The sequence below is a fragment of the Arachis hypogaea genome, chromosome 2 (assembly GCF_003086295.3).
Source record: "Arachis hypogaea cultivar Tifrunner chromosome 2, arahy.Tifrunner.gnm2.J5K5, whole genome shotgun sequence".
Lineage (NCBI taxonomy): Eukaryota > Viridiplantae > Streptophyta > Magnoliopsida > Fabales > Fabaceae > Arachis > Arachis hypogaea.
Window position 1 is genome coordinate 67039285 of NC_092037.1, and position 72089 is coordinate 67111373.

Consider the following 72089-nt stretch of genomic DNA (forward strand, 5'->3'; position numbering starts at 1 on the left):
AATAAATTTTAAAATTTTTTGAAAATAATAAAAAAAATGAAAAAGATTTGAGTTTTGAAAAAGATTTTGAAAAGATATGATTTTTAAAATTGAAAATTTGACTTGACTTATAAGAAATAGCTAAGTTTTAAAAATTTTTGACTAAGTCAACTCAAATTTTCGAAAATTATGAGCAAAATAAGGAAAATATATTTTTTGATTTTTTTATTTTTTAATGGTGAGAGAGAAAAACACCAAAAATAACTCACAACATGAAAATTAAGATCAAAACACATAATACATGCAAGAACACTATGAATATCAAGATGAACACCAAGAACACTTTGAATGTCAAGATGAACATCAAGAACATATTTTTGAAAAAAATTTTCAAGAAAAGAAAACATGCAAGCCACCAAACTTAGAAAATTTTCATGCTTAGACACTATGAATGCAAGAATGCACATGAAAAACAACAAAAAACACAAAACAAGAAAACATGAAGATCAAACAAGAAAATTCACCAAGAATAACTTGAAGATCATGAAAAATACAATGCATGAATTTTCGAAAAATGCAAGAAAAAGATGAACATGCAATTGACACCAAGCTCAAAACATGACACAAGACTCAAACAAGAAACACAAAATATTTTTGGTTTTTATGATTTTATTGATTTTTTTGTATTTTATTTTATTGATTTTTTTTTGAGTTTTTTTCGAAAATTTCTTTTTTGGAAAAACGAAAATAAAGAAAACAAAATTTTGAAAGATTTTTGAAAAATTTTTGAAAAGAAAATTACCTAATCTGAGCAACAAGATGAACCGTCAGTTGTCCAAACTCGAACAATTCCCGACAACGGCGCCAAAAACTTGGTGCACGAAATTGTGATCATCAGCAATGGCGCCAAAAACTTGGTAGCACTCTCAAATGTGAATCACACTTTGTCACAACTTCGCACAATTGACCAGCAAGTGCACTGGGTCATCCAAGTAATACCTTACGTGAGTAAGGGTCGATCCCACGGAGATTGTTGGTATGAAGCAAGCTATGGTCATCTTGTAAATCTCAGTTAGGCGGATAATAAATGGTTATGGAGTTTTCGAAAATAATAATAAATAAAGCATAAAATAAGATAGAGATACTTATGTAAATTATTGGTAGGAATTTCAGATAAGTGTATGGAGATGTTGCGTTCCTTCTGAATCTCTGCTTTCCTGCTGCTTTCATCCAATCCTTCTTACTCCTTTCCATGGCAAGATGTATGTAGGGCATCACCGTTGTCAATGGCTACATCCCATTCTCTCAGTGAAAATGGTCCAAATGCTCTGTCACAGCACGGCTAATCATCTGTCGGTTCTTGATCATGTCAGAATAGAATCCATTGATTCTTTTGCGTCTGTCACCACGCCCAACAATCGCGAGTTTGAAGCTCGTCACAGTCATTTAACCCTGAATCCTACTCGGAATACCACATACAAGGTTTAGACTTTCCAGATTCTCAAGAATGGCCGCCAAAGAGTTCTAGCTTATACCACGAAGATTCTGATTAAGGAAATCATCAAGGAGGAGTATGATTTTATGCTAAAACAACTGGAGGAAGCCATAATTGTTGAAGAGGAAGACGTGGTTGCAGACTTAAGAGATGCTGAACCTCCACGGGAAAGTCCAGTCATAGAGCCTCCTTCCGAGACGCTTGAATTTGATGATGAGGAGGTGTACAACCTCCAAGGCATATCCTAGTTGAAGACTTTAAAGAGGTTGATCAAGAGATGGAGATTAAAGAAGAAGAAGCACAACCTCCTATGCCCATGGTAAACAATGAAGAAGAGAATGGATTGGAAGAAAACTACCAAGAAGAAGAGGTTGAAATTGAAGAAGCTTGCAAAGAGGTGGAAGAATTCAAAAAAGAGCACAAGGGAGTGGATCTTGTAAGATCATTAGAAACACCTCTCCCAAGGCCATCACCGTCCAACACAACATTCAAGTGGGTAAAATTCTTATCCTTGACCTTTACTTTCCCACTTGAATACGGGCTACTGGAGACGGATGGTCAACTTAGAGCTCTATGTGGCTTTAAGAGTAAGAGAAAGATGGTTAGTGGTAGTAGTTGTCATGCAAGGTGCAATATGGATGAAAGCTCAAAGTTTAACTAAAAAGGTTGGTGTAGAGCTCAATTGAATGGGTCTAGGAAGCTGTTTGGATGCCTTAGTGAGAATTCGGATTGCTTACCACTCGGATAGAACCATGATAATCAACTTGAAGACGGGTGTAGAATCAAGATTTGGGATCCGGGAATATATGAGGATCAATTTTGGGAGCTCAAAGCTTGTGAAGAACTCCATCAAAGCTTGAGGAATTTACCTGGTATTGATAGAGCTTATTGGAAGTCCAAGCATTGGTGGAAGTTTCAAGACGAGTTCAAGCACAAGCCACCATGACAAGGAGCTCACCAAATGTCCAACTTAAGGACAATAACTAAAAGTGCTAGATGGGAGACAACCCACCATGGATGGCCATCAAGAGGGAGAAGGAAAAATTTCTAACTGGGGCAATAAACAAGTCTGCCGCACAATCTTTGGAGAAACAACATCAGTTGGAGCCACTTGTCCACTCGTACATCTCTGCATGCACCGAGAACGGTGCAATATTTAAGTGTGGAGAGATCGATACCGACTTCTGTGGGTTAGTTATTTCCTTTCTAGAGAGAGTGTGTTTAATTTGTTAGTTCATTGTTGCATTTGCATGTTTGATTGCATTATAATTACACTTTCTGCATATTCTACTACTGCTTGGTTGAAGTAATAATTTTCTTTTTCAAGAAAATATTTTATAGCATTTCACTAATTTGAATTAAATTTTTGTTAAACTTGTTTGAAGAATTTTATTTTGGAACATGGTTTAGAGCTTGAACACACAAAACCAGTGAGATTTTGAGCCTATTCGATTGGTTGCATTTTATCAACCAATATTCTGTTTTGTTGTGTGTGTTGTTCTCTCTATAATTGTGATCTTTGTCTTGCTTAATTCTATATTTCCATTATTTAATGTATGTATGCACTTATATGATTGATGTCTTCTTTCACTAAGCTTACATACCCATATGGCCTTACCCTTTCATTATCATTTGCAAACCAAAGTTGAGCCTATTTTACCCCTTTATTCTTTATTTTAGCACATCATTAACTCTAAGCAGAAAACAATAATATCCCTAATTTGAATCCTTGATTAGCTTAGTCTAGTGAAAGTGCTCATGAATTAAGTGTGGAAAAAGTGGGTTTGGAAACGTTTGGTTTGGAAATTGAGTATGTTAGACTTTGTGTGAAAATGTGAAAAATGTTAAGAACATGTTTATGCATTTAATACCTTAATCATATGCATTGGGAAAAACAAAGAAAAGAAAAAGAAAAAAATACAAGAAAAATAAAAGAAAAAAGAGCAAAAAAAAGGGACAAAATGCCCCAAAGTAAATGGTGATATCAATGCATATGAGTTGTACTTAAATTTAGAATGCATGAATATGTGAAAAACACAGTTAATGGGAAGTTAGATATTGCATTTTAATTACATGGATTGTTTTAAGTTAGGTGGAAAGTTTAGGTTAATTAAGGATTCAGATTTTAGTCCACTTGGCCAAATACAATCCTACCTTGACCCTAACCCCATTACAACCCTCAAAAGACCTCTTGATTTGTGTATTGGTGCATTAAATTTTTGTTGATTGTTAGATGAAGAGCAAGCCTTAGAAAGCAAGATTAGTAGAAAATTGAGAGAATCGAACCTTAAACACTTGAGTGATTAGAGTGTATACACTTCCGGTGAGGGTTCGATGCTCGATTCTTTGTTCTCGGCTTTCATGAGCTATCTTCTTCTTGCAAGATATTTGTACTTCATTTTTATGATTTGAATTAGTGGAATCCAGTTTATTTTTGTTCTTGAAGATTTATTTACTTTTAACCAAGTAGGTAAAAGCATTTTGCATTTAGTTGCATTCATATAAATAGGTTGCATTTTATACATCCTACCAGTCCTCTTCACTCTTATAGTTTCTCTTGAGCTTAGCATGAGGACATGCTAATGTTTAAGTGTGGGGAGATTTGATGCACCACTATTTCGTAGCACATCTTGTACTTAATTGAGTGGATTTTATCCACTAATCTCACACTTATTCATTGGAAATCGCATGTTTTACATTTTCCTTCCTGATTTTGTGCTATGATTGAAAACATGTTTCTTTGGTCTTAATTTAGCTAATTTTAATCCTCTCTCATTATCATTTGATGCCTTGATATGTGTGTTAAGTGTTTTCAGAGATTATAGGACAGGAATGGCTTAGATGATGGAAAGGAAGCATGCAAAAGTGGAAGGAATACAAGAAATTGAAGGAACTGCAAAGCTGTCAACCCTGACCTCTTTGCACGCAAACGATCATAACTTTAGCTACATAGGTCTAAATGAGGTGGTTCCAATTGCGTTGGAAAGCTAACACCCGGGGCTTCACAATGATATATAATTTGCCATAGCTGCCTGGCTGTTAAGCAACGCGCACGCGTGGATCACGCGTATGCGTGACCTGGCAAAAGTTCAATCCACGCATACTCGTGGATGATGCGTATGCGTGACATGCGCACGTGCTGAACGTATCAGAAATCACTGGGGGCGATTTCTGAGCTGTTTTTGATCCAGTTTTTGGCCTAGAAAACACAGATTAGAGGCTATAGAGTGAGAGAATCCATTCATTCATCATTCAACTTTCATTCATATAATTTTAGTTTTAGATGTTATTTTTCTAGAGAGAGAAGCTCTCTCCTCTCTCTTAGTTTTTAGGATTTAGGATTTCTCTTAGGTTAGGTTTACTTCTTCTTCATTCCAGATTCAATGTTCCTTTACTTTAGTTTCTCTTCTATTTTAATTTATTCTATTACTTTGATTTATGAATTCTCATGTTAGATTTGATTTTATATTTAATATAATTTGAGGTATTTCAGATTTATGATTGCTTTCTTTTATTTATAATATAAATAATTTGGATTTTTCCTCCTTTGGCTTTGGTTAAGTAATTGGTGACACTTGAGTTATCAAACTCGGTGCTGATTGAAAATTAGAATTTGCTGATTGAATTGGATTCCTCTATCGCTAGTCTTTCGATAGGAGTTTACTAGGATTTGAGGAATCAAATTGATTAGTCCACTTGACTTTCCTTTATTTAGTAAGGGTTAACTAAGTGAGAGCAATAAACAATTCTCATCACAACTGATAAGGATAACTAGGATGGAATTTCCAGTTCTCATACCTTGCCAAGAGTTTTTCTAGTTATTAATTTATTTTCTTGCCATCTAAATTCCTTGCTCAAACCTTTCAAAAAACCCAAAAGATACTTTTCCATAACCAATAATAAATCATACCTCCCTGCAATTCCTTGAGAGACGACCCGAGGTTTAAATACTTTGGTTATAAATTTTACTGGGTTTGCTTTAGTGACAAACAAGTTTTTTGTACGAAAGGATTTTTGTTGGTTTTGAAGCTATACTTTCATCGAGAGCTTATTTGTAAATTTCTAGACCACGCAAGAATCCGTTCGTCATGTTTTCATAAAGAAATCTACATCTAGATTCATTATAATTGCTATGTACGTTGATGTTTTAAATATCATTAGAACTCCTGAAGAGATTCCAACAATTATAAAAACTCTAAAAGAAGAGTTTGAGATGAAAGATCTTGGAAAGACTAAATTTTGTCTTGGCCTGCAGATCGAGCATATAAAAAATGGAATCTTTATTCATCAAACGACATACACAGAAAAGATCTTGAAAAGATTTTATATGGATAATCACATCCCTTGAGTACCCCAATGATCGTAAGATCTTTGGATGTGGAAAATGATCAATTCTGTCCTAAAGAAGAGACTGAAGATATCCTTGGTCATGAAGTACCATATCTTAGTGCCATTGGAGCGCTAATGTATCTTGCTAATAATATGCGACCTGACATATCATTCGTGGTGAATTTACTAGCAAGGTATAGTTCCTCTCCAACCAAAAGACATTGGAGTGGAATCAAGCAAATCTTTCGATATCTTCATGGAACGGTTGATATGAGATTGTTTTATCCCTATGGATCCAAGTTACAACTAGTTGGTTATACAGATGCTGGATACTTGTCTGATCCACACAAAGGGATATCTCAAACAGGATACCTGTTCACATATGGTGGTACAGCTATATCATGGTGGTCCATGAAATAGATGATAGCAGCAACCTCCTCTACTCATGCCGAAATACTAGTGATTCATGAAGCAAGTCGCAAGTATTTTTGGCTCCGGAGTTTGATCCAATATATTCTGTCATCATGTGGACTGATTAATCATAAGATAACTCCAACTGTCCTGTTTGAAGATAATACATCATGCATTGCTCAACTTAAAGGCGGATACATCAAAGGTGATAGAACAAAGCATATTTCTCCTAAATTCTTCTTCACTCATGATCTTCAAAATCAAGGGACAATTGATATCAAACAGATCCACTCAAGTGACAATCTGGCAGATTTATTTACAAAGTCACTCCTAAAATCCTCCTTTGAAAGATTGGTCGAGATTGGGATGCGCCGATTTCGAGACATTAAATGATGTCGACAAGAGGGGGAGACTGTACTCTTTTTTCCTTTGTCAGGTTTTTTTTTCATTGGATTTTTCTTAACAAGGTTTTTAATGAGGCAGTCCCCATCACTAAAGGATATTGTACTCTTTTTCCTTGACTAAGGTTTTTTTCCATTGGGTTTTTCTTTAGTAAGGTTTTAACGAGGCAATAGTCCTAAATGGTCATCCAAGGGGGAGTGTTGTGATAAAGATGGATGACCATGTATGTCTTGGGTGGCTATCTTTCTCAATACTGAAGGAAGCATTTTACAATTCAAAATCTTCTCTCTCTACATACAAAGTTCTTTTTATCTTTTCTCTTCATATACTACAACATATAATATTAGTAGATATATTAATCATCCTTATTATATTGAGATAGTAATCATTGTGAATATTATTATTAAAGCTATCTAATTATATTACATTATTTCATAATTACATCTTCTTTATTTATTTAGTTGTTTTACAACAGGCCTTAATATATTTTTGCTGTGATGGAAAATTTTGATGGTATGATATAGCATGAGCACTTTTGTGGTCCAACAAGATCAAAGGCTCTTCCACTTCTACTGTCCTTCCCAATCACGATTTTTTAGGATGACAAAAAAAGTTATGGTCACAGTATTTTTTGGAAAAGGTGATCATAGAGTACGTATAGTCACGATTTTTTAAAAAAGGGTGGCCTAAAAAAGTCTATGGTCACGGTTTTGAGGGGTGACTTGAAGGGGTCTATGGTCACGATTTTTTAAAAAAGAGTGACCTAAAAGGGTCTACAGTCACGATTTTGGGAGGTGGCCTAAAGGGGTCTATGGTCACGATTTTTTAGGGTAGCCTAAAAAAGTCTATGGTCACAGTTTTGGGGTTGATCTAAAGGGATCTATGGTCACGGTTTTTTACAGTGACAAAAAACGGACTATGGTCACGGTTTTTCAAAAAAGGATGACTTAAAAGGCTCTATGGTCACGGTTTTGGGGGGTGACCTAAATGAGTCTATGGTCACGATTTTGGGAGTGGCCTAAAAGGTATCTATAGTCATAGTTTTGGAGGTGACCTAAAGATGTCTATGGTCACGATTTTTTACAGTGACAAAAAAGGATCTATGGTCACGATTTTTTAGAAGGGTGACCTAAAAGGGGTCTATGGTCACGATTTTGAGGGTGGCCTAAAGGAGTCTATGGTCACGGTTTTGGGGGTGACCTAAAGGGGCCTATGATCACGGTTTTAGGGAGTGATCTAAAGGGATTTATGGTCACAGTTTTATCGCGTGACCATAAATTCACCTATTGTCACGGTAAAAAAACGTGGCCCAAAGTGACAGAATTTAAACATTACAACCATGACCATAGAAACCGTAACCATAAATAAAAAAAAACAGTGACTATATGTCTATAGCCAAGAAAAAATAGGCCACGACAGAAAAACTGTAACCATAGGTCAAAAACTGTAACCATAAATTTATACTCATCTTTTTCACTAGCTATGATCACGATTTTTTACTGTGACCATAGACCTTTTTTTTGTAGTGCAAAGTCGAAACTCGTACATATATAGCTCCGCATATGCACATTTTCTGTATCTTGGTCATGATTTTCTTCCACCATATATATACAGATTAAGATCAACCGAAGGTTGCTTCTTTCAGGTAATTTTTCAAAAGAAATTACCACGCATTACTATACAAAAATTATTCAATATAATAAATAAAAAAAATTGGTTTGTATGAGTGTTACTAGGGGTGCACATGGGCCGGGTGAAGCCGGGTTTGATGTGACCTAGACCCGACCCGAAATATACACCGGGTCTATTTATTAGACCCGAACCCGGCCCTAGACCCGATGAAACCAATACACTTTCGGGCCACAATTATACCGGGTGAAAACCGGGTGAAAACCGGGCCGTTAACATTACATTACGTTGATACCTTCTTGTAAGCTAGCATGTAAAAAAATTTAAATTTCCAAGACTCCAACCATTAGTTAACATGGTAAAATTCACTTAGAAAAATATAACAAGAACCAACCCTTCTTCAAAATTAAAGCATAACCACAATCAATACTAATATTGTCTAATAATACCAAATATTTAAATCAATACAAATAACACAATCTTATGTATTAGTCTAAAGTCTTATGCATTCTAAACATAAAACATTAATTTATAGTCTTATAATGACTAATAATATAAAATATTAAGGTTTACAATACTTAAATTCCACATAAGAATAGTCATAATCTATCACTAATAACACAAAATATTAATTGTGTATGATGACCGGGCCACCGGGCCGACTTCGGGTGACCCGAGATATGACCCGGACCCGACCCAAAATAATGATCGGGTCTATTTTTGAGACCCGTACCCGACCCTAGACCCGATGAAATCACACCAAATTAGTCCCTAAAGTATTCGGGGCCGGGCCGGGCCTTCGGACCGGGTCTGTGCACCCCTAAGTGTTACATAAGATAGTAGTAAAAGAGTCGATAGAAATGATGAATTGACATTGACGACACATTGCATGAGTTAATTAAGAAGATATAGTATTGGTGTTAATTAAATACTGAAAAATGTAGGGTAGATTGGGAAATTAAAGGCACACAAGTGGGGCACCATGATTGAATGGAAGTAAAGGTATCTACATAGGTGGTCGGTGGTCTCTATCAAACCAAGTATTGAGGCAGTTACTCAGATTTTTCACTATATATAATATAAAAATGATAGCACCATTAGAATTTATTAATTTTAATTTTTATTTAATTATTAATTTAATTTTTTAATTTTAATAATTTAATAATATATTTTATTTTGTATTTTTAATTAATAATTATTTAATAATAGAAAGTAATAAATTCTAATAATTTTTTAATATTTTTTATATATAACTATTAAAATATATAATTTAATTTATTTTTAATTTTTTAATATATATTTTAACTAATTTTAATAGTTGATTTATATTTTAAAAAAGTATAGGATATTAATATACTATCTATTAATTTATTGTAAATAATAATTAATTATTATATTTTAAACACATATAAAAAAACACATACAGAAAATACATATATAAAGATATTTTTATTAGATATAATCATAAAAAAGACATTTTTATTAGACACATCTATAAAAATATTTCTATTAAACACAGAAATCGACAAAAATGCTATTGATAAATTGTTATATTTTTGGTATACAATCGGTATAATTGAGATTATTTTTAATAACCAAGTGGCACTAACCCAACTTTTACGGGGATGAGCTGTTATATTCATGTGCAAACTACCCACACATAAAACCAAAAGCAAAGACAAAGAAAACACAATGGAGGTTCCTGTAGTAGATTTTCAGCAACTCAGGAACAAAGAGGAGGAGTTGAAGAAGCTAAGAGAGGCATGTGAGAGATGTGGGTGCTTCAGGATCATCAACCACACGGTTCCAGAAACACTCATGGCGGATATGAAATCAGTGGCAAAGTATCTTCACGACCTCCCCGTGGAGATCAAGACGAAGAACAAGCCAGTGATCCCTGAATCTGGCTACAGGCCACCATCTGAAATAAGTCCTTTCTATGAGGGATTGGCACTCTATGACATTCACAAATCGCCGCAGGCTGTGGACCAATTCTGCTCTCAATTGGGTGTGCCACCAAAGCAGAGGTCAGTACTCAGTTGTTTGTTATTATTGTTATTTTTTATTTTATTTTATTTTTTTCTTATTTGAGGTTCAAAGTTCAATCATTCAAATTGAATGGATCCAGAGCCAGAGACTCCTACAACCAAAGGTAACGGAACCGATTACAAATTTTTTCAGACTTTTGGAGAAGTCAATCCAATCCATCCGACACTATCAAAACCGGACCGGAAATTTATACTTAAAGACAAAGATAAAATAGAAAAATAAATTGCAGAAAAAGATAATATTATTTCTTTAAAGAAATTTCCAATCATGCTTGTAACAAAATTATTTTTTTAAAGCAAAAGTCAAATAAAAGAAAACGACCGGCCGTGCGTGTCAGGCCCAGAGGCCAAGCAGTGCCGAGCCTAGAGGGACCGGAGGCAGAACGGGCAGATCGAACTGAGGTGACAACAGAAGGAGCAGAACTCGAACAGAGGCAACGGCGGAAGCTACCAGAAACCAGCGGTGACACATCGAGGAATGAGCCTCGGCGGTGAAGGAAGGCAAATCGCAGAGCAGAGAAGTACGAGGAGGTGTGGGGTTGGAGAGTGACTAGGGGCCAGGAGAGATCGAGAATTGGAGATAGTGAAGCGAGAAAGAGAAAACATACTAAATTAACGTAAATTATTGATAAAAAGTTAAAACATACTAATTTCACATTTATACCAATCATTATTAATTAATAATAAGATAATGATTAATTTTTCGCTTTTTAATTTTTATATTGAGAAAACAGTAAAGTTATTCATGGTTATTGGAACTTTATGTATTATCCAAAGATGTGAAAGATGACTATCAAATCAACAAATTCCAAGATCGGATTTTGAGTTTTTAACCATAAAATTGATCTACCGATGTGCTCTAAACTTAAAAAAAAAAAAAATCTAATCACACGATCCTTAAGATTCGATTTGTTCATCACCCGAATTTAAATTCACTACGCTTTTTACTTTTGCTCCAATCGTCACCAACACCCATCATCTAGAGAGTACAAAACAGAGAGAAATAAAGAGAGAACAATAAAAAAGGAGAAGCGGAAAGACAGAACCAATTAGAGAAAGATAAAGAGAGAGAGAAAGAGGAAGGAGGCAGCAACATTGATGGAAGCACTGCCGCTATCGTCGTCGTCACTGCTGCATATGGAGCCCGCGGCCGAAGAATAGATCGCCGAAAACATCCAATGTCAATTTATCTTTTCCTTTTCCACCTCGCTAGAGCTCCGCGGAAGAATATGGCACATGATTGCTCCCTCCCGGCGGACATCTCGATGTACACTGCGCTCTGCTGCTTCCTTGATCTCACGATCCTCAGCTTCCCGTCCCCTCTCTGTGTCTTTGCTGTTCTTTGAATTTTTTAAAAATTAAATATTATTCGTATTGTTGTTATTGTTATGATTGTTGTTGCTGTTGCTGTGGGCCAGGTAAGAAGGGGTGCTAGTGAAGGTGTCAATGGTGTGAGGGGAAGAGGTGATGGAGGCGGTAGAAATGAGGGATGAAAGGTGTTGGTGACGAGAGTAGGACAAGAGGGGAAAAGGTTAGCGAAGAGGAGAAGAAAGAAGGGTATTTTTGTCCGAAATTTAGGAAATGATGATTTCAAAATAAAATAATATTAGAGCTGAGATAATTTTAAATGTAAAATATCTTAGAATTGGTCAAAATCCTAAAGACTAAAGAGCAATGCTAGGTTAACTAGTCATCAATGATGATTTGATAGTGTAAGATTAGTGTGAGATTTTATTCAATAGCTCACCTTTTTCTGCTGGTTACATTGGCCAAAATTCAATAAAACTGCTTACTCTAAACTTTTCCAAGACTAAAATATATGAAATCAAAATTGTCTTGCATATCATGATAGTTTTATATTAGTTCAGGAGGATAGCACTCAGCCAATCAAAGCAAAAAATGTAGGTCAATGCATGCATGCATAACTAACTCTCATGTATGCAAAGTAAATTATGCTGGCTACTAGTTGCTGAAGTTAGTTGTTATAACTAGATATTTAAGAGTGAGTTAAAGAAAATTTGAGTTAGAAGTCAACCTAAGTTAGTTAGCTAGAGTTCGATGTTAGTTAGAATTTCCGTTATGTAAATAAACTTAATTCTGCAGCTTAATTGAATGAGATTCATCAATATTTTTCACACTGTCATTTTCTTTTCTTTGCTAGTTGTGCATATTGTCTCTCAACTCTTCTCACTCACCTCAACCAACTCTACCCTAACAGCATGAGTTTTCACATTGGTAGTTGCGTCTTCTCAGTTTATAAGGTTGACTTTGTTTGTTTCACAGGAAAACAATTGAGGCATATGGTGAAGCTGTTAATGACTTGGCAACAAGTGTATCACAAAAAATGGCTGAGTCTTTGGGCGTAGTGAGTACTGATTTTAAGGACTGGCCATTGCTATTTAGGGTTATCAAGTATAGCTTCAATGCAGAAAGCATAGGCTCCGTAGGAATACCAATCCATACGGATACAAGCTTTGTGACCTTACTTCAAGATGATGATAAAGTTGGAGGTCTTGAAATTATGGACCACTCTGGATCATTTAAGGCAGTCCCTCCCCAATCTGGATCCTTCCTTTGTATTATTGGAGATGTTGGACATGTAAGTATGCATAATTTCAATAGTCTTTTAATTTGGCTGAAACAAATTTGGAACTAAATTATTTTCATTATTTTTAAATTATTATTCACTTAATCATGAGAAGTAAACTTCAAGTCATTGATTTCTAGTTGATAAATATCTTAGGGTTTATATGCTTCATAAAAAAATTTTCACTTTTAAAATTTTATTAGTTTAAAAATAATTAGACATTATTCGTTGGAAATCCAACATACCATATCCTTCTAGTTATAGAATTTAATTTTGAGGCATTGTAATTGTAAAATCGTTTTATACGTGTATTTAATTATATAACTCTATATTAATAAAAATAACTTTTTTACATTAATTATGTAAATGGTCATTCAAAAAAATGATTATGATTATACAACTCTGTAGAACGTTTTACATTATCAGTGTATTAAAATTAAACTCTTCGCTATATTATTGAGTTAATGCTTAAAATGCTTTTGCAAAGATTTTGCATCAATTAATTTGGTCTTTTATATATTTAATGTCTGGTCCTTAAAAGCTATCAATGTGAGTTAAGCTGATTATACTTTTTAATTTCTTGTTCACTTGTCATCCTTAAACATGTGACCGTGAATTAAAAAAAATAACCAACTTAACTTATTTTGATCATTTTTAAAAACCAAATTAAAATGTCAAATCTTTTATAGAACTAAATTCACTCAAACATGATGTTTTAACACTAATGAAGGTTTGTTAATGACTTAAAAAAGATGAGTTGAATCTATGATTTTTTTAAATTTATTTTAATTTCGAATTGGATATGAAACTTCTTTGCTAGTGAATGTCAAGTTAATATTTCAAAAAAGACAATTTTATTTTATCTCTTCATAAATGATCAGAAACAAGAAACAGAACAAACCTTTTATTTTTAGTTGCTTGTTGCTCTTTTATTTAAATTTGGCCTGCACACTAGCCGAAAAAATTATTCACTCAATTTTAGACTTTTGGCCCAATATTATATGTTTGAATATTATCAAATTATTGTTATTATTTTTTCAAACTCAACAATTAATTTAAATATCAAATCTTAGGAAATATTTCAAGTATATCATGAGTTTAGGTGTTTTAATTTTAAATATCAAATCTGAGGAAATATTTCTATTCTTTATATTCTGTTTTTAGTGTTCTATCTATTATGTTCTTAAAATCAAAAGCAACCTATCATCCTTTTATAATTAGTCATTCACATCATCCTCTGTAAAGTGAGCGATATATAAACAAGGTCTCGCGAAATCTCAGCTCAAAAGGCATTTTTATTATATGACTTGGCCAAAAGTGTCCCATAACCTAGAAAGTTATCTTATAATTGACATAAATTATGTTGGAATATATAATTTTTCAAACTTTAATTTGACTAACAATTAGACTGCCAATTTAAGCATCTATGTCCTTTATGCCATTAAGTATTAATTTGTAAGATATTAAACTTTTAACCACTAAATTACTAATGTATAAAATATATATTAAAATATAAATATTCATTAAAAATAAATTAAATAATATATATTTATATATGAATACGGCTAACTTTAGCGTACGATCAAATAGCACTTTTGTAAACTTCTATGTAATGATTTGAAATGTATATATGTCTAGATATGGAGCAATGGAAGATTTCACAATGTGAAACACCGGGTATTATGCAAGGAAGCAACTACACGTCTTAGTTTTGGTGTGTTTATGTTTTCACCAAGGGATGGTAAAATTGATACCCCAACAGAGTTGGTGGACCTTAATCACCCACGGCTATATCGCTCATTCAACTATGAAGATTTAAGGCAGTTTCGAGTTAGCGCACGAGGGGAATTAGCAAAGTTCTTGGCCAATGTTGCAAATGTGTAGCTAATGTATGGTGACTTTAGAGATATTAATATCATCAAATAAAATTAGTGAAATGAGTGGATGCATTGAAGGCTTGGTGCATCAAACTGTGAACTTATTATTGAAATGGTGTCCTCTTATATATATAGACTGAAGAAGACGAGCATGTTTATGAGTTGAGATCTTGAACAAACACTAAACAAAAAAAGCTAATGTAGAGTATGAGTTTGTGAAAGTATACACTGCCTGTTTCTCTCCCATTTCTCGTGCTATCTCATGGCACAGGATTTGATGGTCCTGGTCCTAGAAAGTTTGGACTATTTAATGGAACAATGGAATCCTGTGCCCAATGAGAAACAAAAAACAATGAAATAGATCTTAAATTAATCGTGAACTCCATAAATATTCTAGATAAAAAAACCATTAATTGTGACCTCTATTAATCGCTCATACCACCACGTATCTTTCAAGTTTCATTAGTTATGTTTTCGGTCATCATCAGTTCATCATTAACAATAATTCATTTGTTTAAATCATAATGGACTTCCTTTTATCGTCAATCGTTGCACCATCATTCATAATGAGAACTTCATCATTGTTGATTGATATTAGATAATGCAATTTCAATTAGAGTCCCGCTAAGGAGATAATGACTTATTTGTACAATGTCTACAATGGACTATTAAGTTACAAAATGAACATCTCTCATACTATCTAGAATAACCATCCGAGTACTATGGATAATAAACATCTTTCCAAAAGGTTAAACTGATTTTGGGGTTCACCAAAGATCAAACTCTTGACTTTTCGAATCTAGAACTCTAATATCATATTATGATACTATTCATCCCAAAAGTTTCAACTGATAGGAAAAGGTAACACTAATGGTTATATCTCTAATACTCTCTAAACCTCCATTATACACATTGTACAAATATTTCATTGGCTCCTCATACTTTCCCTTTTAATTATCATTAGTCACTCACATCATCATTCATAGAGCAAGCAATATATAAACAAAGTCTTGTGAAATAAATAATTTTTCAAACTTTAATTTGACTACCAATTTAAGTATCTATGCATCTTATGGCCTTAAATATTAATTTGTAAGGTATATATTAAACTTTTATGTCATGATTGAACTGTATCTCTATATAGATATGGAGCAATGGAAAATTTCACAATGTGAAACACGGTGTATTATCCAAGGAAACAGCTACACGTTTTACTTGTGGTGCGTTTATGTTATCACAAAGGGATGGTAATGTTGATACCCCAATGGAGTTGGTGGACGGCCACTATCGCAAATTTGTAGCTAATATATGATCAACATAGAGATATTAATAAACTAAAATAAAACTCTTAAAATTATTGGATGCATTGAGGGTTTGGTACATCCACCTGTGAACTTATTATTGAAACAATTTTATGTTTCTTTGTTTTTAATGCCTTGTGTGCTCTGAAACTTGTACTCATCACATAGTCACATTCCAGTTTTGGATCCTTCTGAGTTTATTTACTGATAGAAAAAAACGGTTTCCTTTTATATGTAGACTGAATCACTGAATAATATGGATATGTTCATGAGTTAAGTGTTGAAGAAACACTACACAAAACAAAAAGAAGGAAGAAGCTAGGGTAGAGTATGACTTTGACAGTGTACACTGCCGACTTTTAATTCTCCCATTTCTCGTGCTATCTCATGTTTTAGTAGCTGCCACCGCTAGGCGCTAACTTGTCTTGCTTCCTAGTGATGGATGTAAAAAAAATCATGACATCTGCCAAATGGATGAGTAGTGAAGAGAAGAGGGTGAACCTTCTTAAGAGGCAAGACAAAATGACACACTGATCCCGACGAAATGACATAGTGATCGCACAGTGATTTATTTCCTTAACAATTAAAAAGTCTATCGAATATTTGTCTAAATAGAATTTGGACTACATAAAATGTAGTCATATAATTATGACAACTGTGATATCAATTGCAAGCTATCGAGGATTATTATTGAAGAACCATAACAATGTAGAGGTAGTATAGCAAAGGAAGATGAACAACAATAGTAATTTCAGAGTATAAGAAGAAATTAAATGGAAGAATGAAGTAATCAAGGTCGGGAAATGAATTTCAGTTAGTTATATATCTTTCATACTTTTTATAAGGAAGAGCAGAGCGAAACATTTTATTTTATGATCACTCATAAAATTCATTGTCCCCGCCATAATTTTGTGTCTGTTATCACTTCTTACAGATCAAAATCTTCTTATCCAGCTACCCAGCTTTGGCTGCAAACATGAAATGTACTGGGGAGGCATAGGGAACTCGTTTTATACAACTGTGCATATGACACTTCCCCTCTCCAACCCCACATAAAACATTGACGGCGTATGAAGACAAAGCAATTACCCAAACCCGAATCATTTGCTGGGCATTCGTTTCAGCAGCAGTTGAAAACCCCCCAACACAAGCATTTGATTTATTCAGAAGCCAAGCAAGGAAATAAATTCTTGTTCCATGGGCAGTGGTTTGAGGATGACCATAACAAAGGCTCTCAAAAAAAGGAGTGGGACATCTCTTTTCATGGCAACAACTTCCCCCATAAATTGCTCATAATTTAGCTGAATGTACATCAAGAGATCACTCAACCCAGCTAAATGCCTTCTGCTTTTTTATTTGTTTCTCCTTCATCATGTCCCTTAATTCATTTACCATGCTCCATGTCCCTTTCTCACCTTGGATCTTTGAAAGCATTGAGTAGGAAACAGGATGATTGCTCTCTAGTTTGCGGATTCTTTCCGCAACATACTCCCCAAGTTCTATATTTGAATGCAGGCCACAAGCTGAAAGTAATGCACCCCACAACACCACATCAGGTTCAAAGGGCATAGTCCTGATCAATTTCTTTGCTTTATCTAATTGCCCTGCTCTTCCATACAGGTCCACCATGCAACTATAGTGCTCCATCTCTGCTTGGATCCTATACTTGGCCACCATGTTGGCAAAGTGCTTCTCACCTTCTTCAACAAGACCTGCATGTACACATGCTGATAACACATTCACAAATGTAACTTCATCAGGTGTGACACCAACTCTTTCCATTCTATCAAACTGCTCCAGTGCTTGAGTTGCAAGACCATGCATGGCATAACCACCAATTATCGAGTTCCACGACACCAAATTCTTGTTTCGAATGGACTCAAACACACTAAATGCTGCAACCATATTCCCACATTTTGCATACATATCAACAAGGGATGTCAATGAGATTACATCGTCTGTTATGCCAGACTTGATTAGACAAAGGTGGACTTGCATGCCCATCAGAAGAGAAGGACAACCAGCACATGCATCCAACACGCTCGAAAACGTAAATTGATTGGGACGAGCCCCTGACTTAAACATCAAAAGAAAAAGCTTCAATGCATCCATAAATCTCTTGTTTTGCACATACCCACTAATCATTACCGTCCAAGAAACCACATTTCTCTCCCCCATCCTGTTAAATACAGACCTTGCTTTGTTAACTCTCTTGTTCTTGATATAACCATTGACCAAAGTAGTCCAAGAAATGATGTTTCTTTCAGGCATGAGGTCGAATGCTTTTTGAGCATCGACCATACTTCCTATTTCCATGTAACCGGAAACCAAAGCATTCCAAGATGTTACATCCTTTATCAATATATCATCAAACACACGACCCAAAGCCACCTTCAACCTTAAACTCCCATAAGCTTTGATCAAAGCAGACCCAACAAATACATTCAAGTTGAGTCCCAAATGCAGTGCAAGAGCATGAAGCTGCTGCACCAAAACATCAAAATGAGTACCCATAACTGATCTGAGCAATATGGATAGTGTGTAGTCATTCGGCCCAATACCGTCTCTTCCCATTTGCAAGAAACACTGGAAAGACCTATGAGTGTCCATGGTTCTCTGAAAACCAGCGAGCATGATGTTCCACGAAACGGCATCTCTTTGGGGAATTTGGTCGAATAGGTCATGGGCATGTCGAATTTGATGTTGTTGAACGTAGGCCATCATCATCATGTTCCAGGAAACAAGGGAGCGGGTTGAGGGATTTTCGTCAAACAGTTTGCGTGCTTGGCGTACGTTGTTGTTGCGTACGTAAGCATGTATCATGGAATTGAGCTCTGCTGCTGAAACCGTACGCATGCTACCGGAAAACGGCGTACGCCACAACATGATGTTGAGGTCACGCATGTCTTCGTTAGTTTACTTCTGAACACAGTTTCATCGCTATGGTTATGAAGTTAGCATTCTACAAAAATTAATTTGGTGGAGGAGCTGAAGCAGGTTCACGGTGTCAGTGTGTGTCCGCAGCTCTGCTTTCCACGTTAATTTGTGGTGCGATAGTAGAGCAAGAGTTAAAAAAAAAAAAGAAAAAGAAAAAACAGACCAAAACCATAAACTACATAAACATTACTAGGCAGCACAATTTTTACACAGGAAGCGATGAAGCATAATAGTAGAGAGAGAGTCAATATGAATTAAAGAGGGAACAAAAAGTTGGTCCGTTAATTATTATTATAAGATGATCAAATTGGTCTTTCAATTCTGAACTGTCAGGATGGAGAGTGTTTTAATTAATTTGACCATGGAAAATCACAAAAAAAAAATGATTGTTATATACATTTAGAACTTAATAGGCATTTGGGGAATGGGTCTTCCTCAAGTTTTAATTTATTCAATTTAGTCTTTAAAATTGATATAGGTTACTCATGATTGTTTTTAGTAAATTTAAGTTTTTTTGAACTTTTTTAGTAGACAAAATATAAATTATAAATATACCTTACATAGAGATTTAATAATAATTATTATTTTTTTATGTTTATCATAAATATTTTTTAAATTCAACTAATAAAATCCTAAATTCATCACACTCCAAATTTAGTCTCACGCCGAAACTCATTACACAAGAAACAAACTCCAAAGTCACTCTAATTCCTAATTCCTTTCTCTGTTGACTCACCATCACCTATTCTACTCTCCTCTGGTCTTAGCCTTCGCCGTCTAGTTGAGCCATCATTGCCGTCCAATCTATCTCCCAGCGTCGTTCGTAGGCTCTTCCTCCCCGTCTCCTCTTTTCTCTTCTCTCTTCTCTCGTCGAGTGGTCATCAGCGCCGTGGTGCTCCGTCTCTCCCTTCATCCTCCACTTCCAAAGTAACAATGGAGCCTCAGACTCAAGAATGAAGTTGCTTCATTGATTTCATTTTTTTTATTTCTTTTATGTTCTTGTTGTATTCCTCCACTCCCTTGTATGAATTTGTTGTATTCCTTCTTTTTATTGATTTCATTCAATTTTTTTGTTCTGTTTATTTGTTTTGATTCGGAAATTGTATGCTATATTCATGTTGGAAGGACAAAGTGACATGAAATAGAATTATAGAGGAAACCCTAACCTTCAATTTCATAGAGCAATATGCCGTATGCAACGCTAACATAGTTATTTATGATCTGAAAGTAGTACCTTATAGCTGCTTATTGTGGTGATCCATGACATAAGAATGAAGTGGTGTGCTATAAGCATGTTGGTGTAGCTAAGATTCATGCCAATTTGGTAATTATATGTAGCAATTATAATTCTTTATTATTGTTCTATTGGTATCTAATATAGTGAGGTATGAGGCTTCATAGATTTTACAAATAATGCTATGAGAATTGTGTAGTTCATTTGTATTTTGCATTGCAGCTATGGTAGGTTTACAATTTTAATTTCCGTTTCTAAAAAATTAATCCTTTTCTATTTTGCCTTGAAATATGCCCAGTTTCCCACTCTGTCACTCAAAATACTGCCACTTCATATTCCCTCTTTTGCTCTTTACATGTGTTTTGTATTTGCCTTCTCTGCCTTTATGCGATCTACGATCTTTAGTTCTGGCTATGGAGCTAGGCTACATTTTTATATCTAGTAGTGACATTATGAAATTAAGAAGTGGCAGTAGCTATCTCTGATAATCATTCCATTTCTGCATATACTTCCTCATTTTACTTTCTTCTATTAATGGTTAGTTTTGCTTATTTGATTATAAATTGTACCTAATTTGTCCTATTTTGCTGGGTAATTAACGTTAGTCACCATAAATTACAGGAAGCATCAAATAGTCAAAGACACACAATGGATGAAAATGCGCATAATGTTAGTGATCATGTGGATGAAGACGTAACTTCTAATGTGATGGATATAGATCAATATCGTATAAGCTCTTAGGAAGATATTGGTAAGATCGATTTCTCAAGTCTATCTATGAAAAATATTTATCAATTGCACTTTGCTGATCTTAGCTTAGTGATGAATGGATTTTTGATGGTTTAGAATTTCTCAAATAAAATCTCGTTGAAGTATAGTTTCTAAACCAAGCAATAATCCTTTCATACAAAAAGTTGTTTGTCACTAAAACAAACCCCTAAAATTTATAAACCGAAGTATTCAAACCTCGGGTCGTTCTCCCTAGGAATTACAATAAAGTGTCTTGTTATTGGTTTGAGTTGTTTTGGGGTTTTGATAAGAGGCATGAAAAGTAAATGGCAATGAAAATAAACTAACAACTATAAAAGGCTCTTGGCAAGGTATGAAAATTAGAAGTCCTATCCTAGTTATCCTTTTCAATTGTGATGAGAATTGTTCATTGCTACCACTTAGTTAACCCTTACTAAATAAAGAAAAGTCAAGTGGATGAATTGACTTGAGCCACAAGTCCTAGCCAACTCCCAAGGAAAGACTAGCTTTAGTGTACTCCAAACCAATCATCAATCTCTCCAATTACCAATCATTAAAGGAATTACATAACTCAAGTGTCACTAATTACTCTACCTAGGCCAAGAGGAACAAAATCTACACTAAAACTAAAAGAGACATTCCAACAAACACATAGAGTGCAATAGAAGTAAACATTATTAAATGCAAGAATTAAAGAGAGATCTAACTACAAAGGCAAGAGATCAACAATAGAAAAGCAAAGAAGAACAATTATTATGAATTACCTCTTATTGAATTGAAAGAATGTAGAAGGAACAATACTAGATCTACAACAAAATATAAGAACAACATAAAGGAAATTACAACAAAAGAATGGAAGAAGAATGAATCTAACAACAAAGAATTGAAAGGTAGAAGTAGAAGAAAGCAAAGATTAAAACCTAGATCTAAGAACTAAACCTAATCCTAATCCTAATTCTAGAGAGAAGTGAGAGCTTCTCTCTCTAGAAACTACTTCTAAAACTAATCTTAATGAGTGAAAATGAACTAATCTCCTTTTCTCTTCAATCCTTGGCTTTAAATAGCATCTTTGGCGCCAAAGTTGGTCGCAATTGGGCCCCACAACCCTTCAGAATTCGTTGGCCACGTTTTCATTAAAAAATCATAAAACGGCACCGACGCATACGCGCACAGCACGCGTACGCGTCCATGGGGTAATTCGCAGGTGCGCGCAAGCGCCAGGTGCGCGTGCGCGTCCATGGGCGAGTTCAACTTCTTTGACTTTTCATGATTTCTCCACTTTGCATGCTTTCCCTCTTCACTCCTTTGATCCATTCCTAGCCTTTTCAATCTGAAATCACTAACAAACATATCAAGGCATCTAGTGGAATCAAAGGTGAATTGAATTTAGCTAATTTAAGGTCTAGAAAGCATGTTTTTCACATCTAAGCACAAACTAGGAGACAATCACAAAACTATGCTATTTCATTGAATAAATGTGGGTAAAAGGTCATAAAATCCCCTAAAATCAATACAAGATAAACCGTACAAATGGGATTTAGCAACCTCCCCACACTTAAACCAAGCATGTCCTCATGCTTAAACCAAGAATGAAGTAAAGGGCATGGCATTTATTTAATGGAAACTAATCAAATGTAATCTACCTATATACAACTATCTAAATGAATGCAATTGCTTGGTCAAAATAAATCAATTCCCAAGAAGCGTATATGCACAAGGGCTAAGGACTAACAAGTCTAATCCACAATTGAATTGAGTTATTAAATATTTTTACAAACTTGCATGAAAATTGATGATTGTAGGTGAAAACATGTAATTGAGCATCAAACCCTCACCGGTAGTGTTTGCACTCTATTCGCTCAAGTGTTTAGGGTTGATTCTCTCAATTCTCCTCTAATCATGCTTTCCGAGATTTGTTATTCTTCTAACAATCAACATATATCTCATGCATGCATACATCTATCATGAGGTCTTTTCCTTAGGTTGTAATGGGGTTAGGGTCAAGGTGGGATGCATATTTGGTTAAGTGAGCTTGAGATTTGAATCTTTGATAAGCTTAAACTTCCCACCTAACCTATGACATCCTATACAATTAAGTTCTAACCTAACTACCCATTTTTCACTTTTTCACATACTCATGTATCCCTTTTTCATTTCACAACACTTATGCATTGATCTTATTGAGCTTCGCTTTGGGGCATTTTGTCCCCTTTTTATTATTTTTCTTCTTTTTTCTTTTTTTTTTCTATTTTTTTTCATATTGTTTTTTTCTTTTCCATATTATTTTTCTTTTCTTTTTCTTTTGTTTTTCTCATTTTTTTTCTATATACAAGAACCTCAATGCATAAGGTTTTACATTTGATCAATACATGAGTATGTACCCAATTCCCAATATTTCCAATAATAATACAAACTACCCTTTTATTCACCCAATGTCCCAAGGTTCCCACACTTGAATGATACTCACACACACTAGCCTAAGCCAATCAAAGATCCAAATTAAGGACATTTATTGTTTTCCGCTTTAGGCTTGTCATGTGCTAAAATTAAGAACAAGTGGGTTAATCGTAGGCTCAAAATTGGCTAACAAAGGAAGATAAAAGGTAAGGCCATTTGGGTAAGTGAACTAATGAAATGATGGCCTCAATCATATAAATGCATGAATACACAAAATAATGGACATAAAGAATCAAACAAATCAAAGATTACAATCATAGAAAGAGAATAATGCACACAAGAAGGAAAAATAAGTGGTTATAAGATGTAACCACACCATTAGGCTCAAATCTCACTTGCTTGTGTTCTTAGCTCAAAAAACATGATCCGCAAGATATATAATTCAAGCAAGTTCTATGAAAAGTTTTTCACTCAAATCAATTGGTGCCCTATAGATAGAAATCCTGAAAAATTTCATTATTTTGACTAAGCTTATTGTGTATACATATGCAAAAATTAAGAGAATGCAACAAAAATCCTAAAAACCTAAAATGAAATGCAAAAGTGTTGGGATTAGAAATTTGTCACCCAAAATCGCCGATCGGTTGGACGACCTCCCCACACTTAAAAGTTTGCACCATCCTCGGTGCACTCAAAGATGAGCAAGGAGGTACGGCGACTCTCCGGATTGTTGCGTGTTCTTAGTCTTGCTTCCGTTATTGCTTGTGGTGCATCATTTGTGAAAAGCAAAAATATAATACCATAAGATGAGAAGATATAAAAGCAAGGAAGCATACTTTGTTGGAATGAGGTAAATCACTAGAAATGAGTGAGTGAATTAGTGTGACCTGAATGACAAATAAGTGTGTGAATTCTAAATTGCGCGGTTTAGAACACACATTAGCATAAAAATCTATGTCACAAAAGAAGCATGCACTTTACTCATTCTAGTATGCTTGAGATGCTTTAAGTGAACTTGTAAGGTAAAACAAGCATTAAAGAAGCATGAAAGCATTCAAGCTAATGTATATGGATGCATATGATCATGAAATACAATGCATTAAGGTAAATGCACATCATCATCCATCAAGAAGTTGCCTAATTACAAAATAAGGCTCAAATCACATGGTGGCCAAATCATGTAATTCAAAAAGAGTTACAAGTTCGAAGGCAATTCTCATCACTTGGTATTCTTAAAAGGTAAACATGAAAAACTCAAAACCAAGTAGCAGAATATAACTTCAATCATAGAATCCAACAAAGATTATCTAAAAACATTCATGCTAAAATAGCATTTAGGCAATAAGAGGCAACAATGTGTAGTAAACAAGATCAATAAGCCAACACTTATAATGAAAATGGAGAAAATAAAATGAAAACTAAACCAAAGCTATCTAACAGACTAACTAACTAACTAATTAACTAACTAAAATAAATGGGTATCCATGGTGTTTGGAAGTGTTGGATGAAGGGTAGGAGAGGGAAAGAAGAAAGGAGGAGGAAAGAAATGGAAAGAGGAGAAGAAAAGGAGTGGATTGAAGGAAGGGCATCCACGCGTATGCGCACATGCCGCGCACGCGCGGATGGTGTATTTCGCGAGTTGCGCGTACGCATCATGTGCGCGTACGCGCAAGTGGGGTTGTGCCAAAGGCACAACGCGCGCACAGTACGGGCCTAACTCTCGGGTCAAGGTATGGAAGGTGGAACTTCTCAATCCACACGTACGCGTGCATGGCGCGCTCGCGTGGATGGTCCAAAACGCTTGATGCACGCGTACGCACGCAATGCGTGTACGCGTGGATGGTGCTCTGTTTTTTTTCAAAAATTTTTGCTATGTTTTTGCACCATTCCAAGCATTCCAAACCTCCAAACAGCTACCAAAATACCATAAAACCTTATTTAACATACTAAACTACCAATTAGACTCATTAAAACAATCAAAACAAGAAATTAAACTAATTCTACCAATATGTACAAAAGAGAAAATGAAAGGATTTTACCATGGTGGGGTGTCTCCTACCTAGCACTTTTGTTTATTGTCCTTAAGTTGGACTTATGGGGAGCTCCTCTCAAGGTAGCTTGTGCTTGTACTCATCTTGGAACTTCCACCAATGCTTAAATCTCTATTGTGCCCCAAGATTTCCTATGGGTTGAGCCAAGTGTTGATGGAGTTCTTCACAAGCTTGGGACTCCCAAAGTTGATCCTTTTCTTGTAATCCGGGATCCCACACTTTGTTTTCACACCTGTCTTGAGGTTGATCATCATTATTGGTCCAACCGGGTGGTGAGTAAGGTGAATTCTCTATATAGTGGCCAACAATCCTTCTAGACCCATCTATTTGAGCACTACTCCAACCTTTATATCTCATGTTTAATGCATCAACCATAATGAGCCTTGATTTGCAACGCCCACCACAAAACCTTTTCCGCTTACGCTTCATCCCACAAAGCATCCTAAGTTGACCATCCGTTTCAAGCAAGTCATACTCAAGTGGGACAATAAAGCTAATAGAAATGAACTTTACCCACTCAAGTGAGGGAGTAGATGGCAACCTAGGTAAAGAAGCTTCCAAAGATCTTGACAAAGCATAACCAACCCTCGTTCTTCTATTTCTAGGGACTTCCACCTCTTCACATGATCTCTTAATCTCAATCTTTTGTTCAACAATTTTATCTAAACCTTTTCCTTTACTCAAATCATAATAAGGAGGGTGAGAAAAATTTACCTCCTCAACGCTTTCAAATCCAACCGGAGAAGGTTCTTCATGCTCAAAGGATTCTTTACCCCTAAGACTTGATGCTTGATCTTCATCACCAAGGGGACTCAATTCTTTCTCTATCCCATCCAAGTCTTCATATGGAATAAGCCTTGGAAGGTGTGCACTTTCCTCCCTAGCATCAATTTCAATCATCTTGGAGGGGTTTTCTTCAACTCTATGTTCCCATGGAGGCTCCGCATCTCCTAAGTCTTCTACCACTTCTTCCTTGTCTTCAACAATTAAAGCTTCCTCCAATTGTTCCAATACAAAGCAACTTCCTTCATTTTCCACCGGAGTTTCCAATCTCTCCTTCATGCTATGTTCGTCATTTAATTCTCCACATGTAGCCATGGGAGTTTCTTGAGTGTTCAAGCATTGGGATGCTAATTGATTTGTTACCGCATCCAAGGCGGACATGAAATTTTGCACATCCCTTTTCATCTCTTCTTGCCCTTGAACAAGAACACCAAGGGTTTCATCTATTAGAGATTGGGGTGGTTGGAAGGATTTATCATTTTGGGAGAAGGGTTCATAGTAGGAAGATGGTTCTTCTTGGTAGAGTTGTGGTGGTTCTATGTTTTCCACTCTTTCCACTTGTTGCACAACGCACTCCATGGTTGCTTGAAATTGATCCAATGCTTCCTTGAGACGATCCCTTGACTCTTGTTCCTCTTGGATAATATGATTAGGATCATGTGGCTCTTAGTTCAATGGATATGAGTATTCTTCCATGGGAGGTTGTGGTGGAAAGTAGTATTCATCTTGTGGTTGAAAAATTTCATTTATTGGAGGTGGTTCATCTTGGTAATAATATGGAGGGGGTGGTTCTTGAAAATGTTGATGTTGGAATGGTGGTAGCTCTATGTGTGGTTCATATTGCTCATATGGTTGTTGGTAGGATGGATATGGGTTAGGGTCATATGGAGGTATTTGGTGAAAAGAGGCTTGTGAGTATAGTTGATGATCATGTTGAGGATATAGTTCATAGGCATATGGTGGTGGTTCTTGAAAGTCACAAGGTGATTCACCATAGCCATTGGATTGATATGCATCATAGAATGGCTCTTCTTCATAGTGCATTGGTGGGGGTTGTTGCCATGAGGATTGATCATATGCATATGGCTCCTCCCACCTTTGGTTATCCCATCCTTGATACACATCTTCATTGTAATCTCCACTTCCTACAACATAGTTGTAATCACACTCATAGCCAAAATGAGAATTCATAATGGAAAGAGAAAACAAAAATCAAAAGATAATGGATACAAGAGAAATAAAATTCTACAACTAGCAAATAAAGCAAAAAGCAAGATATTCACACTATTCACATATGTACAATAACCAATAACATAACACCATTGCAATTCCCCGGCAACGGCGCCATTTTGATGAATGGATTTTTGATGGTTTAGAATTTCCCAAATAAAATCTCGTCGAAGTATAGTTTCTAAACCAAGCAATAATCCTTTCATACAAAAAGTTGTTTGTCACTAAAACAAACCCCTAAAATTTATAAACCGAAGTATTCAAACCTCGGGTCGTTCTCCCTAGGAATTACAATAAAGTGTCTTGTTATTGGTTTGAGTTGTTTTGGGGTTTTGATAAGAGGCATGAAAAGTAAATGGCAATGAAAATAAACTAACAACTATAAAAGGCTCTTGGCAAGGTATGAAAATTAGAAGTCCTATCCTAGTTATCCTTCTCAATTGTGATGAGAATTGTTCATTGCTATCACTTAGTTAACCCTTACTAAATAAAGGAAAGTCAAGTGGATGAATTGACTTGAGCCACAAGTCCTAGCCAACTCCCAAGGAAAGACTAGCTTTAGTGTACTCCAAACCAATCAGCAATCTCTCCAATTACCAATCATTAAAGAATTAGATAACTCAAGTGTCACTAATTACTCTACCTAGGCCAAGAGGAACAAAATCTACACTAAAACTAAAAGAGACATTCCAACAAACACATAGAGTGCAATAGAAGTAAACATTATTAAATGCAAGAATTAAAGAGAGATCTAACTACAAAGGCAAGAGATCAACAATAGAAAAGCAAAGAAGAACAATTATTATGAATTACCTCTTATTGAATTGAAAGAATGTAGAAGGAACAATACTAGATCTACAACAAAATATAAGAACAACATAAAGGAAATTACAACAAAAGAATGGAAGAAGAATGAATCTAACAACAAAGAATTGAAAGGTAGAAGTAGAAGAAAGCAAAGATTAAAACCTAGATCTAAGAACTAAACCTAATCCTAATCCTAATTCTAGAGAGAAGTGAGAGCTTCTCTCTCTAGAAACTACTTCTAAAACTAATCCTAATGAGTGAAAATGAACTAATCTCCTTTTCTCTTCAATCCTTGGCTTTAAATAGCATCTTTGGCGCCAAAGTTGGTTGCAATTGGGCCCCACAACCCTTCAGAATTCGTTGGCCACGTTTTCATTAAAAAATCATAAAACGGCACCGACGCGTACGCGCACAGCACGCGTACGCGTCCATGGGGTAATTCGCAGGTGCGCGCGAGCGCCAGGTGCGCGTGCGCGTCCATAGGCGAGTTCAACTTCTTTGACTTTTCATGATTTCTCCACTTTGCATGCTTTCCCTCTTCACTCCTTTGATCCATTCCTAGCCTTTTCAATCTGAAATCACTAACAAACATATCAAGGCATCTTGTGAAATCAAAGGTGAATTGAATTTAGCTAATTTAAGGTCTAGAAAGCATGTTTTTCACATCTAAGCACAAATTAGGAGACAATCACAAAACTATGCTATTTCATTGAATAAATGTGGGTAAAAGGTCATAAAATCCCCTAAAATCAATACAAGATAAACCGTACAAATGGGGTTTATCACTTAGCATTCGAATTTTATAATTTATATGCCAAGACGAGGGGCTTTAGTGTGCGAAAGAGTAGGAGTAGAATAGTTATTGGAAAAGTTAGAGACAAGATGTGGTTGTATGAGTAAACTTCATATTTTTTTGAGTCGGTAACTGAGAGTTAGCTAGTGAGAAAATTTTGTGATGAACACAACCATGAGCTTATTGTTCCAAAGTTAGCAAGAATGTTAAGATACCATAAGAAAATGACTTAGCCTAACATTAGTCAAATGAACCATACGAAAGAGGTGAGGATTAGCATACCAAACATGTTTGGGTCATCAACTAGCTAGTGTGGTGGGTATGAAAATGTTAATTTTTCAATTAAAGATATGCACAATCAGGTTGTGAAACAAAGAATGATGATTTAACCTCTGCAATGGCTTACCTGAAAACACTAGCAGCAAGGGATCAAAACTTATTCTATAGTGTTGAAAAGGGCAGAGAAAGGGTGTTTCGGCAAAACCAAGTCTTGGTAGTTGTGATTAGCACCAGATTTTTAGAAATCTAAAAGCACCAAAAGAAAGAGAAAAAGCAAATCCAAAATCAAGAGGTCACTAGAGAGCCCAACGAGTAGAAAATAACAAGGTCTTAAAATTTTTTTAAAACACATAGGAAATAAAATTATTGACGTTGTCACCTTTGGTGGTATCTTAGGATTGAACGAATATTCCATATGCAACCATCTTAGTACCCATAATACAGAATCTTCTTTGCGTGTTGGAGGAGGTTGTACATCGTGAACCAAATCTCTGGATTTGAGAGGGCAAAACCTTGTCTTCATATCCCTGTGCAATAGTCTTGGAGAATATTTTGCAAGCCAAAGTGCCCATTAGATCAGTCACTTCCTGTAGTCCTATCTCACTACACTCTCAGGCAGTGAAGCCCAATTATAGTTGTTCACTGGTGCTATCATAGCCACACCTGCTAACCTGCACAAACAAAAATGATAAAATGTCATTCTCAATATAGAAATGATAACACATAAGAGAAAGATAAATAGAGACAAAAGGTTGTTTATTTTGTTGCATACTTGCTGACTTGAATAGAAGAGTGATTCCTGAGTTTTGATCAACTTCAATTCATCTTACAATTAAAGAACACGTATTGTAAGCATATGAACATATGAACCAAGAGGAAAATGTGTCTAGCACACATCGATTAACAAAATCTACTACAATGACGATGCAGCAAGTTGCAAAGAAAATTGATTATACAATAGCAACATCACAAGGCAAAAAAAATAACCAAGGAGAGGACAATAAACAGCATAGATCACAAGGGATCCACATCAAATAATCTAAGCTCTATACATTTTACACCGTTTTTAGATACAAGAATCCTCCCCCTTAGTTTTTTATTGTTGGCTTAATTTTCAATTCTAATATCCATTCTCAGCTTCTAAGAAAGCAAAATCCAACAATGAAAACTAAAGGGTATGCATAAAAAAAGTTAATCAACAAGGTTTTACTTTCCAAGAGAATCAATCCCTTCTATTCTGCTTCTCACAATTCTATGAAACACTTCCCTAACTTGGTGCTCCAAAGGGTCTATCCCATCTTTCAAAGCATCACAAAGTTGTGCAACCTATTGAAACTTTATTAAAAGATATTTGAAAAAGGGAGAAAGTACCTGTTTGCGTTCCTTGGACCTAGCAGCAGACTTATGATTCTTGATCATGCGTCTCTACTTTTGAAGAGTGGCCTTGTCAACTGGTTCCTCCACCGCCCTTCTCTTCCCCTTTGACAACGCAGCTACCCCTCCTGATTATTACTATTGTGTTTTCAAAATTAACACAGGTAGATCAGAGTACTCACACGCTTAATCACAACCTCTTCATTTGTCTGAATATTGGTACCTACACGAAAACTTTTAAAATAAATTAATCTAAAAAACTTAATCAAAAAATTCGGAAATTAGAAGTTCAATTATGCACAAAAAAATAAAAAGAGAGAGGAGATAAAGCTCCCGAGATAGATCTCTCCAAAGGATCCATTACTAATTTTCCGATCGATACAGAACTTGCTCCCAACTCGAGGCTCGATTAAAGGTCAACCTCTTTTAAACAAAACCCTAAAAAGGTTTAAAAAATTTGAGAAGAAAAACGAAAGACGACCAACAAAGTTTGACCAAAATCCTACTAATTTTCGTTGTGGAAGAAGGCAGAGGACACTGGGTAGAAGAAGCGGAGGGACATCGCGAAGAGGAAGAAAGCAGACAGAGAGGGGGTAGAAGAAGAAATGGAGGTTCATCGTTTGACGAAGAATTCACAGGAAGTGGGCGGAGAAAGAGGCAAGGGCTCATCGCTGCAGCAAACAGGGGCTTGGTTCTCAAATTTTATATTGGGTAATCTTAAAATTTCAAAAGAGTTATTATCTTTAAGTGTAATTTTTAATAAATTAATAATAATTTAAATATAAACCATTAGATTGTTTATCAATCTAATCTAACGCTTCAAATTTAATGGTGCATCAGATAAGCTTAAAAGAGTTAGACTGATTTTAGACAGACCCACTCATATGATCATAGTTATCAGAATCAAATTAATAATTGATTCGGTCATATAATTAGATTATTGGATTATTGATTCAACCGGTAAATCACAAATTGAATCAATTGATCTAGTCACATTTAAATAAAAATATAAAATTATAAAAAATAAAATTAAAAATTAAAATACATATTTTTATAAACACATTAATAATAATTAAGTATCAATATATAGACATAACTAATGATATAAAAATAGACAATAAACTAATCACTAATATAAAATATTTTTTCAATTTATATGAATAAGAGAGCAAAAGATAACACAATCGATAACTATATTTAAAAAGTGATCCCAAAGTCAACATCTATATTTTTATCTGACAAATTTAGATATCTGACAAATTTAGAACCTAACCAACATTGTCTTCATCTTGATTAACAACTCTAAAAAAGATTAACAAACTAATTAAAATAATCCAATACTAAAATCATCTATAGCGAAACATAAATTCAACTAATTTATAAAACTCGTTATATACCCTTTATTAACCTTATCCGTTTGATATTTTTAATCCCAAGTCATTACCCATTATATTTTCTATTGTCTTTTGTTGGCCGGGGACATGTTTCACATAAGATTGTTCAAAAATAAGATTACAACTTGGCTCTTTTTAAAGGTAGACCAAGACTCAGATTTAGACATCCAAGTCAACACCATGAGTAATTCACTATTAAAAAATTATTGTAAAAGATTGCAAAGTAAACATCTAAAATCTCTTTGTTAAAAACAAGGACTTGTAATATCACTGAGTCTACATAAGTTCAAGTAATATAAGAAAACAGTCCATAAAAATGCAACTATTTATAAATTCAACTAATTTATTGAATTTAGAAATTAGTCCATACTTAATCAATATTAGCTTTATACCATACTTTGTAGCCTCATATATAACAAAATCTAACTCCTTTCAAAGCAAAAGAAAAAAAAATAAACATAGAATTTAGAAAAAAAAAAGTATTTTACTAATCCAATTAGAATAGGAAAAAACCAAAAAGAGAGAATAGGGGTTAAGAGGACTTACCAGCCACCATGGTTCACGGAGACTCAGCGACAAGACTGGCAAAAAGAAGCAACGGCAAGGCCCCGAAGCCAAAAGATGACGAGCCCGGGGAAGGCAACAAAGGAAGAAGACGGCAGGGGCCAACTGCTGGTTGCATTGCTTCTGTCGCCAGCGACAACGAGCCAAGGGAAGGCAGAGCGACACACGAACCACGATGAGACGCTGGTGAGAGAGAGAGAGAGAGAGAGAGAGAGAGAGAGAGAGAGAGAGAGAGAGATATGTTCAATGTGAGTCTATAAACCACTGAAATGACGACGTTCACTATTTTTTATTTTAAGTAAAACACATGATCCGGTCTAGGTTTTATAAATAGGCCGAGTCACTAATTCTCAACAAAAATGGACAAGTCAACCCGAGTTTCTCCAAGTCTGGTGCAATGGTCGTTCAACGAGTGGCTCAACCCAACTAATTAACCAGGTGACCGGATTTCTCGTCGAACCAGACGGGTCGAGTCGGATTTGATAACTATGCTCATGGTAATCCCTCAACTATTTTTTGCAATGTATTGTGAGTGTCATGTGTTAGAACATTATTCGACCACATGTAATAGAATGATGATGTATTAGTTAGTTATACGTGATATGTCGAGGTGGACAGTGATGTCCTGTGGCATAACACGTTTGTTTACATGTCGCAACATAATTTATCCATGTGTCACTTCTATGACGTCGCTGCAATTTGCAAATGGCTCATTTTAGTCTCTCAATTTTAATAAGTAACTCAATTTAGTTTTTAAAATTAAAAGTTGTGAATCAATGTGGTCACCAAATTAATTCTTTTATTTTTTAAATATTAATTTCCATCTGTTTTTCACAAGTAGCTTAAATAATATTTTTCATTACATGATAGAAAACTATTTAAAAAATTTAGGAGAAAACAGAATATTTTATAAAAAAATAATAAAATAATTTATATATTAAAAAATATTGAAAATTTTTTTTCCTATATAACTATTACTTTTCTTTTTCGTCTAACTAAATAATTTTTCATTGTTGTCCAAATATAAAGATTAGTTTAATAATATAAAAAAATAATTATTATATTGATATTTTATTGTTATTTGCTTTAATTAAAATAAAGATTAGTTTAATAATATAAAAAAATTTGGTATTTATGATTTTTGTGATTAAGTTGCCTAAAAGTAGAGATAGAAAAAAAAAAGGATTCACCTTTTATTTTTAAATTCTATGTCTAAAATTTAGGTACCATAGAAAGCACCTAATAATATTATCGGTAATGCTAGAGAGACAAAAAAAGTCAAAACTTGTCTTATTTAATATTCATTAATTGTCGTAACAATTAATGAATGCTTAATAAGACAAGTTATGACTGTTTTTGGCTAAGTTTCTTTAGTTACCAAACATTTCTGTAATATTATTATTAAGTTCAAAATCTGCTGGTATGAATAAATATCGGTACTCTTTAACGAACTTAGCTTTGCTAATACTTCATTATATATCTTCTATCTTTATGTTATTAATATCATTTATATTAGTAACTTGTATATATTTACCCCTATATATATATATATATATATATATATATATATATATATATATATATATATATATATATATATATATATATATATTACTTGTATTTTAATATATCCAATTTTTATAGTTATCCATTTAAGATATTTATAATTTGAATCGCTGATTCACCAACCTTAATGCGCGATACCTTACCCCACTGACGGAGGAAAATGTCGGTAAAGATTTTCACAAAAAGTGTCATGTTATAAGTATAGTTCTAAACCGACAATTAAACCTCAATCACTATTTAAATTGTTTGTCACAAATACAAACCCAACAACATTAACCGAAGTATTTAAATCTCGGGTCGTCTCTCAAGGAATTGCAGGGAAGTGTGTTTATTATTGTTTATGAGATTGTATCTTTTTGGGGTTTTGAGATAAGGAACAAGAAATGTAAATAACAAGGAAATAAAATAACAACTAAGAAAACTCCTAATAAGGATTGAGAATTGGAGTTCCTATCCTCATTATCATCATCAATTGTGATGGTAATTGCCTTTTACTTTCACTTAGTTAACCTCTAACAATGAAGAAAAATCAAGTGAGCAAAATTAACTTAAGTTCACAAGTCCTAATCAAAGACTAGATTTAGTGAAGTCTAAGCCAACTAGCAATTTTCAATCACCAATCAACAAAAGAATTTTGATAATTCAAGAGTCTCTAATTGATCAATCCAAGTTAAAAACATAAAAATCTAATTTAAAATCCAACCAAGCATTTTATCAAACACTTGGAAGGCATAACATAAAAACATAGAAAACTAACAAGACATAGCAAAATCTAAAACTAACCAAAGCAAAGAAATAACAATAACAAAGCAATTGAACAATAAGAAACGTGAAACATAAATTGCATTAATGAAAATTGAGAGTAACACACGAACTCAAAAACTAAATTAGCAAAATAAAGGAATCAATGAGAGAAGTAAATAACTAAAGTTCTAGACAAATAAAAGTAGAAGAAAACTAATTAAATTAGAGCAAGGTAGAAATCTAAATTTGAGAAGAATAAAACTAAAAACCCTAAAACCTAAAACTACATATAAAACATAAAATTATGTGAATGAATGTTGAATGATTGAATGATTCCTTCTAATCTCACTCTGCAGCCTCTAATCAGTATTTTCCGGCCTGAAATTGGAGGCAAAAGCAACCCAGAAATCACCCGTTGTGTTTTTTGCAATTGCAGCATGTGACGCTCTATCACGCGTACGCGTCGGCCACGCGTACGCGTCACTGCCAGCTTCTCAAAACTTCACTTTCTTGTGTTCCTTCCACTTTTACATGCTTCTTTTCCATCCTCTAAGCCATTCTTGCCCTATAAACCCTGAAAACACTTAACACACGTATCACGGTATCAAATGGTAATAAGAGAGGATTAAAATTAGCAAGTTTAAGGCCAAAGGAGCATGTTTTCAATCATAGCACAAAATTAGGAAGAAAAATATAAAACATGTGAATTCTATGAATAAGTGTGAGAATAATGGATAAAATCCACTCAATTCAGTACAAAATAAATCGTAAAATAGTGGTTTATCAATCTCTCCATACTTAAACATCAGCATGTCCTCATGCAAGCTCAAGAGAACCATAAGAATGAAGAGGAATGATAAGACTTATTAAATGCAACCTATCTATATGAACGCAACTACATGCAAAAATGATTCTGCCTACTTGGTTAAAAGTAAATCAAATTCTCCAAGAAAAAAATATAAAATGGGTTCCACTAATTCAAATCATAAAATGAAGTACAAATAGACTTTCAAGAAGAAAGCTCGTGAAAGCCGGGAACAAAGAATCGATCATCGAACCCTCACCGGAAGTGTACACACTCTAATCACTCAAGTGTTTAAGGTTTGATTCTCTCAATTCTCTACTAATGTTGCTTTCTAAGACTTGCTCTTCTTCTACCAATCAACAAATATTTAATGCACAAGTACACATATCAAGAGGTCTTTTTAAGGGTTGTAATGGGGTTAGGATCAAAGTAGGATTGTATTTGGTTAAGTGGACTAAAATCTGAATCCTTGATTAACCCAAACTTCTCACCTAACTTAAGACAATCCATGTAATCAGAATATAAAATCTAACTACCCATTAACTATGTTTTCCTCATATTCATGCATCCCAATTTTGAGTACAGTACATATGCATTGCTATCATCATTTACTTTGGGGCATTTTGTCCTCTTTTATTATTTGCTGTTTTTCTTTTTTTTCTTTTTCTCTTTTTTTTTTATTTTCTTTTGTTTTTCTCAATGCATATGATTAAGGTATTGAATGCAAGAATATGTGCTTAACTATCTTTTTCACAAATTCACCAAAAATATACAACACCCAATTCCCAAACCAAACGTTTCCAAACCCAATTTTTCACACTTAACTCATGAGCACTCTCACTAGTCTAAGCTAACCAAGGATTCAAATTAAGGACATTATTATTTTCTGCTTAGAGTTAATGATGTGCTAAAGTAAAGAGCAAATGGGGTTAAAAGGCTCAACATCAGTTTGCAAAGAATAATGAAAAGGATAAGGCCATATGGGTATGTAAGCTTAGTGAAAGAAGGCCTCAATCACATAAGTGCATCGTACATCAAACAATGAAAATATAGAATCAAGCAAGACAAAAATCACAATTTCAGAGAAAACAACACACACCAAAATTAAACATTGGTTGATAAGATGCAACCAATCAATTAGGCTCAAAATCTCACAAGGCTGTGTGTTCGAGCTCTAAACCATGTTCCAAAATAAATTTTTTCAAGCAAGTTCAACAAAAAAATTTTAATTCGAATTAGTAAAATGCTATAGAATAGTTTCTTGGAAAAGGATTCATCACTTCAAGCAAGTAATGGTAAACTATGCATGAAATCTAATAAACATGCAATCAAACATGCAAATGCAACCACTAACTAATTAAACATTGGTGTTGGAAAAGGAAGTAGTTACCCACGGAAGTCGGTATCAACCTCCCACACTTAAAGATTGCACCGTCCTCGGTGCATGCAAAGATGTGCAAGTGGACGGGTTGCTACACTGATGCGCTTTCTCCAAAGATTGTGTGTTGGAACTTGTTTGTCGCCCCATTTAGAAGTGTTTCGTTTCCCTTCATGGTGGCCATATTGATTGAAGAGAAAAAGGAAAAAGAATAACCCACAAACAAAGATATGCAAACAAATAAAATATGAGTGGGCTAATGCCAAATAATAATGAGGTTCTCAACTACATGGTAGCTATAATATGCAGGTGAGAAAATAATAGAAGTAAAGGGCATATCAATAGTGCAAGAATTGCTTTAATGATGGAGAGAGCGTGGGTAATGAAAGATAATATAAGGTCATATAAATGCAAAAGGAAAACAAGTGTCATAAAAGATTAGCATCGACCTATAAATAACATCACCCAACAATGCACAACAAGTCACTAGGCACCAAAATAATGGAAGAAATATTCAACAAATGAGTAAAAATATTTAACACCAATGGAAAAATAGCAAACTTAGAAAAGAAAATAAAAACATGCACAAGACTAAAATGCAATGAATGAAAGTATGCAAATGCAATGAGTACAATAGAATGAAAGAGAATAAGGATGAGAAGTTAAAGAAATGAAGAAGAAGAAAGTAAGAAAGGAAGAAGAAAGAATAAGAAAGGAGAGAAGAAGGAAGAAGAATGGAAAACAGGTAGCGACACGTAAGCGTCGCCCACGCATACGCGTCGGTCATGCGTACGCATGGGTGTGAATTGTGCTCCTCGCACAGTGGCAGTGCAACTCTCTGTTTGTTGTACCAAAGATGGCATGAAGGAACGACGCGTACGCGTCGCCCATGCCTATGTGTGGAACGCCAGAAACGCAAATGACGCGTACGCGTCAGCTACGCGCACGCGTGGGTCGGGTTGCGTGCCTGGCACCCCACCCGCATGGTTCCAGCGCAACTCTCTATTCATTATACCAGAGATTGCAGCGTCACATGTGACGCGTGTGTGTCGGTCACACGCACGCGTGGAACATCTCTCTTTTTTTTAAATCTTATTGAGAAATAATAGGCTACCAAAGCAATGCCAAACATGATTAAGCAAGTGAAACCACAATTTAAACGAAATAAACATAACTAAAAAATGAAAAGTTAACTTATTACCAATGTAAACAAAAGAGAAAATAGGAAGAATTTACCATGGTGGGGTGTCTCCCACCTAGCTCTTTTAGTTAAAGTCCTTAAGTTGGACATTTGGTGAGCTCTTTGTCATGGTGGTTTGTGCTTGAACTCATCTTGAAACTTCCACCAATGCCTGGACTTCCAATAAGCTCCAACAATTCCAAATAAAGTCACCAAGCCTTGATGAAGTCCTTCACAAGGTTTGAGCTCCCAAAGTTGATCCTCTTGTATGCGGGATCCTAAATCTTGTTTCTACATATGTCTTTAAGTTGATCATCATTGTTTCAGCCGGGTCGCAAGTAGTCCGAATTCTCACTAAGGCATCCCAACAATTTCCTAGACCCAATCAATTGAGAACTATACTAACCATTGCACTTAGACCTTGAACATCCAACCATAATGAACCTAGGATTGTGTTGCCAACCGCTAATCATTCCCCTTTTACTCTTAAAACCACAAACAGCTCCAAGTTGTCCATCCGTCTCAAGCAAACCATATGCAAGTGAGAAATTAAAGCTTAAGGGGAAGAGATTTACCCACTTGAATGAAAGGACGGATGGTGATGGCTTTGGGAGAGGTGTCTCCAATGGCGGCCCTGCCAATGTATGCTTCACTCTCTTGGGCTCCTCTTTGATGATCTCCACCTCTTGACAAGTTTCTTCAACAATAACCTTTTCTTCAAGTCTAATGGGATAGGATTCAATTGTAGATAAAAAGTCATCAATTATTGAATCCATCTCATGATCAACCTCCTTAAAGTCTTCAACCATGATATGCCTTGGAGGTTGTACACCTTCCTCAACATCAAATTCAAACGTCTTGGAAGGAGGCGCTATGACTTTAGTTTCCCATGGAGGTTCCGCATCTCCTAAGTCTTCAACCACTTTCTCGTCTTCGATAATTTCGGCTTTCTCCACTTGCTCTAGTATAAAATCAAACTCCTCTTTGATGTCTTCCACCTCTTTTTCAACCTCCCTAATTCTTCAACTATTCCTTCATCTTCTAGAGTCTCTACCTCCTCCACCTTTTGGGCCTCCTCTTGCTTCTCTCGAAGTATGGATATGTGAATCCGATCCATTAAGTCCCTAAGACGATCCCTTCTCTCTTGTTTCATGTTGCTAGCATAATAGGGATCGTATTGCTCTTGGATTGATGGATATGGGTGTTCTTTCATGGAGGGTGGTGGTGTGATGGAGAAATCATTATGTGGATCCACACGGGATATAAGAGCTTGGAGTTTAGAGGTGAGACCAGTGAGAGTAGAGGTAAGTGTGGTTTGAAGCTCTCTTTGCCCTTGGCAAATAACACTAAAAGTATCATCTATGGGAGCTTGGGGTGGATAGGAGGGTTCAGTTGTTGGAAGAAAGGGCTCATAATATGAATGTGGTTCTTCTTGATAAGGATATGGAGATGGTGTATATTGAGGTGGTGGTTCTTGGGGGTAATTGTGTTGGAATTGGAGTGGTTCTATGTATGGTTCGTATGGCTCATAAGGTGGTTGGTATGGTGGATAAGGGTTAGGGTCATATGGAGGTGAATGGTGGAAAGGGGCTTGTGAGTATGGTGGTTCAAAACTATGTTGAAGAGGGGGTTCATAGGCATATGGTGGTAGTTGTTGATAGTCACAAGGAGGTCCACCATATCCATTGTCTTGGTATGCATCAAAGAGTGGCTCTTGTTCATAGTGCATCAGAGGGGGTTATTGCCAAGATGGTTGTCCATAAGCTTGAGGCTCTTCCCACCTTTGATTGTCCTATCCTTGATGCATGTTCTCATTGTAGCTTCCATTCCCTACAACATAATTAGAACTAAACTCTTAGTCAAAGGGGTGAGAATTCATAGTAGCAAATAAAAACAAAAGCTAGTAAAAATAAGCAATAAAGTCCTAAAACTAACAAAAACAAACAAATAAGCAAAAGGCAAATATATACAATAACCAATAATAAGGCAAACATTTGCGATTCCCCGGCAATGACGCCAAAAATTTGACGGAGGAAAAATGTCGGTAAAGATTTTCACAAAAAATGTCACGTTGCAAGTATAGTTCTAAACTGACAATTAAACCTCAATCAATATTTAAATTGTTTGTCACAAATACAAACCCAATAAAATTAACCGAAGTATTTAAACCTTGGATCGTCTCTCAAGCAATTGCAGGGATGTGTATTTATTATTGGTTATGAGATTGTATCTTTTTGGGTTTTGAGATAAGGAACAAGAAATATAAATAACAAGAAAATAAAAAAACAACTAAGAAAAGTCCTAACAAGGATTGAGAATTGGAGTTCCTATCCTCATTATCATCATCAATTGTGATAGTAATTGCCTTTTACTTTCACTTTGCTAACCTCTAACAATGAAGGAAAGTCAAGTGAGCAAAATCAACTTAAGTTCACAAGTCCTAATCGAAGACTAGATTTAGTGAAGCCTAAGCCAACTAGTAATTTTCAATCACCAATCAACAAAAGAATTTTGATAATTCAAGAGTCTCTAATTGATCAATCCAAGTTAAGAACATTAAAATCTAATTTAAAATCCAACCAAGCATTTTATCAAACACTTGGAAGGCATAATATAAAAACATAGAAAACTAACAAGACATAGCAAAATCTAAAACTAACCAAAGCAAAGAAATAACAATAACAAAGCAATTGAACAATAAGAAATGTGAAACATAAATTGCATTAATGAAAATTGAGAGTAACACATGAACTCAAAAACTGAATTAGCAAAATAAAGGAATCAATGAGAAAAGTAAATAACTAAAGTGCTAGAATAAATAAAAGTAGAAGAAAACTAAATTAGAGTAAGGTAGAAATATGAATTTGAGAAGAATAAAACTAAAAACCCTAAAACCTAAAACTACATCTAAAACCTAAAATTATGTGAATGAATGTTGAATGATTGAATGATTCCTTCCAGCCTCACTTTGCATCCTCTAATCAGTATTTTCGGGCCTGAAATTGGGTCAAAGGTAGCCCAGAAATCGCCCCCAGTATTTTCTGCAATTACAGCATGTGACATTCTGTCACGCGTATGCGTCGGCCATGCGTACGCGTTGCTTGAGCTCGACATTGGCCACGCGTACGCGTCATTCACGCGTACACGTCGCTTGTCTGCTACACTAGTCAAGCGTATGTGTCGCCCACACGTACGCATCGCTGCCAGCTTCTCAAACTTTACTTTCTTGTGTATCTTCCACTTTTACATGCTTTTTTTCCATCCTCTAAGCCATTTCTGCCCTATAAATCTTGAAAACACTTAACACACATATCACGACATCAAATGGTAATAAGAGAGGATTAAAATTAGCAAATTTAAGGCCAAAGGAGCGTGTTTGCAATCATAGCACAAAATTAGGAAGGAAAATGTAAAACATGCGAATTTTATGAATAAGTGTGAGAATAATGGATAAAATCTACTCAATTCAGTAGAAAATAAATCGTAAAATAGCGGTTTATCACCCAGCCTTGACACCTAGTCCCTCACTAACTATATCATCATCATCATCATCATCAGCCTTAAACTCCCTTATACATCACCGAACATCAAAAGAAAAGAGAGAGACCGTGAGAAAACTCCATGGAACCGTGACCTTTCGAGTTCGATTTCTTAAACTCCATAACTCTAATAAAAAATCTAGACCAATTAAAATGTTATTATCTTCCTTCTCTTCATGTTAATGTCATTTTTGTTCGGGAGAAATCGGCTGTGAAGTTTCCTCCCTCCCTTGGTGGTTCGGCCGAATAGTGCATTGGAAGGAGTAGCCAATTTTCAAAGTTTTCTTCTTCAATTTCTTGATTAGAAACCTATCCTGGTGCTTTGGTTTTAGTTATTTTCATATGGAGGTAGAGTTAGATAATTTATTAATAATTAAATGTGTTCTTTATGTGTGATTATTGGTTTGATAATTATTGCTTGAAATTGAATGAGTTTATGCTTGATTTATGTTGAAATTTCGATGATTAATGAGTTTTATGGTTCGATCACTATGAACAGCCCATGACTGAGTTGAGTTGTTATTAGAATATTTTTTTTTCTCTCGCTTTGTTAGTTAGAGTTTTATTCAAAGGCGTAGATTTTGTAATTGATTTTGTATATAATATTATAATGTATTATTAATACTAAGTATATGAATATGTGTTATTTGTTCTTGATGGAAAAGTTTAACTTTTTAAAAAAATTGTCGGTAGATTAACGTGTAAAGGTTCAATATTAAATAGAGGATAAAAAAATTAGATTAGTAACGCTTTACTTTTGATACGATCATGACGTGCTAGACGTTGGGCCGTTAGATATCGTCATCTAACCTTCGCGTCGATGGTATTAAGTTTATGATCTAAATCATTCCAATTTATTTAAATATATGATGTGAGGGTGGGTTGACATGTTTATTTTTCAGTTCTAAACACAGTTGAGGTTTTTCTGGGGGTTTAAATGGGACGAGTTTGTATACGTTGAAGATATGGAACAACTGCTTAATCATACATGCTACCAACTCGAAGTTAGACCACCAATTTTCCTAAGACATGATAGTATACCTCAGGATGGTAACAACTTTGTATCTTTCAATGTTATAATCCAAGGGCAAGGGGAGATTGATGGTGTTAACATATTCGTTAATGGAAGGTTGTCGAGGGAAGAAGGCGTTGCAAGACAAGACCACTACAAAAAAAAGGCCTGTCGGCACACTTTTTTCTTGCCACACTTTTAAAGTGTGGCCAAAGTGATCAATGGCCACGCTTTTATGAAGGTGTCCACTTATTTGTGATTTGGCGATGCTTTTCTTGCTACGCTAGGGATTTCGGCACGCTTTTATGAGGGTAGTGACTGAATAGTAATTTAGCCACGCTTTTTTGCAACACTTCAAAAACGTGGTCACATAGAAAAACAAGTACGCTTTTAAGGCATGGCTAATTTGTCTTCCAATTGTCACATTTTTAAAGCATGCCTATATCCTCTAATTATTTGGACACCCTAAAAAAAGGTACCATAGAGTTCCCACTCAAAATTCAATTTTCCACCCATTTTTTCCAAACATTTTATTTTTTTTACATATTTTCACTTTTAACACCATAAAAGTGAAAACACTTTACACTTTACTTTTAACCCTATAGAAGAGAAACCAATTAACCCTAAAGAAGCCGTTGCACCCAGCAGCTGCCCTTCGTCTTCATCACTGCCGATGAGGACCGTCGCACTTAGCTGCCCTCTCTCCGATGAGTACCCTCGCACCCAAATGCCCTCTCTCCTAGCCCTTCATCTTCATCACTATTGAGAACTCATTCACCCAGCCCTCTCCCTGTCGCACTTAGCTCCTTCACAACCCTTTTTCACACCAACCCTCGCACTATCAACGCAAGCTGTGTCGTTGGATTCGCAACTCTATATCGGCGCTCCTCCATCTGCGTACCGTGCATTGGCGTGCCCTCATCCCTCAGCAGTCTCTCTCTCGCAAACCCTAAAATGTTGCCTCAATCGTTTTTGCGTCTCCCTCAATCGGTGCTCAACCCTCACCTTAAACACTACAAGGTAAGTATTTCTTCTCTCTGTTCTCTGTTTCTCTGATAAGGGCCATTATTTTGGAAACTTAGGTAATGATGGTGTGTTGTGTTGCAATAATAGTGGGGAGAAAAAAGATTGTTAGTTCTGGTTATGTAAATAACATTGAGTGGAATTTGGCATTCATGAATGAATCTGATTCTTTTTTTTCCTTTTCTTTTTAACTGCATATTTAGTTTACATAAGTGTCTTACAAGTTTTGCTAATTGGTTTCTTCTGTTTTCATTTCATGACAAGAATAGCACAATTTCGTGCTGAGATTTGTAACAAGATGTAGTGATGATACCATAAAAGCTTTGTTGTAGATTTTTAAAGAGTTATTATATTATTATATTATATGAACAAACAAATAATGTTAATTAATTACTAATTACAGATATCTATTTTTGTGTGTTTGAATTATTGTTGAGAAATATTTTATTGTTATGAATTTGTAGATGAGTGTGTGACCACATGGGAAAGACACTTCAATCTGTGGGAAGCATGTGATTATAGTCCCTAAATTCACACTGCAACTTGTTCATGGGCTATGTATACTAAATTCACATGGTTATTTGTTCGACTTTTTTTTGTCTGTTTTGATGTTTTTCTTCTTTTAGAACTTAGTCTCCTTGAATGTTTTGAATTTTGACAACAGTGAATATTTGAAAGAGATTAACCTCAAACTTTTTTTAAGAATGAGACATTTCTATTGTATTATATCAAATCATTTGGTTCCTTAGGACAACATCATGTGCCCTGTATAATTTTAACTTGTATAATTTTTAGTTGTTTTATAAAATGTAACCACATAATTGGAGGGATGGCCCATTGAAGCATGGTTTATGATGTGTTTGTAGACAGGAAATTTTTAAAAAATATATTTATAAATTTGTAATAATGATTTTAAATTAAATTTTTAATATTTTATCGATATTCCTTCTGCTGCCCATTGCCCAGCTATGTGATAGCCTTTGAGAAAATGAGAAGGCCAATTCTATGGTGCCTATGATTTGGTACCTAAATTTTGCCTAACTTTCTTTTTGTAGTAAGTTTTGAATTTTTAAAAATTATTTATTTTTATATCTTTTAAATTAAATATTGATTTTTAACTCTTTTTAGTAAATAGGCACTACATTTTAGGCACCATAGCATTCACCGAGAAGGCCAATTAAAGTTCTACTACCTATGAAGTCTAGTTTACTAATGCTGTTTTTTTGCTTTAACATTATTGTATTTTTTACATTTCTTTTTGCTATTGTTTCTTCTTTATTTCTCTCATGCTGACTGATTTTTATTATTTGAACGAGCATGTGGCTGCTCCTATTATTATTATTATTATTATTATTATTATTATTATTATTATTATTAAACTATTTAGACTTGTTTAATGTTGAAAATGATGTGTTTTCTATTCTTGTAGAAATGATGACTTGCTTTTGAAGTATTCATACGCCATGCTGGCTTCTTTCGAGAAGAAGGCTTCTATTGGTCCAAAATTCTGGAACCATGATTGGAACCATTTAGGAAATTATAATGATATCCCCTTCCTGAACCATATGAACCAAGAATGGGGACTTGGTGATAGGAATAAAATATGGTTCCATGCTTCTTGGTAATCATAATAGGTATAGCTTTGAGGTTTAAACTTCAAAGAGAAGTTTTTAGAATGATATGGGGGTAATTCCCATTCTTGTAGAGATAATATTTTCATGATTTTTATTTTTGAGTAAATAGGTTGTTTGGTATTGGAGTCTCTATAATGTGTTAATTCAATAGATCCAGTGTCTACTAATATGAATTCATAGAATTTCTGGGTTTTTTGTGGGTTAATAGGAATGTAATGGAAAGTGTTTGGGAAAATAGTCTTGTATAGGGTTTTTTTGTCTTTTTTGAACCACTCTTTTTCAATGGTTAATATTTTAATAGGAGTGGGCTTTTCATAGTAAGGAAACTGTTCTTTCAAAGGTTATTATCACTAAAGAATTATTTTTCCCTAGATTTAAACTACTCATCATTCTCACTGCTACTTCAAAGTTGTAACTATAAAATATTTGAGGCTTATCAAGAAGATTTGTAATAAAAATCCAGTTAAAAATAATTTCTTTATAAATGTTATCAGATACCTCCCTCTTGAGCAGGCTCTGATACCACTTGTAAATGTTGAGCTTGTAAAGGTTGAACTTGTTCTAATAAAGGATCTTGTAAAGGTTGAGTGTTGTAGAGATCTGATGGTTGTAATAATGTGAATTTATTATTAGTAGTAATTGAAGGGCTCTTAGAAGGTAATGATGATGATGATGATGCTTTTACAACCTGTGACATTGTCATAGGTCTTAATGATAATGGTTTTACTGGTACAGGAATAATAGGTAATTTTGTTTCTTTTACTTGGTCAAAAGGTTGACCATAATCTTCACTGGAGGCTGGTTTTTGCTCCATCCTTTCCCTGCAAAAATTCTCTAGTAAGAAAGTCAGGGAGTGAATTTAGTTCTCCTTTTATATGTTCAATAGTAAAATCGAAGCATGATAAAATAGCTTGCCATCTTGCAAATATTTGTTTTGAAACCAAAATTTTTTACATCATTCTCTAAAACATTTGGGGCTGCTTTACAATCAGTTCTTATTAAGAAGGTTTTATTAAATAAATCTTCTTGAAATTTTGAAACACATAATACTATGGCAAGTATTTCTTTTTTAACTGTGGGGTAGTTCTTTTGGGCTTGGTTCCAAATTCCTGAATGGTATTTTACTATTTGTTCTTTTGAGCTTTTAGGAGGTATTTGTTTAAGGATTCCTCCATATCCTAATTCTGATGCATCTGTTTCTACAATTAATTTAGCCGATGGGTCTAGTATACTTATGCAAGGTATTTCTTTTACTGCATTTTTTATTTTTATTATTATAGAAGTCATTTCTTTTGTCCATGGAGGTGGGTTTTTTCTTAACCTCTTATAAAGAGGTTCGCAAGTAACTCTTATACCAGGTAAGAATTCTGCTACATAATTTAAACATCCCAAAAATCTTTGTAATTGTTTTTTGTCAGTTATTTCATTTGGAAACTTATCTGCAAATTCAATAGCTTTTTTAATAGGTACTATGGTTCCTTGATAAATTTCATATCCTAAGAACCTTACTTTAGTTGTAAAAATTTTCATTTTCTTTTCTGATAAAACTAATCCTTGTTCTTTTATAATATCCATAAATTTTTCTAGATGATATATGTGCTGCTTTATTCCTTTTGAGTATACTAATACGTCATCAAGATATACTATAGTAAATTCTATATGTGGGTAAAATATATTATTCATTATTTCTTGAAACTCGCTTGGAGCATTTTTTAATCCTTGAGGCATTACATTCCATTCATAATGTCCAAAAGGTACTATAAAGGCTGTTTTATATCTATCTTCCTCTTTTACTGCAATTTGATAATATCCTGATTTTAAATCAAATTTTGAAAAGATATTTGCTTTATTTAATCTTTTAATTAAATCACTTTTATTTGGTAAAGGATACCAAATCCATTTTAATACCTTGTTTAGAGGTTTATAATTGATAACTAATCTTGGAGCACCTCTTTCTATTTTAGATGCTTTCATCACATAGAAGCCTGTACAGCTCCAGAGTGATTTTGAAGGCCTTATTAGTCCCTTATCTAGATATTCTTGTATTTCTTTTTTATAATATTCTAGATACTCTTTGTTCATATGTATCGGTTTTGCCTTTGTTGGTATATCTTTTTCATTAAACCCATCTTCATATGGTAAAGATATTTCATGTAATTTTCTATGTTGAAAAGCTGTGGGATTTAAACTACATAATTCTTTTTTAATTTTTTCTTCAATTGCTCTTATTTTATTTTGTATTTCTGGAGTTTGTAATTGTTCTTCTATTCTTTTATGTGTAACTTCTTGGTTTAAGTAGTTAATTTGTCTTGTCTTTCTTTCTATGATATTAACTTGACGCGGTAAGTGTTGTAAAATTTTCTCCAGACTCAAACAATTAATTTGTTTTACTTCTGTTTCCATTACACTAACCTGTGTAGATAGGTGTTGTAACATATTGAGTTCATGCTGATTTGGTCTTGTGAGAAATTCAAAATGGACAGGATGATTAGGGATTCTTGTACAAGTTATTCCGTCGATGTCGACATTAAAGGGATATAATAATAAAGTAAAAGGGTTTCCTAATATAACTTGATGAGATATATTTCTTGCTAAGAAGAATGTAGTGGCAAAGCATACCCTATTTTTACAAATTTTTGCTTTAGATAACTTATAGTCTATAGTCATTTTGTCATTTTCTGCCATTAAGACTCTTTCTGTAGTTTTCTCATAATATTTTGTGGGTATTAATCCTTCTTGTATACAGTTAACATCAGCTCCTGAATCTACCATAGCTATTAAATCAAATTTTTCTTCTCCTACTATTAAAGTTATCGTAGTGAACCATTTTTGACTTACTAATAATGTTAATATATTTATATAATTTTCTGTACCTAGGTTAATATAATTCTCGGGGATTGTTATATTACTAGTCCCTTCATTATTTTGCAAAGATTGTTCTTGGATTTTTATTATGTTTTCTCCTTCTATTTTTAGTAATCTGTAGTCCATATTAATGTTTTGTTGTTTTAATTCTGAAACTTCTCTTTTTAACTTTTTTATCTCTTCTTTGAGAGAATTAAGGGAAACTTCTTCTTGTGGATTTTTAAAACGATTATAAATTTCTTTTATTTCTATTGGTCTTATTTCTTGCTTACTTTCTTCTTCTTTTTTAACTAATTCAGCTAATTGTCTTATAAACTCATCCCTTAATGGTGTATCTTCTAACTTGTCAATTATTTTGACTAGTGTAGAAGTTTGTTCTTTAGTTAAAACATTTACAGTTTTTTCACAGTTTCTACAGTTACATAATCCTATTCCTAAACAATTATTATTATCCTGTTCCTCTTTTCCACTATTTCCTCCTGAGCTCTCTTCTTCTGACATAAAGTCTAATTGTTGTATAAAATAATCTTCAGTTTCAGAAGAATCCTCATAACTTGATTCTTCTTCTGATTCTGAATTGATTAGTATGGCTGTTAAAGCATGTTTAATTTCTTTATTTTCTATTTTATTTATTTTTTGTTCTGTCGTACATTTATTAGCATAATGTCCTTGTTTTTTACACTTCCAACATGTTACTTGTTTTTTCTTATTAGGAAATTTAGGTTTTCCTTTAGGAGTCTTATGGAATTTTTTATGATATTTCTGTTCATAATAAAGGGGTTTGTCTATATTATATTTAGGTTTTTTATAAAAATTTTTCTTTTTAACTTTATGCTGCCCACTAGGTGCTTTTTCAGGAGTTATTCCATATTGATAACAAAAAGTGCCAAGCTCTCTTTTACCCGTGATACTTTCTTGTTTTATTTTCTGTTGTATCTTGGTATCTGTGCATACTTCTATACCTGTTTGTACTATTATATTATGCAATTGTCCAAAAGTTAATGAATTATAGGGAATCTGGGTCCCAAACCGTGTTTGTAGTTTTTGTAATACTTTTTCAGAGAATAATTTTGGTAAGGCTGCTATGAATCTTTCTTTCTAGAAAGGCGCATGTGCATCATCTCTTATCATAACTTTTGACATAAAAACATCTTTATACCATCTATAATCAGACATAGTTGGACATCTTAAATTCATTAATTGAGTATGTATCCTATCTTTAAAAATACTGGGATCTCCTACAAAATTTTTAATAATGGTATATATCAACGTGGATGTAGCGTCTGGTGATTGATCTTCTTGTTTAATACTATTAGTAATTAATTCTTTTTCTTGGACGCTGAGAAAATTATCCCACCAACCTTTTAATTGTCCTGTAAATCCTTGAGTTATCATAATTGCTGCTTCTTTATCAGAAGCTTTTCTCATCTTATAGGCAGTTGCAGCCATAGTCATATTACACATTTGATCTAAAATGGCTTGTTCACTTAATCCATCTATATTCCATTCTACTAAGTCTGATCCTGAAAAACTATTTTGTACTAATTGTGTTCGCTCTTCTAGACCTACATCTACTGGTGATGGTCTAGAATAATAATTTCTGGTTTTAGGATAATCTCTTTTATAGGATATTTTATTTAGTTCTAATTCTTCTTCCTTTTGTAATGTATTAATTGTCAATTTTCCTAGACTAATACTTCTGAGTTTTTCTTTTAGTTCTTCAACTTCTGTTTCTACTTTGGATTTTAAGCTAATATTATCTAAACTTTGTAATTTATATATAGGTTTTTCTATGGATTTTTCCACCTTAAGGACTTTTTCCATATTTTCCATTCTTCCTAATTGATTTTTCATTATATCTAACATGGTATTAGTAAAGTTTAATTGTTGATGTAATTTCTTAATATCTCTCTTTTCTATATTTCCATCTGCATTGCTATCTTTATAAGGTGTTGCATCAACTTCTAAGTCTTTTCCAATTGGTATTTTAATAGTTTCTTTAGGAGGGTATTCGGATTCTATTACTGATCCTGAGCTTGTTTTCCAAACAACAGTTGGTTTTGTTAAAGGACATAATTTCTTATCGGGTTTGGAGTAATAATTAACGTACCAGTCAAAGAAGTATAAGCTAATTCTATTTTCTTTCATAAAATCATAAAATAGTTCTCTTAGTCTAATAACTTCATTTTCTGAATGGTTGGTAAAATACCAATCTCTTAGTGGTTTATTATAATTAGCATTAAAATCTTGTCTTATCCACTCTTTATCAATCTCAAATGGCTTTTCCTTTATAATTACTGATAAAACTTGTGATTCTCTTGGATCAAATTCTGACGGTGATTTATATACAGCAGAGGCTATATGTGGCCTTCTGTTGTCAATTCCTACAATATCATCGATATTTCCTATTGATGAATTATCTATAGAATTTCTATGGCTAATAGTTTCAACATTATCAGGAATTCTTAATGAGTGAGATCTATTCATCCTGATTCTAATATCAGGACCTTCTCTTATTATTTCTCTTATCCTAGTATTTTGTATTTGTGGTTCTTCAATACCATCAGGTATTACCCATTCTTCAGGCATTCTACTTTTTAATTCTTCATGTCTTAATCTTCTAGGTGTTTGTATATTAGATCTTTTTAGATTTGCATGCATGATTATCGTTTCTTCTTTTGAGGATTGTCTTAATGCTTTAAAATCATAATTAACCTTAGTAATCTTATAATATATTCTATAGATTATTTCGAATGGATCATATTTCTCATTTATAATTGTCTCATCAGATCTTACTTGTAATTTTAGTGCTTGCCAGGTGTATTCATTTTTTAAATTCATAGCATAATTTGGATAACAATTAAAGAAAACTGGTCCATCATGACAGTTACTTTCTAATATTCCTATTAATGAGTCACTAAAATTTTGGAATCTGGTATCTCTTAAAGTTAATAATATAGGCAGGTTAATTCCTATTCTAAAATTAGGTTTTATTGCTACTTGTATTAATCCTATATGGATGAAGTTATATCCTTTACTACTATGTTCTTTCAATTTATCCTCTTCTAAGATGGTAATAATCTTATTATTACTTGTTCCTGGTTTACAATATTCTAACATATGAATTTCATAATTTTTTCCTTCCCAGAAGTTTCTCTTTTTATATACTTTATCTTTATCTATTATAGGTATATTCCAATTATGAAAACTTTCTTCTAATTTAGCTATTTCTAATTCATTTTTAGTTCCAGAGGTGGAAGCTTCATCATTATCTGTTTTTATCACTAAAGAATTATTTTTCCCTAGATTTAAACTACTCATCGTTCTCAATAAACTAGCCATTTTATGGTTAGAACTTTGTGAGTTACGGGACCACCCTCGTTAATCAACGGATTCACTGCCTTACTAGGACTTACAACCGGGATTACAATCTGGGCTGACCAACGTATTAACAGTTCTCACTGCTACTTCAAAGTTGTAACTATAAAATATTTGAGGCTTATCAAGAAGATTTGTAATAAAAATCCAGTTAAAAATAATTTCTTTATAAATGTTATCAGATACCTCCCTCTTGAGCAGGCTCTGATACCACTTGTACAAGATTAGTAGGTTGGGGATTGCCATCTATTCTTTGAACATTATATACATGTATTCTTGATTCTATCTCATAAAGTTGTCTCATGCTTTGTATATGCAAATAATGCATCCTTCTAACATAATGAATGCGTTTATTTTTACTATTTTGTCTAACGGTTTTTACGGATTTTATGGTTTTAATTTGTTGTAGAAACTTTTTGGTTCTGATTATTTTCTTGTCCATCTTTTTTATTTCTACTTTTAATTTCGAAGATTCAGTTATTAGTTCTCTTATTTTTCTATCTATTGCCATTACTCTTGTTTTCATATTTCTTCTAACTAATTTTAAAGATCTAAGCCTTTTATAAAACTCTTTCATGTTATAAGAATAATAACTGAGAAAATAAATAAAAGAAAGATAGTAAGCTTACAAAGATGAACTTGTACTTTTATTGCTTGCAGAGATGATACACTTCTTGAAGATGATTACAAATACTTGGAGAATTTATTATTATTATTATTATTATTATTATTATTATTATTATTATTATTATTATTATTATTATTAAACTATTTAGACTTGTTTAATGTTGAAAATGATGTGTTTTCTATTTTATTATATAAAGTTTGTCAATTTTTATAGAAATACATGCATAAAGTGGCTCTGCACATACTCATCAAGTTGGTACTTATAAGATTCAAATTACATGAACAATATTCAATTAAGTTATGATTAAAGACAAGTTATGATTAAAAAAGAAAGAACAAAGAAAACAAAGAGCACATAACTCTCTCACTTTGACTATATTACACACAAAACAAAAATAGGAACAACATTATAAATTGCTACAAATAGAAATTGGTGCTGCTATTGAAAACTAGGACCTCTGTTAAGCCAAATTTAAAATAATTTTTCACTTGTTCTATAAATCCAAATAACAATCAACTATCAACTTACTAATTGTTTAGCTCTTTATAGTTTGTGCATCTACACTTAACGCATGGGCATCTACACTTTTCTTCCGACTTCACAACATCTAACTTACTAATTGTTTCTACAAACTCCTCAACCTTTTCATAAACTCAAGTTTAATATCCCCTATTATTGGATTCAACCTATCATACATCCACACTCGATGGTGCCAAGATATTTCTTATGAATTCGATATTTTTAGTACCTATAAATCAACCAACACAAGCAAAATTTCATCTATCTTACAACATCCTATCAATATTTAATCATATCAATATTTTCAATGCAATACAAGCAACAACACAACATAAGTAATATTTCATTTATTATATAATACCCTAGAAATCAATGAAGTTTACAACACAAGAATTGTACTAACCTTAACTCCAAGCAAAAAGTTGAAGGGATTGGACCAAAAATCTCTGAGCGAACACACAAATTAGTCTTCTAATAATCAACTACTGTGCAATGAGAGAGAGAGAGAGAGAAAGAGAGAGAGAGAGAGAGTATGTGTGTGTGTTAGAGTATTATTTTTATAAAATCAACACACAAATTTATGAATATTTATAAAATAATATTTCAAGATTAACGTAATATATATTTGACTAAAATATCTTTTACTAACTATATATAGAAAAGAAAATTAAATATTATAGGTAACTTTATCATTCTTGTGTGAAATCCTGTCCAACAAGTCAAGAATTTAGAAGAAGCAAGAAGAGAATGTGTATAGATCGCAGAACGGTGAATCTCAAAGAAATAGAATAATAAATGAAGTTATTAATTAAAAATTATTAAATATTTTAACATATTTAATTAAATTATTATTTAACGGTCTTAACTAATAACTTCTTTAATAATATAGGAAACGCTTGAGTACTTTCAATTTGTATATCAGCAAGTTCAATTTCTGGGGTCTAATAATTATGCATGCCTAATTAAGAAACCAAATTAAATTAAATAAACTAAGGTCAGGAATGCATGCATTTGGCAGTAGTTCAACCCCTTTGAGAGAGTAACATATATTAATTACTATTACAATAACAAAAACAACGTGAAGTGTGCGAGAATTGATGATGATTTCCAAGTACTGAATTATAGTGGGCTATTATATATATCTTGAATATGGAATCAAAGTTTTGAAACTAACTAGGTTATCACAGCAAAAATTATAGATCCGTTCTTGGTTAACTAACAAATGCTTAAAGTCAGGGACTAATAATTTTTATCTACATTACCCAACACTATGAAATGACTGTAGGAAACATCATTTTTACATAACTTTTTTATTTATGTATCATTTTTAACTTAATTAAACAATTTTATCAATATAAAAGAGAAACCAAACGGATCTAAAACTTCAAATTCCCACAGAACCATAACCCTATGAAATGGCTGGAGGAAACATATCAGATACATACATAGATAAAGTAATATTGATTTCCTATAAAATATAAATGAAAGTTACTTTGAATTTCAGAACAACTCTTCAATTTGTCCGTAAACTAAAGTATGATTTATCATCAGTGTCAGACTAGAATAACTGAATAAGCACACATCAATCTCCAGGTGAATAGAACTTCAATATCTTCCAAATGGAACCATTTAAGATATATGCAGAATCTCTTGCTATAATTCTATAGTGTGATAAAGATATGAACTAAAGTAATAAAATAAAATGGAAACTAGGTAGTAAGCTACACGGCAAGCTCTTTCATATATTTATAATAGTTAGTCTGATGGATAAAAGTAATCAAAATATGAAATAATCATGTTATTATATATAAGCAGAACAATCAATCCTCATCAAGTAATAATCTTACATATAAAATTAACGCTTAGTCCAACATTGCTAGTCACAAATAATTAATATAAAAGGCATGTATATAGAATTGGCCATCATCTTCAATTTCTGCAGAAAGAAACTAACTAAATCAAATTCTGCAGGAACAAATTCTATGAGAAGAAATCAAAGAGCTAAACCAAAAGGATGTGTGGCGCAGCAACGGTCAATAATCTTTCTCTAAAAAATTTATAAGATATAGATCTGACTTACCTTTTTAACTATTTTGCAAATGCAGGGCAACCTTATCCATCAAAAAAATTTGGAACCTTTTAAGAAAGTAAACCTCATGCAGGAAAAAGACACACAATTATGCAGAAAGATAGTCCAGCTTAGTTACTCTATATAGGAAAACACACAATTATGCAGAAAACATTATTTCCTTATGTAAAAGGGGGTAGATTTTCATTTATTCTTAGAGCTACCTATAAAACTTGTACATGATAATAGAGTAACAAAAAATGTTGAGCATATGAATGCAAGTAGTTCTGGCCTTTATGCCTCAAAAATTGTACGTTCTGCATATACTCATTACTTAGTAGTTAGTATTATATAAGATTGAATAGATATTTTCCAGAATTTTTTGTGCTAATGTGTATTCAAGAATTCAGATAATGTTTATTGAATCAGATAGTTATTTTTGCCTCGGAAAATAAGATTGTATCTCATGCAGATTCTTTATTTAGTACTATGTAGATTGATGCAGTTTTTATCAGAAAATATCAATTCATCTTTAATATTCATTGTGTTTTCTTTCTCAGTAGAGACTAAATCAAAGGCAAACGCTAGCTTAATCCCAATTAGCTAATTACACGCTAAACACCTGCTTAACATTAAATAAAGAAACACCAAAACAATAGTAATTACTTTAGTTGCTTCTTCCTGAAATTAGAATGGGAAATTTGAGAATTCTTACATAGTTAAGCTTATGTACAATATAAGTAGCTAAAGATTCCAAATTGCAAAAGGACAAGTCAAAGGAAGTCAATGAGTGAAATTAGATAAAGGTCGTTAAAATTAGGGTTATATTGAGAAACTCGAGTGGTATTAAAGGGGAAGAAATTGAGATCAGGGTAAAAAGAACTTACAAATTGATGTGAGCGAGAAAACCCGAAATTCATTATGGATCTGCAACCTAGGTGCTCTGTTATGTAAGGGAGAGGTTCGTAAAAGCACTAAAAAGAATTAAAGGAAGCAGAGATTAAATCACAAAATCGGAACTGAAATCACAAAATCAAAGGCAAACGCTAGCTTAATCCTAAATTAACAACGACGAGTAACAGAGAATCAGAAACAATACACAGGGAGGAGGGGAGGAACCCTTCGCGAGGGCGACGCCACGAGCTCAACTCAGAACTTCGTGCAATGGCGAGGAGAGGAGGAACGATGCGAAGAGGGCCAAGTAGAGCTTTCCCAGATGACGAAGGCACCCACGGTCTATCCCCGCCGGCGGCGACAACACCTTTTACCGGAGGAGAAGAGTTCGAGGGATGAGGGCTGCTGGAAACATTCGAATGGAGAGTAAATAGAGTGTGAAGGGATGGTGATAAAATTAGGGTTACTGATGAGCGGATAATTTATACGCTTTTTGGCATTGTTTTTAGTATGTTTTTAGTATGTTTTAGTTAGTTTTTATTATATTTTTATTAATTTTTAGTTAAAATTCACTTTTCTGGATTTTACTATGAGTTTGTGTGTTTTTCTATGATTTCAGGTATTTTTTGGCTGAAATTGAGGGACCTGAGCAAAAATCTGATTCAGAGGCTGAAAAGGACTGCAGATGCTGTTGGATTCTGACCTTCCTGCACTCGAAGTAAATTTTCTGGAGCTACAGAAGCCCAATTAGTGTGCTCTCAACTGCGTTGGAAATTAGACATCCTGGGATTTTCAGCAATATATAATAGTCCATACTTTGCTCGAGATTTCATGGCCCAAACAGGCGTTTCAAGTCAGCTCAAGAATTCTGGCGTAAAACGCCGGAACTGGCACAAGAATGGGAGTTAAACGCCCAAACTGGCACAAAAGCTGGCGTTTAACTCCAAGAAAAGTCTCTACACATAAAAGTTTCAATGCTCAGCTTAAGCACACACCAAGTGAGCCCGGAAGTGGATTTTTATGTCATTTACTCATCTTTGTAAACCCTAAGCTACTAGTTCTCTACAAATAGGACCTTTTGCTATTGTATTTGATATCTTTGATCACTTTAGATCTTTAGATCATCTTTGGACGTCTATTTCTTAGATTATGGGGGCTGGCCTCTCGGCCATGCCTAGACCTTGTTCTTATGTATTTTCAACGGTGGAGTTTCTACACACCATAGATTAAGGTGTGGAGCTCTGCTGTACCTCGAGTATTAATGCAATTACTATTGTTCTTCTATTCAATTCAGCTCATTCTTGTTCTAAGATATTCATTTGCACCCAAGAACTTGATGAATGTGATGATCCGTGACACTCATCATCATTCTCACCTATGAACGTGTGCCTGACAACCACCTCCGTTCTACCTTAGATTGAGTGGATATCTCTTGGATCCCTTAATCGGAATCTTCGTGGTATAAGCTAGAATTGATGGCGGCATTCAAGAGAATCCGGAAGGTCTAAACCTTGTCTGTGGTATTCTGAGTAGGATTTGAGGATTGAATGACTGTGACGAGCTTCAAACTCCTGAAGGCTGGGCGTAGTGACAGACGCAAAAGAATCACTGGATTCTATTCCAACCTGATTGAGAATCGACAGATGATTAGCCGTGCTGTGACAGAGCGCGTTGAACATTTTCACTGAGAGGACGGGACTGTAGCCATTGACAATGGTGATGCCCAACATACAGCTTGCCATGGAAAGGAGTAAGAAGGATTGGATGAAGACAGTAGGAAAGCAGAGAGACGAAAGGGACAGAGCATCTCTATACGCTTATCTGAAATTCTCACCAATAAATTACATAAGTATCTCTATCTTTATTTTATGCTTTATTCATAAATCTTCCATAACCATTTGAATCTGCCTGACTGAGATTTACAAGATGACCATAGTTTGCTTCATACCAACAATGTCCGTGGGATTGACCCTTACTCCCGTAAGGTTTATTACTTGGACGACCCAGTGCACTTGCTGGTTAGTTGTGCGAAGTTGTGATAAAGAGTTGAGATTGCAATTGAGCGTACCATGTTGATGGCGCTATTGATGATCACAATTTCGTGCACCAAGTTTTTGGCGCCGTTGCCGGGGATTGTTTGTGTTTGGACAACTGACGGTTCATCTTGTTGCTTAGATTAGGTATTTTTCTTCAGAATTTTTAAGAATGAATTCTAGAGTTTCAAGGTGATGTTTTCATCATCACCAAAGCTGATTGAATCTCATCAATTTAGCTCTTGAATGCAATGTCCTGCTGAAACTTGGCTAGCCATGTCTAATTTCTTTAGACTAGAGCTTTAGACTAACATTGCATGATTCCTGAAATTCTTATTAAAAATTTCGAATCTCTTTATTTTCTTTTCCACTCAATTTTCATAAAATCCAAAAAATTACAAAATCATAAAAACCAAAAATATTTTATGTCTCTTGTTTGAGTCTAGTGTCTCATTTTAAGTTTGGTGTCAATTGCATGTTTCTGTTCTTCTTGCATTTTTCGAATTCATTCATGTGTCTTCATTGATCTTCAAGTTGTTCTTGATGATTTCCTTGCTCTAATCTTTAAATTCTCTTGTCTTGAGTGTTTTGTTATTTGTCATATGCATTCTCAATTTGTTAGTGTCAATAGTATACAAACTTCTAAGTTTGGTGTCTTGCATGCATTGCTTGTTTGATTTTATTTTTCCATGTTTAGTTGCATTTTGATTGTTCATTAAAAATCCAAAAAAAATTTTAATTTATGTCTTTTCAAGTCAATAATACAGAGAATTGAAGATTCAGAACATATAGCAGAAGAATCACACAGAAAAAGCTGGGCGTTCAAAACGCCCAATGAAGAAGGAAAACTGGCGTTTAAACGCTGGCTGGGCGTTTAACGCCCAAAAGGGTAGCATTTTGGGCATTAAACGCCAGAATGGTATCCATTTTGGCATTTAACGCCAGGATGGCACAAGAGGGAAGATTCTGTTTTTAATTCAATTTTTTTCAAGTTTTCATAAATTTTCAAAATCAAATCTTTTTCAAATCATATCTTTTCAATCATATATTTTCAAAATCAATTTCTTTCCATTTTTCAAAAATACTTGCTAACAATTAATGATTTGATTCAACATTTCAAGCATGTTACCTTTTCTGTTGAGAAAGGTTTAATGTCTGAATCATATCTTCTAAATTTCTTGTTTGCCAAGTCATCAATTTTAAAAATCAAATCTTTTAAATTGTTTTTCAATCATATCTTTTCAATCAAATCTTTTTAAAACCATAAGTTTTCAATCATATCTTTTTGATTTCTAATTTCAAAATCTTTTTCAAATTTCACTTAATTTCTTTCCCAATCTTAGTTTTCGAAAATCAATTACCATTTTTCAAAATTTCTTTTAATTAATTCACTTTAATTTTTGAAAATTTCTTTCCCTCTTCTCACATCCTTCTATTGATGGACTAACACTCCTCCTCAATGCACAATTCGAACTCTATCTTTCTAAGTTTGAATTCTTCTACCTCTTCCTTCTATTTTTCTTTTCCTATGACACCTCAAGGAATCTCTATACTGTGACATAGAGGATTCTATATTTTCTTGTTCTCTTCTCTTTCATATGAGCAGGAGCAAAGACAAAAGCATTCTTGTTGAGCCTGACCCTGAACCTGAAAGGACCTTGAAGCGAAAGCTAAGAGAAGCTAAAGCACTACTCTCTGTAGAGGACCTAACAGAAATCTTCAAACAAGAAAAAGACATGGCAGCCGAAAACAACAACAATGCCAACAATGCAAGGAAGGTCCTGGGTGACTTTACTGCACCTACTCCCGACTTCTATGGGAGAAGCATCTCTATCCCTGCCATTGGAGCAAACAACTTTGAGCTTAAGCCTTAATTAGTTTCTCTAATGCAACAGAATTGCAAGTTTCATGGACTTCCATTGGAAGATCCTCACCAGTTTTTAGCTAAATTCTTGCAAATCTGTGACACTGTCAAGACCAATGGGGTTGACCCTGAGGTCTACAGACTTATGGTATTCCCTTTTGCTATAAGAGACAGAGCTAGGATATGGTTGGACTCACAACCTAAAGAAAGCCTGAACTCTTGGGAAAAGCTAGTCAATGCCTTCTTGGCAAAGTTCTTTCCACCTCAAAAATTGAGTAAGCTTAGAGTGGAAGTCTAAACCTTCAGACAGAAGGAAGGTGAATCCCTCTGTGAAGCTTGGGAAAGATACAAATAATTGATCAGAAAGTGTCCTTCTGACATGCTTTTTGAATGGAGCATCATAGGCATCTTCTATGATGGTCTGTCTGAACTGTCCAAGATGTCATTGGACAGCTCTGCTGGAGGATCTTTTCATCTGAAGAAGACGCCTGCAGAAGCTCAAGAACTCATTGAAATGGTTGCAAATAACCAATTCATGTACACTTCTGAAAGGAATCCTGTGAACAATGGGACGAATCAGAAGAAAGGAGTTCTTGAGATTGATACTCTGAATGCCATATTGGCTCAGAACAAAATATTGACTCAGCAAGTCAATATGATTTCTCAGAGTCTGTCTGGAATGCAAGCTGCACCAGGTAGTACCAAGGACGCTTCATCTGAAGAAGAAGCTTATGATCTTGAGAACCCTTCAATGGAAGAGGTGAATTATATGGGAGAATCCTATGGAAACACCTATAATCCTTCATAGAGAAATCATCCAAATCTCTCATGGAAGGATCAACAGAAACCTCAACAAGGTTTCAACAGCAATAATGGTGGAAGAAACAGGTTTGGCAATGGCAAGCCTTTTCCATCATCTTCTCAGCAATAGACAGAGAATTCTAAGCAGAGCCACTCTGACTTAGCAACCATGGTCTCTGATCTAATCAAAACCACTCAAAGTTTCATGACTGAAACAAGATCCTCCATTAGAAACTTTGAGGCACAAGTGGGTCAGCTGAGTAAGAAAGTTACTGAACTCCCTCCTAGTACTCTTCCAAGCAATACAGAAGAGAATCCAAAAGGAGAGTGCAAGGCCATCAACATGGCCGAACTTGGAGAGGAGAAAGAGGCAGTGAGCGCCACTGAGGAAGGCCTCAATGGACGTCCACTGGCCTCCAATGAGTTCCCTAATGAGGAACCATGAGAATCTGAGGCTCACACTGAGACCATAGAGATTCCATTGGATTTACTTCTGCCATTCATGAGCTCTGATGAGTATTCTTCCTCTGAAGAAGATGAAGATGTCACTGAAGAGCAAGTTGCTAAGTACCTTGGAGCAATCATGAAGCTAAATGACAAGTTATTTGATAATGAGACTTGGGAGGATGAACCCCCTTTGCTCACCAAAGAACTGGATTACTTGACTAGGCAGAGATTACCTCAAAAGAGACAGGACCCTGGGAAGTTCTCAATACCTTGTACAGTAGGCACCATGACCTTCAAGAAGGCTCTGTGTGACCTAGGGTCAAGCATAAACCTCATGCCTCTCTCTGTAATGGAGAAGCTAGGGATCTTTGAAGTGCAAGCTGCAAGAATCTCACTAGAGATGGCAGACAATTCAAGAAAACAAGCTTATGGACTTGTAGAGGATGTTCTGGTAAAGATTGAAGACCATTACATCCCTGCTGATTTCATAGTCCTAGAGACTTGGAAGTGCATTGATGAATCCATCATCCTTGGCAGACCCTTCCTAGCCACAGCAAAGACTGTGATTGATGTTGACAGAGGAAAATTGATCATTCAAGTGAATGAAGAATCCTTTGTGTTTAAGGCTCAAGGATACCGCTCTGTAACCATGGAGAGGAAGCATGAAGAGCTTCTCTCAAAACAGAGTCAAACAGAGCCCCCACAGTCAAACTCTAAGTTTGGTGTTGGGAGGTCACAACCAAATTCTAAGTTTGGTGTTGAACCCCCACATTCAAACTCTAAGTTTGGTGTTGGGAGGTTCAAACATTGCTCTGAGTATCTGTGAGGCTCCATGAGAGCCCACTGTCAAGCTAATGACATTAAAGAAGAGCTTGTTGGGAGACAACCCAATGTTATCTTTATCTATTTCCATTGTTATTTTATGTTTTCTATAGGTTGATGATCATGGGAAGTCATAAAATCAATTGAAAAAGCAAAAACAGAATGAAAAATAGAAAGAAAAATAGCACACCCTGGAGGAAAATTTGCTGGCATTTAAACGCTAGTGAAGATAGCAAAATGGGCGTTTAACGCCCAGTCTGGCACCATTCTGGGCGTTTAACGCCAGAAAGGGGCACCAGACTGACGTTTAACGCCAGGAATGGGCAAGAAGCTGGCGTTAAACGCTAGAAATGGGCACCAGCCCAGCGTTTAACGCCAGGATTGGCAGAAAAGGGCGTTTTTGCACGCCACTTGGTGTAGGGATGAGATATCCTTGACACCTCAGGATCTGTGGACCCCACAGGATCCTCACCTATCCCACCACTCTCTCTCTTCTTCACCCATTCACCAATCACCTCAACACCTCTTTCCCAAAAACCGCTCACCTATCAAATCCCACCATTCTCTTCACCAATCACATCCATCCTTCATAAAACCCCACCCACCTCACCATTCAAATTCAAACCACTTTCCCTCCCAAACCTACCCATATTGGCCGAACCCTACCCCTCTCTCCACCCCTATATAAACCCATCTTCACTCCTTCATTTTCGCACAACCTACACACTACTTCTCCCCCTTGGCCGAAAAACAAAGCCACCTCCATCTCCTCTATTTCTTCTTCTTCTACTCTCTTCTTTCTTCTTTTGCTCGAGGACGAGCAAACCTTCTAAGTTTGGTGTGGTAAAAGTATTTCTTTTTGTTTTTCCATAACCATTTATGGCATCTAAGGCTGGAGAAACCTCTAGAAAGAGGAAAGGGAAGGCAAAGCTTCCACCTCCGAGTCATGGGAAATGGAGAGATTCATCTCAAGAGTGCATCAAGACCACTTCCATGAAGTTGTGGCCAAGAAGAAGGTGATCCCTGAGGTCCTTTTTCAAACTCAAAAAAGGTCAACTTTAATCAAAGGTTGGACCAAGTCCTCATGGACATGAGGAAATTCCTCATCATGAAATCCCTGAGATGCCTCAAGGGATGCACTTTCCTCCACAAAATTATTGGGAGCAAATCAACACCTCCCTAGGAGAATTGAGTTCCAACATGGGACAACTAAGGGTAGAGCACCAAGAACATTCCATCCTCCTCCATGAAATTAGAGAAGATCAAAGAATCATGAGAGATGAGCAACAAAGGCAAGGAAGAGACATTGAGGAGCTCAAGCACTCCATAAGATCTTCAAGAGGAAGAACAAGCCGCCATCACTAAGGTGGATCCGTTCTTTAAGTTCCTTGTTCTTTATTTCCTTGTTTTTCGAATTTTCATGCTTATGTTTATCTATGTTTGCGTCTTATGATCATTAGTGTCTTAGTATCTATGCCTTAAAGTTATGAATGTCCTATGAGTCCATCACCTTTCTTAAATGAAGAATGTTCTTAATTAAAAAAGAGAAGAATTGCATGAATTTTAAATTCTATAACAGATTAATTATTCTAATGTGGTTGCAATACTTTGACTTCTGAATCTATGCTTGAACAGTGCATATGTCTTTTGAATTTGTTGTTCATGAATGTTGGCTCTTGAAAGAATGATGAAAAAAGGAGACATGTTACTGAGGATCTGAAAAATCATAAAAATGATTCTTGAAGCAAGAAAAGGCAGTGAATACAAAAAAAAGAAGAGAGATTATGTGCGAAAAAAAAGAGAGAAAGCAAGCAGAAAAAACCAATAGCCCTTTAAACCAAAAGGCAAGGGTAAAAATAAAGTCGTGATCCAAGGCAAAAAGAGTGTGTATAAAAACTCTGGACACCTCTAATTGGGGACTCTAGCAAAGCTAAGTCACAATCTGAAAAGGTTCACCCAGTTATGTGTCTGTGGCATGTATGTATCCGGTGGTAATACTGGAAGACAGAGTGCTTTGGGCCACGGCCAAGACTCATAAAGTAGCTGTGTTCAAGAATCATCATACTTAACTAGGAGAATCAATAACACTATCTGGATTCTGAGTTCCTATAGAAGCCAATCATTCTGAATTTCAAAGGATAGAGTGAGATGCCAAAACTGTTCAGAGGCAAAAAGCTAAAAGCCCCGCTCATCTAATTAATACTGATCTTCATAGATGTTTTTGGAATTCATTGCATATTCTCTTCTTTTTATCTTATTTGATTTTCAGTTGCTTGGGGACAAGCAACAATTTAAGTTTGGTGTTGTGATGAGCGGATAATTTATACGCTTTTTGGCATTGTTTTTAGTATGTTTTTAGTATGTTTTAGTTAGTTTTTATTATATTTTTATTAGTTTTTAGTTAAAATTCACTTTTCTGGACTTTACTATGAGTTTGTGTGTTTTTCTGTGATTTCAGGTATTTTCTGGCTGAAATTGAGGGACCTGAGCAAAAATCTGATTCAGAGGCTGAAAAGGATTGCATATGCTGTTGGATTCTGACCTCCCTGCTCTCAAAGTGGATTTTCTGGAACTACAGATACCCAATTGGCGCGCTCTCAATTGCGTTGGAAAGTATATATCCTGGGCTTTCCAGCAATATATAATAGTTTATACTTTGCTCGAGATTTGATGGCCCAAACAGGCGTTCCAAGTCAGCTCAAGAATTCTGGCGTAAAACGCCAGAACTGGCACAAGAATGGGAGTTAAACACCCAAACTGGCACAAAAGCTGGCGTTTAACTCCAAGAAAAGTCTCTACACATGAAAGCTTCAATGCTCAGCCCAAGCACACACCAAGTGGGCCCGGAAGTGGATTTTTATGTCATTTACTCATATTTTTAAACCCTAAGCTACTAGTTCTCTACAAATAGGACATTTTGCTATTGTATTTGATATCTTTGATCACTTTAGATCTCTAGATCATCTTTGGACGTCTAGTTCTTAGATTATGGGGGCTGGCCTCTCGGCCATGCCTAGACCTTGTTCTTATGTATTTTCAACGGTGGAGTTTCTACACACCATAGATTAAGGTGTGGAGCTCTGCTGTACCTCGAGTATTAATGCAATTACTATTGTTCTTCTATTCAATTCAGCTCATTCTTGTTCTAAGATATTCATTTGCACCTAAGAACTTGATGAATGTGATGATCCGTGACACTCATCATCATTCTCACCTATGAACGTGTGCCTGACAACCACCTCCGTTCTACCTTAGATTGAGTGGATATCTCTTGGACCCCTTAGTCGGAATCTTCGTGGTATAAGCTAGAATTGATGGCGGCATTCAAGAGAATCCGGAAGGTCTAAACCTTGTCTGTGGTATTCTAAGTAGGATTCGAGGATTGAATGACTGTGACGAGCTTCAAACTCCTGAAGGCTGGGCGTTAGTGACAGACGCAAAAGAATCACTGGATTCTATTCCAACCTGATTGAGAACCGACAGATGATTAGCCGTGCTGTGACAGAGCGCGTTGAACATTTTCACTGAGAGGACGGGACTGTAGCCATTGACAACGGTGATGCCCAACATACAGCTTGCCATGGAAAGGAGTAAGAAGGATTGGATGAAGACAGTAGGAAAGCAGAGAGACGAAAGGGACAGAGCATCTCCATACGCTTATCTGAAATTCTCACTAATAAATTACATAAGTATCTCTATCTTTATTTTATGCTTTATTCATAAATCATCCATAACCATTTGAATCTGCCTGATTGAGATTTACAAGATGACCATAGCTTGCTTCATACCAACAATGTCCGTGGGATCGACCCTTACTCGCGTAAGGTTTATTACTTGGACGACCCAGTGCACTTGCTGGTTAGTTATGCGAAGTTGTGATAAAGAGTTGAGATTGCAATTGAGCGTACCATGTTGATGGCACCATTGATGATCACAATTTCGTGCACCAGTTACCTCAATATTTCCAACGAAAAATTTAAATTACAAACAGATTTTCGTCTGTAACTATTTCCCACAGAAAAAAAATTAATTTTACCGACACAATTATCAACGGATTCTATTTTTTGTCTGTAATTTATGCTAATTCATTTTTTTTTGTTTTTCGACAAAAAATTCCTCTGAAATTCTGTCTGTATTTCCGTGGGATAAAATATGTCAGAAATATTCGTCTGTAATAACTAGTTTTCTAGTAGTGATTTAGGCCATGTCTGCTAAGAATACTGAAAATAGGTCAAAGCAAACATGTCTTCACCGAATGGGATCCACAAATTTTGTAATAGTGCGCAAGCAGCTGGTAACATAACTTATTTTTTTTGTGTTTTCTCCTTTATATCCATGTTATATTGTCTAGTTAGTATGCTTCATGTAAGTTTTTCTCTTCATACTCTAGCGTGACTTTAAAGAGAACAATGAAGAACCATCAATGGTTGAAGTTTTCACAGCAACTCGCACAAGTGAAAATGAAAAAGAAATTGATGCTAAAACAGAAACAACAATTGTGAGTTGTTTTATATTTGTATTTGAATTTGTATAATATAAATGCTAAATAGGTTTGTATTTATATTAAGTTAATGTGACTTTGTACATTTTTGTTGTTGTCACTTTTGGTAGAATGAACTTTAAAACCGCATAGTGGCAGGGAAAAATCATGAGTATACATTTGTAGCAGTGCTAGGAAAGGACCAACTAGGTCGAGTTCGTTGTTATGAGGTCTTATCAAGAAGCTCTCTTAAAAAGGATGAGGAGATTCACTAAGTCAAATTTAAATACAACGACGAGGTCTTATCATTAGAGAAGAAAATGGACAATGTTTGTGGTCTATTAAAGGTGATGTTGCACCAAATCAACCCTAGAATGAGTGACGAAGAAGTAGTAGCCTTAGTGCAAGCTGCATAAAATTCTCCTTTAGATGCCTCAAGTAGTAACTGTCCTAACCTCGTATTTGTCATACAAAGATGATGATAAAAAAAAAGAGAAAAATAGGTGGTCATTTCCTTGTTTTGGATTATAAAATTTTATTTTTCATGTTGAATTTATGTTGCTGGTTGAATATGCATTATTGGTTGTTGAATTTTCTTGTAGTGTATTGTTGATTGTTTATGATTCCAATTAGAAGAAAGAGTACCATGGTTGCAACAAGCAAAGTGATTGGTAGTTGGAAAATATTTTTTGATAAGTACTTGCAACTGAATTTTAGCTTATGGTTGTGACTATGTATAGGGACTGTTTCTTTTATTTTTTATTTGTGTTTTTTGTTCTATTTTTATATGATTATCGTTATTAGTTGCTGCTATTATTAATGACATATAGCTGAAAAAAATTTAGTCTACTTACTATTTATTTCTTGTATGTATCTTCACTACTAAGAGAACCTTTGAAGTGCTTTCATCCTAAATAGTTATTTGTTCTACCAAGACTAGAAGTCTATATAGCATTTCAAAGTATTTGTCATTTTTCAAACCTCCTAAAGTATTGAATGAGGTGACTTAAGTAGTTGGTTTTATTAGTTATATATAGTTACATTTCATTTGTACTTGTTAAACAAATTTTTCAATTATATTGGTGTTTTATAATTTTAGTATATTATTAATCTTATGTTATATTAAATATATCACTTAATTTGAAAATATTTTTATGTGGATCAAAACTACTGATATGCATATAGCTGCAGCATAAAACCTTAGTACATGAGTAAACTTTACTGAATTTCTTCATTGTTATTGATGCATTCTATTCTATGCTCTCTTTTCTCTCCCCTCCCCCTTTCTCAGCATTTATATATGCTTCAATTATGTGCTTGCTAAAATATTTTTTCTCTATTATTGCAAGACCTAATTAAAGTTGCCTTGCCTTTTTCATTTTTAATCAATTTAGATTTGGAATTGGATTTATTGAACCTAATTAAAGTAGCCTTTATAACATGCACTAACACAAGAATATTTAAAATTCTGTAAGATAGTGGTAAAAACAATTGAGCTCATAATGGATGATCACACTAATCATGAAATTTGATATTTTGTAACTAAGTATGTAAAGAAAGTAGATATGTGACACTTGTTGAAATTGTAATTCATGGTTACTTGTTATGACTTTAATTTTTGGTACTTTGTGATCAAAGTCAACTTTTATGATGACAAGTTTACATATATGTTGGATTGGTTGATATATACATAATTATTTTGGTCTACGATTTTAAAATTATATATGAATTTTGCAAGAAATATTAGGAAGATTAATGAAAAAAAAATTTCTGAGCTAATTTATGGCCACACTTAAAAAGCGTGGCTATATCGTACTGTTGGGCTCAACAGTCATACTTAATAAACGTGGCCATAACCTGGAAACTGGCACGCTTTAAAAGTGTAACCATATCCTCATTTATTCGCACGCTTACAAAGCATAACCATATATTACCCTATTGGCACGTTTAAAAAGTTTAGCCATATCTTCCCCTATCGGCATGCTTTAAAAGCGTAGCCAAAACAAACATTCTGGGCACGCTTCAAAAGTGTGGCGATATGTACATTTTTCGGTACACTTTTAAAGCGTAGCTATAGGTTAATACATATGGCCACGCTTTTAAGCGTGGCAAGAAATGAAAGCATGCCAAAAAAGAAAGAGTGCGATAGATCCACAAAAGCATGCGATAGAACAACTGACACACTAGCGGATGTGACCCTTTCAAAAGCGTGTCGATAGCTCAAAAAGCGTGGAGAAAAGCTATCGGCACGCTTTTTTGTACATTTTGTCACGCTTTAAACTTATTTTCTTGTAGTGGATGTAGGTTTTGTGACCTTGGAGTTGCTTTTGTTTGAGTGCCAATTAAAGACCATTGAACATAACTACCCAGTTGTATGCCATCTGAAAGCAGAGGTAGAGAATTTAAGGCGATTAGCCTCCCTGTCGGTCCTGGAACATCTCACTAACCTAGAAAAGGAGAATGAAGATCTGAAGCGCGAGTTGGAAATTTACAGGGACATCTTTGCCGATTAGAGACGTAACCAAAGAAGTTGGTCGATATCACAGGTGAATGGTTGATGTTGGTTACTACTATGGTTGGAGTGTTTGTTCTTCCATTTAGTGTGTATAATCTATATTGGTGCGGATTTAGTTGATGTGGATTAGGTTTATTTTATTGTTTATGCATGAAGCAGCCGTGTTAAGATCCGATATGGTTTTATTAGGGTTGCTATTTATTGCTAATATAATATTATTTTTAATCTTGAAATAGTGTATGAAGATGTGTGGATTTTATTGTCTTAATTAGTTAATGGTTATTTAATTATGTTAGTATCATTTTGTTAGTTTGTTTGGGTTGCATGTGCTGTGGATCTATTCGAAAACCGAATACTTTAGAATTGATCTCAATTAATTGCCAAGCATACGTAACGTGGTGAAATTTGCAGTTTTCAAATGATTGGAAAATTAATTTATTTTTGAATTATTGATGAGGAAAAATTGATAAGCTAATATATTGGCAAATGCATTAAATTGCTCAAAGTAAAATCACAATAAGTGAATATCGTTCTTGCGAGGATTAACGGATTGAATCAAGTAATGTCTAATTGAATCTTTAATTAGATCAATCAAACTTTGGCAAGAGGGTTGCGAATCTTGAAATAGAGCAAAGATTAGTGAAGAGATAATTGATTGTGAATGAGAGAAAGCTTATAGAATTAGGAAGGTAATTAGGGAATGAGAATATTAAAGACTTCTGATGTGTTTAATTCTTAAAAAAGCAATGCTTGTGTTTTCCTACTTTGACTCATACAAGAATCTTTTCACAGTAAATTATTTATAATCAAATTTTAATTCTTTGGCAATTTAATTTTTTTTGTAAGACCCAAAATTTTTGAAAAGTCTTATTGTGATCAAGTCTCAAATCATATAGTTATTTATAATCTTAATTTCAGAAATTATTTCAGAAATTTTTGAAAAGTCTTATTGTGATCAAGTCTCAAATCATATAGTTATTTGATTAATTGAATTTGAAATAAATTAAGATTTATTATCCAATTTTCCAATTATTGAATTATTTTCAATATTTAAATCATAAAGTTGATAGTTGTAAAATAATAATAATTTTATATGATTGGGACTAAATAATTAATATTTTTAATATGTTAATACTGCTATTTTAGAAAATAGAGAAATTAATTATACTATTTCTAATTTTTGGATTTGAATATTTTATTAGAAATAATTTGTAAAATCGATGAACAAATAGTATTTTTATACACTATTATTGTTGGATTAAAATTTATTTCTAATTATTATATTATCCCTATTTTATATAAAATTACTAAAATGCCCTTAACCCTAATTTTCAAAAAAAAAAAGAATCCTTGAAACCTCACCTGGTTACCCGTGTTCCCTCAAAGTCCCAGCAGCCACACCCCAACCCTTCTTCCTTACCCTCAGCAGCGGCAACACACACAGAGTTTCCCTTTTACCCTGAAAGAAAGAAAAAAAAGAAAGATGAATGGGGAAAGGGGAAGGGGCCGTGGAAGAAGAAGAGGAGAGTGAGGGAGCTGCCGCTTAGTTGGTTGCCGCCGTTCATCCTCACTGCCGCCAGCTGCGCTGTCCCCACAAAGCTGCTGAACTTACCACGCATCACCGCCGCCAAGCTCGCACTGCTGCTGTTCCGTCGAGCTTCTGCCGACACCATACGAAACAGAGAGAGAGAGAGAGAGAGAGAGAGAGAGAGAGAGAGAGATGGAGAAGAGTGCCGCGGAGGGGAGAAGGAGCTGCCGATTGCCGTCGTCGTTGGGTCCTTGTTCCTCGCCGTTGAAGGAGCTGCTCCCAGCCACGGTGGTCGTTGACGTTCGCACCACTGTTGTCGGAGAAACCCGAGGAGAGAGAGACGACACGACGGGAGAGAGAGGGGGAAAGCCACCGGCAACGCCGTGCGGAGCTTCAATTGCCGTCAGAAGCTACCGCCGCCCAACCAGCTGCTGCAGTGGTTGTCGCTCGTCGTGTACGACCGCCGGAGAAGTTGTTGTGGCCGATGGAACCACATTGGAGCTACTACCGTTCACCGCCGTTGATGTTCGTCGCCGTTGCTTGCCATTTGGAGCGGCTGCATCGCTGTTTCCACTGTTCTACACACCGGGTGTGGCGCGGTTGTTGCTGGAACCGCCGTCGAAGCTTCTGGCTGTTTCTGCCGCTTGAGACCCTACTGTTGTCGCCGAAAGATTTTGCCGGTAAGATTTTTAAGTTTGATTTAAGTTCTTTTGGAATTTCTAGAAGGTTTTAATGTTGCATGGTTATTATAGTTGATCCATCAAAGTTTCTGGCCGCTACTGGAGCTATTGCCGGGTCGGTTCGGAATCGCAACTGCTTCATTCTGTTAGTTTGGTAAGTAATTATGTTTCAAAAAACTTCGCGTTAGAATTCTGTTGTATTTGGCTAATGAATATAAGTTTTTGGTAATGTGAGGTCGGGTCCTGATAGTTATATATTGCGATTAGAGTTGTTGTGGTTGCTGCGAAAGTGGCTTAGAGCTGAGGTTGCGGTTGTCGGTGATTTCGGATTAAGAGAGAAGGTTCTTGTGACATGTTTGGGCTATGGTTTTGCGTTTCGAAGTAGGGGCTTTTTCTGAAAACTATATTTTATATATTGGAATTATTACATATAGATATGGGCAATGTATATTGGTGATTGTATCAGTCTTATGTATTATTTGGTTGTCTTGAATGATTATGAATGTTTGTTTGACTGAATTGTTGTGCGACTTTATGAAATGGAATGTTTTTGAAGTTGATTCTTTTAAAGATTTGAGATCGAGTTTAATCCATTGGGAATTGATTTGAGTTGAGTTGATTTTCTTGATAATATGAAAAATAGAATACACTTTTGGATTCAGCCTGGTTTGCTTTAAATGATTTGGTTTTGATAAATGAATTGTTGCTGAACCGTTTCTTTAAAGCTTTGAAAATGAGTTTAATCGGCTGATAATGATTTAATTTTGAAACGGTTTCCTTGAAATATGAAAATAAGGTGATTGTTGGATTTAGCTTGCCCTTGAACTGATTTTTGGATTTGGACCATTGAAAAGGATTGTGCAACGATTTTTGTTGGGACCAGAACCGGGTGGCAAAGTCTAAGTTTTAGGTGAGGTACTGCCGAAATTCTGGTAGAATTCGGGACTTTATTGAAATATTGTCTGGAAAAGTTATGAGTTAAAGACTTCTACTATTTTATCTGAATTGTCAAGAAAGGGATGATTCATGCTTTTG

At 34.7% G+C, this 72089-nt stretch overlaps 2 protein-coding genes, 2 long non-coding RNA genes and 1 other non-coding gene across 5 annotated transcripts; 2 read left to right on the plus strand and 3 right to left on the minus strand.

Annotated features, from left to right (window-relative positions):
* Positions 1-9838: 9838 nt before the first annotated feature.
* LOC112746864 (2-oxoglutarate-dependent dioxygenase DAO) lies at positions 9839-14978 on the plus strand. Its single transcript, XM_025794992.3, has 3 exons — positions 9839-10272; positions 12577-12892; positions 14519-14978. The coding sequence occupies exons 1-3, from the start codon at positions 9887-9889 to the stop codon at positions 14762-14764; spliced, it is 948 nt and encodes a 315-aa protein (XP_025650777.1). The 5' UTR covers positions 9839-9886; the 3' UTR covers positions 14765-14978.
* A 2400-nt stretch (positions 14979-17378) lies between these two features.
* On the minus strand, positions 17379-18788 carry LOC112746875 (pentatricopeptide repeat-containing protein At1g74630-like). The gene has a single exon (XM_025794999.2). The coding sequence runs from the start codon at positions 18786-18788 to the stop codon at positions 17379-17381; it is 1410 nt and encodes a 469-aa protein (XP_025650784.2).
* A 24561-nt stretch (positions 18789-43349) lies between these two features.
* Positions 43350-45914, plus strand: LOC140179551 (uncharacterized). The gene is made up of 2 exons (XR_011873069.1): positions 43350-43895; positions 45328-45914. It is a non-coding gene; the product is annotated as an uncharacterized lncRNA (long non-coding RNA).
* Positions 45915-54720: 8806 nt separating this feature from the next.
* On the minus strand, positions 54721-56310 carry LOC112719519 (uncharacterized). Its single transcript, XR_011869471.1, has 3 exons — positions 56090-56310; positions 55878-55933; positions 54721-54858 (listed from the first exon to the last, which is right to left on the minus strand). It is a non-coding gene; the product is annotated as an uncharacterized lncRNA (long non-coding RNA).
* Positions 56311-60058: 3748 nt separating this feature from the next.
* LOC112765594 (small nucleolar RNA R71) lies at positions 60059-60166 on the minus strand. Its single transcript, XR_003183841.1, has one exon. It is a non-coding gene; the product is annotated as a small nucleolar RNA R71 (small nucleolar RNA).
* Positions 60167-72089: the final 11923 nt, after the last annotated feature.

Bases quoted from the DNA above. Each gene is read 5' to 3' on its own strand.
- LOC112746875 (XM_025794999.2), bottom strand. From the start codon at position 18,788: ATGATGATGATGGCCTACGTTCAACAACATCAAATTCGACATGCCCAT.
- LOC112746864 (XM_025794992.3), top strand. From the start codon at position 9,887: ATGTGCAAACTACCCACACATAAAACCAAAAGCAAAGACAAAGAAAAC. The intron at 10,273-12,576 runs GTCAGTACTCAG...TTTGTTTCACAG, and splicing joins GGTGTGCCACCAAAGCAGAG to GAAAACAATTGAGGCATATG. The intron at 12,893-14,518 runs GTAAGTATGCAT...ATATATGTCTAG, and splicing joins TTATTGGAGATGTTGGACAT to ATATGGAGCAATGGAAGATT.